Source organism: Nicotiana tabacum, chromosome 2 (genome assembly GCF_000715075.1).
Source record: "Nicotiana tabacum cultivar K326 chromosome 2, ASM71507v2, whole genome shotgun sequence".
Classification (NCBI taxonomy): domain Eukaryota; kingdom Viridiplantae; phylum Streptophyta; class Magnoliopsida; order Solanales; family Solanaceae; genus Nicotiana; species Nicotiana tabacum.
The window spans coordinates 10,084,065-10,156,153 of NC_134081.1; the positions used below are offsets into that span (position 1 = coordinate 10,084,065).

Here is a 72,089-nt window from a genome sequence, read left to right on the forward strand (position 1 = left end):
TAGAATTATGCGGCCGCGAAAGCAAGAGTGCGTCCGCACTCAGAATTACGCGGCCGCACAACCTCCGCAGGGGCATTTTTGTCAGATATTTCCAGCTTAGTATAAATATAACCTTTTGTCATTTTTAGGGGAGGTTATGTTTTGTATGAGCACCTAAGATGACTGACTTTTCTGTTTTCGGAAATTTTGTACTAGATTCACTTCTTAACATTAGATTTTCATTCCATAAATTAATATTATGGATTTTATCTTCATTTCATCTTTAATTTCTGTTATTTCCATGAGTAGCTAAACCCATAACTAGGGTTGTGACCCAACCCTAGTGTGGGTATTTAATTTTAGGGCTTGCATGTGAATGGGTTAGTGATATTTATTCTAGTTCTTGCTATAGCTCAAGAATTAATGGTTGCAAACATTGATTCATGCTTTTATGACTTAGTCTCTACTTGAGAAAGATGGACTCAGTCTAGTAAAGCTAGGCTAACAAAGAATTGAGGTGAACTCAAGAAATTGATAGCTCCAATTAAAGGGTTAAACCTATATATAGTAATACCCAACTTGAGCTAATATCACTTGATTTGCATGAATACCCATTTGGACTTGAGAAAGCCAAATTGGGCAAAATCACTCAAACTACCGAGAGGTATAAAGTGATTACCCGGGTGTGATAGCTATATTACAATACCAACTAATCAAGATTGCCCTAGATTTTGCTACCCGTTAGATATCCACCTAGGTAGAAGTCACTACCCTAGTCTCTTTAAATATTTGAAAAACAACAACAAAAATATTGTCCTTACTTTCAATTATTGCAATCTTTAGAGTAAAGTTAGAAGTAGAAATCAAACCCAAACTTGTGGAAGTGTAATTAAACCCAAAACTTGCAATTAACTTAGATATACACCTAATCCCATATTCTAACTCACTGTGGATTCGATCCCGACCTTTGTTGGGTTTATTATTGCATCGACTGCCTCGCTACTCAATAGCAGTATGGGTTTGGTACAGATCAAGCAGCACCCACAATGGAGCCTCAGATTGATCACGAGGAGGATATCCCAGCTCAGAACATACTAGTAGGACCAACTCAGGTTTCGGATGGATTCATAGACACTCGAGTGCTTTAGGACGCTCTAGTCCGCTTGGTGGGCCTTATGAAGAGTGTGGCCTAGGCCGGTGCATTTTCGGTGGCACCAGTCACCTCTCAGGCTAGGGGAGGAGCACAAACTCCTGCTTCTCACATTCCGGATCAGATGACTCCCCTATATCAAACTCCAGCAGCCCAGCCAGTTAGGGTAGTTCAGCCTGTTGTTGCAGCACAGACCGAGGAAAGGCATGTGATATCTACTGAGGGATTGATGAGATTGGACAAGTTTACAAAGCTCTTCCTTATTTACTTTAGTGGTGCACCCTCTGAGGACCCATAGGTTTACTTGTATCGTTGCTACGAGGTGTTGCGCAACATGGGTATTGTTGAGACCGATGGGGTAAAATTTACAGTGTTCTAGATGACCGGCTCTAACAAGAGATGATTGAGAGATTATTTGTTGACTAGACCAGCTGGTTCACCTTCACTTACTTGGGATCAGTTTTCACAGCTATTTCTAGAGATGTTTATTCTTTTCACTCTGAGAGAGGAGTATTGTAGGCAGTTTGAGCGCTTTCAGTAGGGTAGCATGACTGTTACCTAGTGTGAGACTTGATTTATGGACCTAGCTCGCCATGCAATTATTTTACTCCCTACGCAGAGGGAGAGAGTGAGGAGATTCATTGATGGACTCACTTTCAGCATCAAGTTACAGATGGCTAAGGAGACCGGGGATGATATTTCTTTCCAGAGGGCCGTAGAGATTGCTATACGGATCAAGATGGTTCATGGTCGGGAGAGGGGGCTAGTGTTTGATAAGAGGCCTCGTCATTTCGGTGGTTTCAATGGTGCCTCATCTGGAGGAAGGGGTACTTTTGGTAGAGGTTATCCTCCTAGGCCATTTTAGTCAGTGCTTTAGGTATCCCACGATGCTTCGGACAGTTGTGGTCTTTATGTATCTCATCTTGAGCATCTAGCCTACAGTGCACCATCAGCTCCTATTAATGCACCTCTGATCCAGAGTTATCAGAGTGGTTATTCAGGTCGACAACGCCAGTTCCAGGGTCAGCAGTCACAACAGCCGAGGGCTTATTATACTTGTGGAGATCCGAGGAACCTCTTTTGATTTTGCCCCAGGTCATAGGGCGGCATGCCACAACAGGGTTCCCGTGCCATGGTTCTGGCACAGGTTGCTTCACCGACCGCTCAGTCAGCTAGAGGTGGGGGTCGGGCTGTCAGAGGTAGAGGTCAGGACATTAGAGGTGAAGGTCAGGATGTTAGAGGTAGAGGCTAGCTAGCTATGGGTCGTCCGATAGGCGGAGGTCAGAGTGGTGGGGCCCAACCCCATTTTTATTCATTCCCAGCTAGACCTGAGGCCGAGTCATCTCACACCATTATCACAGGTATTGTTCCGGTTTGCCATAGAGATGCTTCAGTTCTATTTGATCCAGGTTCTATTTATTACAATGTGTCATCATTGTTTTGCTTTATATCTGGTTGTGCCTCGTAATTCTTTGAGTGCTCCTGTGTATGTTTCCATGCCTCTGGGAGATTCTATTGTCATAGATCATGTTTATCGCTTGTGTGTGATTACTATTGGAGTCTTGATACTAGTGTAGATCTCCTGCTTCTTGATATGGTAGACTTTGATGTTATTTTGGGCATGGATTGGCTGCCACCTTATCATGCTATATTGGATTGTTATGCCAAGATGATGATGTTAATCATGCCGGGGTTGCCTCGATTAGAGTGGAGAGAGACTTTTGTCCATTCTACCAGCAGGGTTATATCTTATGTGAAGGCTCGATGTATGGTCGAGAAGGGATGCCTAGCTTATTTGGCTTATATTCGCGATTCTAGTGCGGAAGTTCCTTCCGTGGAATCAGTACCAGTTGTGCGTAAGTTTCCAGAGGTGTTTCCTGCAGATCTGTCGGGGATGCCACCCGATAGAGATATTGACTTCTATATTGACTTGGCTCGGGGAACTCAGCCTATTTCTACTCCACCATACCGTATAGCCCCGCTTGAGTTGAAGGAATTGAAGGAGCAGTTGCAGGATTTTCTTGATAAGGGATTCATTAGACCTAGTGTCTCACCTTGGGGTGCGCCCGCTTTGTTTGTGAATAAGAAGGATGGTTCGATGAGGATGTGTATAGACTATCGGAAGTTGAACAAAGTCATTGTTAAGAACAAGTATTTGTTGCCGCGGATTGATTACTTATTTGATCAGCTTTAGGACCATAGTATTTTTGAAGATTGATTTGAGATCTAGCTACCATCAGTTGAATATTAGGGCATCAGATGTCCCTAAGACAGCATTTCATACTCGGTATGGGCATTATGAGTTCCTAGTAATGTCATTTAGATTGACAAATGTCCCAGCAACATTTATGGATTTGATGAATCGGGTATTTAAGCCCCATTTGGAAGCTTTTGTGATCATCTTCATTGATGATATCTTGATCTACTCCCGCAGTCGAGAGGAGCATGAGCATCATCTTCGGATTCTACTTCAGACTTTGAGAGATAGTCAGTTATATGCCAAGTTTTCAAAGTGTGAGTTTTGGTTGGATTCAGTTGCCTTTTTGGGACATCTTGTATCGGTCGAGGGCGTTAAAGTAGATCCTAAGAAGACTGAGGCAGTTCAGAACTGGCCTAGACCTATTTCAGCTATAGAGATTCGGGGCTTCCTGGGTTTGGCAGTTATCGCTATTTCGTGGTGGGGTTTTCATCCATAGCAGCCCCATTGACTAGATTAACCCAGAAGAGTGCCCCATTAAGGTGGTCCGATGAGTTTCAGTTGAGCTTTCAAAAGCTCAAGGCTGCTTTAAGAACAACCCCGGTGTTGGTGTTGCCTACAGGTTCAGGATCTTACACGGTGTATTGTGATGCATCATGTATTAGGCTTGGTGCAGTATTAATGCAGGATGGCAGGGTGATTGCACACGTATCGCGGTAGTTGAAGGTTCATGAGAAGAAGTACCATGTTCATGACTTAGAGTTAGCAGTCATTGTTCATGCATTGAAGATTTAGAAGCATTACCTTTACGACTTGTCGTGTGAGGTATTCATAGATCATCGGAGTCTACAATATTTGTTCAAGAAAAAGGATCTTAACTTGAGGCAGCGAAAGTGGTTGGAGCTGTTGAAAGACTATGATATTACCATTTTGTATCATCCTGGGAAGGCCAATATGGTGGTCGATGCCTTGAGTAGAAAGATTGTGAGTATGGTTAGCCTTGCATAAATTCCAGTTGGTGAGAGACCTCTAGCATCAGATGTTCAGGCCTTGGCTAGTCAATTCATGAGATTAGATATTTTGGAGCCTAGTTAGGTTCTTACTTGCACGTTCTCTCGGTCTTCTTTGTCTGAGCACATCATAGAGTGTCAGTATGACGACCCCCATTTGCTTGTCCTTAAGGATGGTGCAACACAGTGATGCCAAGAAGGTTTCAATTAGAGATGACGGGGTGTTGCAGATGCATGATCGGATTTGTGTGCCTAATGTGGATGGGCTTCGTGAGTTGATTCTTGAGGAGGCCCACAGTTCACGATATTCCATTCATCCGGGTACCGCCAAGATATATCAGGATTTGAGGCAGCATTATTGGTGGAGAAGAATGAAGAAAGATATTGTTGCATATGTTGCTCGGTGTTTGAATTTCCAGCAGGTAAAATATGAGCATCAGAGACCTGGCGGTTTGCTTCAGAGACTTGAGATTCCCGAGTGAAAGTGGGAGCATATTACCATGGATTTCGTTGTTGGGCTCCCACGGACTGCGAAGAAATTTGATGCACTATGAGTCATTATAGACAGGTTGACCAAGTCGGCAAATTTCATTCTAGTGGTTGTTACCTATTATTCAGAGCGGTTGGCAGAGATCTATATCCACAAGATTATTCGTCTTCACGGTGTGCCGCTGTCCATTATTTCTGATCGAGGTACGCAGTTCACATCACATTTCTAGAGGACCATACAACATGAGTTAGGCACACGGGTGTAGTTAAGTACAACATTTCACCCCCAGACGGACGGACAGTCCAAGCGCACCATTAAGATATTGGAGGATATGCTTCGCGCATACGTTATGGATTTCGGGGGTTCTTAGGATCAGTTCTAGTCGCCTGCGGAGTTTGGATACAACAACAACTACCAATCGAGTATTCAAATGGCTCCTTATGAGACATTATATGGGAGGCAGTATCGTTCGCCAGTTGGTTGGTTCGAGCTGGGAGAGGCTCGGTTGTTGGATACCTATTTGGTTCAGGATGCCTTGGAAAAGGTCAAGATGATTCAGTATTGACTTCGCATAGCTCAGGCAGAAGAGTTATGCCGATCGTAGAGTTCGTCATGTTGCATTCATGGTTGGAAAGAGGGTTTTGCTTCGGGTTTCACCCATGAAGGGTGTGATGAGGTTCGGAAAGAAGGGCAAGTTGATCCCTAGTTATATCGGGCCCTTTAAGATTCTTTAGAGAGATGGTGAGCTGGACTACAAGCTTTCATTGCCACCCAGCTTATCAGTAGTTCACACGGTGTTCCACATCTCCATGCTCTAGAAGTGTCACGGTGATCCGTCCCATGTATTAGATTTCAGTTCAGTCCAATTGGACAAGCATTTGACTTACGAGGAGGAGTTGGTGGCCATTCTAGAATGGCATGTCCGGAATTTGAGGTCTTAGAGTTATCATTATATTAGAGTGCAGTGGAGAGGTCAGCCAATCGAGGCAGCTATGTGGAGTCCGAGTTCGATATACAGAGTAGATACCCACACTTTTTGTCACGACTCAAAATCCACCTAGTCGTGATGGCACCTAACCTAACCTGCTAGGTAAGCCAATTACCAACTAGCCAATTCTAATGAAATTAATACGACAATTAATTAGAAGAAAATAGATAAAACTAATATATTTTCTCAAGAACTGGCAATACAAATCACGAGCTTCTAAGAATAGAGTATACAAAGCTGGTATGAAATAAATACATCATCTGTTCGAAATGTACATAAATAGATTCTTATAAATCTAAGGCTACCATGAACAAGAGGCAGCTACAACCGGAATGCAGGTACATCTTCAATTCCAGCTCCCGTCGAGTACAACAACATGAACATCCAATATCTGCATGCAAGGTGCAGAAGTGTAGTATAATTACAACCGAACCCATGTACTCAATAAGTAACAAACCTAACCTTAGGTTAAAAGTAGTGACGAGCTTGTACCAAGGTCAGGTCCAAAACCAATAGTCCACTACAGTCAATAACAACGTAAAGCAAGTAATACAAGAAGAAACTCAAAGATAAAATGCTCAGCTAAATCATGACTTCTAAAAATAGTTCTTCCTTTCAAGTACATCAGTGAAAACCCAAATCGTTTACCGAAGTTGCCAAAAATATGAGTAAGTTTGAAAACAGTAATTTTCCCAAAATTCCTTTCAATGGTAATTAATATGTCTCATTTTCTTTCCACATAACCAGCGTAAAACAAATGCATCACTATGCCCATATGTCAACACGTGTGAGAAATCATGAATGACGTGATACCATACAACATGAGGAAAATACATCTATATGCATGTATGCCATGTGTACATGTCAATGCAATGTTGTATGCGATGCACCATGCTGATAGACTCATGTGCTCACACTCTCGAATATTCAACCTTTTGGTACTGTATATGGCCCATACGGCCCAGGAAAGATCCATCCCAAAATATATATATCACTCAATGACTATAAGTCACCCAGTACTGAGGAAGGCCAATCCAGCCCTGTGGAGAAGATCCATCTCGAAATTCACACTCTCAATTACTCAACCACTCGGTATTGTATATAGCCCATACGGCCCAGGGAAGATCCATCCCAGAACATATACATCACTGACTATAAGTCACCCAGTACCGAGGAAGGCCAATCCAAACCTGTGGAGAAAATCCATCTCCATATAATATCAACCGCGCACACTGGGTGTGTGTGCAGACTCCGAAAAGGCTCCTTCAGCCCAAGCGCTATCATAAATCAGTATCAATCCCGCTAGTCTCTCTCTCTCATGGGCTCACAATGACGTGAAAATAGCCCGAAAATGATAATATGTTGTATCAATAAATAACAACAGAGACTGAGATATGATATGTAATGAAATGAAAATGACCGATTATGAAATTTCAATTTAAACAAATAATTCACAGTAATATGACCTATGTGGATCTCAATAATACTGGCACATAGCCTCAACATGACTTTTAATATGATTCTCAACTCAATTTTTTTAACACATAAAACTATATAGAAAATGCCAAAATTATGACTACAAAATTCCTCGGAACCAATTACGTCATAATTTCTATGGTGCACGCCCACACGCCCGTCACCTAGCATGTGGGTCACCTCCCAACAATTCACATAATATATTTATTCAGGGTTCATACTCGCATCTCCAATATTAGAAGAGTTACTTACCTCGAACAAGACGAATCTAATTCCGAGCAAGATCAAAATGCTCCAGAAATCCCATTTTGCGCGTATCAACTTCTAAATGGCTCGAATCTAGCCACGATAAATTTGATTCAGTCCACACAATTTATAGGATTTAATTCCATATCAAAATACTAATATTTTCCCAAAAAATCCTAAATTACACTCCAAAAATTATCCGTGGGACCCACATCTCGGAATCCAATGAAACTCATAAAATCCGATAACCCATCCAATTATAAGTTCAACCATATTAATTTCACACACTTTCGACTCCAAATAGATGTTCAAAACTCAAAAATTCGTTTTATGAAATTATAGGAATTTCCTTCGATTTCTCTCGGAGATTCGATAATCTTACACCAAATAAAAGATTAATTCATGAAATATAATCACAAATGAGTCAACAACACTTACCCCAAGTTGTGTGGAAAACTTTCTCTCCAACATCGCCCAAACTGAGCTCCAAAATCCGAATATAGGTGAGAATATCGAACCCTCGAACTTAAAGGGTTCTGCCCAGGCTTTTTGCACCTGCGGAGCCTGGGCTCGCACCTACACACCCGCTTCTGTGGACAAAAAGTCACACCTACGCTGCCCGACTTCCTCACCATTTTCCGTTTCTGCGAATAACTGCCCGCATCTGCGCAAATGCAGGTGCGAAAATCCCATCGCACCTGCGACCTCTGCTGACACCCTCCAACTCCGCACTTGCGCTCGAGATGCCGCACCTGCAGCATCTCACCTGCGTCCAAGACCCTCGCATGTGCGATCACACCATTAGGGCTACAACTTCAGCAACCTCACAACTCCAATTTTTGATCCGTTAATAATCCGGAACTCACCCAAGACCCCCGGGACCTCAACCAAATACACCAACAAGTCCTAAAACATAACATGGACCTACTCGAGGCCTCAAATCACATCAAACAATATCAAAACAATGAATCATACCCCAATTCAAAATCTATGAACTTAGAGCTTTCAAATTTTATATCTTGTGCCAAAACACATCAAATCAATCCGGAATGACTTCAAATTTAGCACACAAGTCATAAATGACATAATAAAGTTATTCCCAATTCTAGAATCGAATTCCGACCCCGATATCAAAAAGTTAACCCCCGGTCAAACTTCCCAAAAATTCAACTATCGTCATTTCAAGCCTAATTCCACTACGGACCTCCAAATAATTTTCTGGACACGCTCTTAAGTCAAAAATCACCATACGGAACTATTAGAATCATCAAAATTCAAATCCGAGGTCGTTTACACATAAGCCAACATCCGGTCAACTTTTTCAACTTAAGCTTTCCATTATGAGACTAAGTGTCTCAATTCATTCTGAAATTCTTCTGGACCCGAACTAACTAATCTGATAGGCCATAATACAACTATAAAGCACAAATAGAGAAGTAAATGGGGGAACGATGCTGTAATACTCAAAACGACCGGCCGGGTCATTACATACTCCCCCACTTAAACATACGTTCGTCCTCGAACGTGCCAAGAGTTATTTCCAAGCCATCAAATCACTATTCCATATTACGACGCATGTACCCGGGGGTGATCCAACGTCACCCTATTCCACATAGGCCTGACAACAGAATATAACTGAAAATCCTTAATTTAACCTTAGCCCAAAAACCTTAGAATTCAATTCCCAACCTTCAGAATTTCTTACAAGACCTGAATCTCACAGTTACACACTGTATAAGTCCGAACAAGATGCATCGAGCCATGACTATAACCTGAGATATAATCACATAATATACTACACAACTCGCATGCTCGTCGCACCATTCCCGATCACAGTAACTACTCCAGCTAACCCGGTACTGGTATTAAACCCCATATCAAACAAAACCTCGTTCCAAAACCTTCATACACTGCTGATAATGAAAGAAACACGCAGAAATCTCAGGACCCTTTATCAGATCAACAAGTCATGGAGCTATCTCGCCCCAACCAGAACCATAATTACTTTCTAAGCCAAATTTCAATATTATCCTCCCGAATATACCGTTTCAAACCTGATAGTACTCATTCTATGTCCAATGACCTTATATTATTAAACACAACTATCCCACAGACATGCCACATCAATATAACTCAGAGCCACAAACTGTGCCATCCGTGCGCCAATATGTAACAATTCAAATGTACTAAGTCATGAGAAATGACTCAAATGAGAGAACTGCCCCACAAGATTAACAAGTACTGCCACAAAGAAATGCTGGAAATCCATCACACACCGTAGAACCTTCACATGATTCTAACACAAGGTACATACCTTTACACAACTCCGCTGTAATGCGTGACCTCATCCAAATGCCAGTCCATATTATATACTTCGAGTCACCCTGCTCATAATCAATAACCACGGAGAGGCAAATGACACAATGCCACACAAAACCTAAAAGAACATAACCAATACGCAATCGATCATGCAATACCCAAATACTCATCTCGCTCGAATTCCTCCATGAGGCCCCCAATAGAACCGCGCCATGTGTGCATAACCACTGAATCACAACTCCTCATAGCATAAAAGAGTAACTCACAGATCATTTCAGAATACGAATAAGCTCAACATCAACCGAATGGCACATCCCTCAACAATAGCAGTATGGAGCCAACTAACCCGACTCGGTGTAGAATAAATATCCTAATTGGGCCTACCAATGGACCCCCAAATCATCCGCTAAGCTCACATTCATTCTCTTAACACTCAAGTCAACTTTATCAACCAGATTCAAATTCAAATCTCAACACATATGCCCCACTGGCAGAAAAGAAACTCTCCACTTACATTATAAGGAACATACCTACATAGATTATTCCGCAGGGGATAACCCACCTGCTTAGCCTCAAATTGGTACCTTGTTATACCCTTTCGTAGTTACAATTACTATGAAATCACTTAATCTTTCTGAGTCCAAACTCATTTATTCCAAAATTTAACAATGTGAAAGATCTTTCAAAACATTCATGCTCGAGACTGTACATCACATCCAAACGAAAATAAAGCACCCAATGGCCTTCCTTTACATTTCAAGGAAACACTTCTCGTCACATTCAAATTGTCTTAACACATCTCGCAGTTATATCATACTCATCACAAGGTCATTCCACCGCTTATCGAGCCACAAATTCCACTCGTAGGGACATTACCAGACATATGAGTCCAAATGTACATGTTACAATTGAAGCTACCAAGCCTAAGATGCGGTTTAAACCTGGCCTCAAGTCCTCCAGACTGTCCCATCACCAGAACACGGAATACACATCTCAAACATCATTCATAGAATCACAAGCCGGTGATGCACAGTTGATACCGAGTGCTCATGTGCGCATACGAATGCGTGGAAGGAATTCAAAGAGTTATGTCTCAAGCTAATTCAATTTTGCACGATAAGGAAAGAAAGATTGGAAGTATATATCCTAAATGCCATGTAGCCTGTCGAAGATAGGTATGGACGTCATCATATCGATCCGCTAGACTCTACTAGACACTTGCTCATGACTTGTAGAACCTATGAACCTGGCTCTGATACCACCTTGTCACGACCTAAAATCCAACTAGTCGTGATGGCACCTAACCCAACCCGATAGGTAAGTCAATTACCAACTATCCAATTCCAATGAAATTAATACGATAATTAATTAGAAGAAAATAGATAAAACTAATACATTTCCCCAAGAACTAGTAATACAAAGCATGAGCTTCTAAGAATAGAGTATACAAAGTTGGTATGAAATAAATACATCATCTCTTCGAAATGTACATAAACAGATTCTTATAAATCTAAAGCTATCATGAATAAGAGGAAGCTACAACTGAAACGCAGGTATGTCTTCAATTCTATCCCTCGTCGAGTACAGAAACATCAACATCCAATATTTGCACGCAAGATGAAGAAGTGCAGTATGAGTACAACCGACCTCATATACTCAATAGGTAACAAACCTAACCTTAGGTTGAAAGTAGTGACAAGTTTGTACAAAGTTCAGGTCCAAAACTAATAGTCCACAACGGTCCACAAAAATGTAAAGCAAGTAATACAAGAAGAAACTCAAAGATAAAATTCTCAGCTAAATCATGACTTCTAAAAATAGTTCTTCCTTTCAAGTACATTAGTGAAAACCCAAATCGTTTACCGAAGTTGCCAAAAATATGAGTAAGTTTGAAAACGGTAATGTTCCCAAAATTCCTTTCAATGATAATTAAGATGTCTCATTTTCTTTCCAAATAACTAGTGTAAAACAAATGCATCACTATGCCCATATGTCAACACGTGTGAGAAATCATGAATGACCTGATACCGTACGACATGAGAAAAATACAACTCTATGCATGTATGTCATGTGTACATGTCAATGCAATGATGTATGCGATGCACCATGCTGACAGACTCATATGCTCACACTCTCGAATACTCAACCACTCGGTACTGTATATGGCCCATACGGCCCAAGGAAGATCCATCCCAGAACATATACATCACTGACTATAAGTCACCCAGTATTGAGGAAGGCCAATCCAACCCTGTGGAGAAAATCCATCTCCATATAATATCAACCGCGCACACTGGGTGTGTGTGCAGACTCCGAAAAGGCTCCTTCAGCCCAAGCGCTATCATAAATCAGTATCAATATTAGAATCAATTAGGCCCTCGGCCTCACTCAGTCATTAATCCCTCCAATCTCTCTCTCATGGGCTCACAATGTCATGAAAATTGCCCGTAAATGATAATATGATGTATCAATAAATAACAACAGAGACTGAGATATGATATGCAATGAAATGAATATGACTAAGTATGGAATTTCAATTTTAAAAAATAATTCACAGCAATATGACCTCTGTGGGTCTCAATAATACTGGCACATACCCTCAATGTGATTTTTAATATGATTCTCAACTCAATTTCTTTAACACATAAAACTACATAGAAAATGCCAAAATTATGACTACATAATTCCACGGAACCAATTACGTCACAATTTCTATGGTGCACGCCCACACGCCTGTCACCTAGCATGTGCGTCACCTCTCAGTAATTTACATAATACATGTATTCAGGGTTCATACCCTCAGCTCCAAGATTAGAAGAGTTACTTACCTCGAACAAGACGAATCCAATTCCGAGCAAGATCAAAATGCTCCAGAAATCCCATTCTGCGCGTATCAACTTCTGAACGGCTCAAATCTAGCCATAATAAATTTAATTGAGTCAACACAATTTATAGGATTTAATTCCATATCAAAACACTAATATTTTCCCATAAAATCCGAAAATACATCTCAAAAATCGCGCCCATGTCTCGGAATCCGACGAAACTCACAAAAGTTTACAATCCGTCCAATTATAAGTTCAACCATACTAATTTCACTCACTTCCGACTCCAAATCGATGTTCAAAACTCAAAAATTCGTTTTATGAAATTATAGGAATTTCATTCGACTTCTCTTGAAGATTCAATAATCTTACACCAAAATGAAGATTAATTCATGAAATATAATTACAAGGGAGTCAACAACACTTACCCCAAGTTATATGGAAAAATTCCTCTTCAAAACCTCCCAAACCGAGCTCCAAAATTCGAAAATGGATGAAAATATCGAACCCTCAAACTTAAAGGGTTCTGCCCAGGCTTTTCGCACCTGCGGAGCCTGGGCTCACACTTGCGCACCCGCTTCTACGGACAAAAAGTCGCACCTGCGCTACCCAGCTTCCTCACCATTTTCCGCTTCAGCGAATCCCTGCCCGCATCTGCACAATCGCAGGTGCGGAAATCCCATCGCACCTACTACCTCTACTGATACCCTCCAACTCCGCACCTGCGCTCGAGCTGCCGCACCTTCAGCATCGCACCTGAGGCCAAGACCCTCGCAGGTGCGATCACACCAGAAGGGCTACAGCTTCAGCAACTTCACAACTCCAATTTTTGATCTGTTAATCATCCGGAACTCGCCCGAGGCTCCGGGGACCTCAACCAAATACACCAACAAGTCCTAAAACATACCACAGACCAACTCGAGACCTAAAATCACATCAAACAACATCAAAACGACGAATCATACCCCAATTCAAAATCTCTGAACTTAGAACTTTCAAATTCTATATCTTGTGCCGAAACACATCAAATCAATCTGGAATGACTTCAAATTTTGCACACAAGTCATAAATGACATAACAAAGCTATTCCCATTTTTAGAATCAAATTCCGACCCCGATATCAAAAAGTCAATCCCCCGGTCAAACTTTCCAAAAATTCAACTTTCGTCATTTCAAGCCTAATTCCACTACGAACCTCCAAATAATTTTTCGGACACGCTCCTAAGTCCAAAATCATCATACGGAGCTATTGGAATCATCAGAATTTAAATCCGAGGTCGTTTACACATAAGCCAACATCCGGTCAATTTTTCCAACTTAAGTTTTCCATTATGAGACTAAGTGTCTCAATTCAGTCTGAAATCCTTCTGGACTCGAACTAACTAATATGATAGGTCATAATACAGCTATAAAGCACAAATAGAGCAGTAAATGGGAGAACAGGGTTATAATACTCAAAATGACCAGTCGGGTCGTTACACCTTTTCACTAGTCCAAGTACCTTCTATGTCTGTTCGAGGACGAACGTTTGTTTTAGAGGTGGAGAATGTGATGACCCAATAGCTCATTTGAGTTTTAGCCTTAATATTTGTGTTCAGAGACCTCGATTAGCTCGGTTCAATATTTCTCGATTTATGTGCACAACCAGTGTCTTATTCCAAAATATTTTTATGGGAAACAATTGAAGGAAATATGAATTTTAGTCTTAAAAATAATTTGAGTTGACTACGGTCAATTTTATGTAAATACACCCGGATCGGTATTTTGACGATCTTGGTGGATCAGTATCGTGATTTTAGACTTGGGTGTATGTCCAGAATTGAATTTGGAAGTCCCTAACTTGTTTTTTTACATGATTTGTTAAAAACTAGTAAATTGAAGGTTTAAGGACTTTATAGTTATCGGGTTCGGATTTCGGTTCCGACACTTGGTATAGGTTCATTTTACTATTTAAGATTTGTTTGCAAAATTTGGTACAAAACGGAGTTGATTTGGTATGATTCGGACGCTCGGTTGTGAATTTGAAAGTTCTTAAGTTTCTTTAAAAATTTCATACATTTTGTTGCCTGATTCATAGTTTTAGGTGTTATTTGGTGTTTCGATCACGCTAGTGAGCTCGTACGATGTTATTGCACTTGTGTGCTTGTTTGATTTGGAGCCTGAGTGGTTCGGATGAGTTTCGGATAGGCTATGAGTTAATATTCTTCTACGTGAACGCGGAGAAGCAATCGCGAAAATGAAGCATCAGAGGGATTACCCTTCGCGAACGCAACCCTTCACTCGCAAATATGATGGGTAAGATGAGATTCTGGGGGAGGCAGGGGTTGTTCTACGCGAACGCGAGCCTGGGATTTAATCTTTAACCTTTAATCTATGCTTTTCTTGGTAGAAATTAGGGGTTTAGGTACAAATTGGGGATTTTGAAAATTTTAAATTTAGACCTCAAATTGAGGTCGGGTTTCGAAACTAATCACATAATCGGGCTTGGGGGTGAATGTGTAATCGGGTTTTGGTCCGACTCTTGGGTTTTGACCAAGCGAGCCCGGGGTTGACTTTTTCTAAAAGCATTAAAGATTGACTCTTTTTCACTCGTGAGTAGTTTCTAAAGCTTATTTTGAATTATTTAAACTATATTTGCTTAGATTTGATTGGTTTGGAGGCTAATTCTAGAGGAAAATCCGCGGTTGAGGATTGATTTGGTTGCTGAGTGAGGTAAATATAGTGGTTAACCTTGACTTGAGGGATTAGGACTTGTTGGTCTATTTGTTATGTGTTTTATGTGTGGGGGCATCATATATATAAGGTGACGAATACCTATGCGTTTTCATTGGGTTAAAGCATGCAGCTGGAAATTATTTCTTTGTATTATGTTATTTCGTTAATTTTGATATCCATGCTTAGGTTAGATTATTATTGTTCGCTTTTTATTTATTGCTTATTTCAAGTTGTTGAATATTTTGGAGGTTGAAGTTTGATATCATGGCACCATATTTGAAGTTAAATTTATTCTCTACATTGTTTATTATTCGAATTCATATTATCATTATTACATGGTGAGGAAGAGAGTAAAAGCACGAAGGGTGATGTCGTGCCATTTCATTTGTATTATCATTATTTCATAGTGAGGAAGAGAGTAAAAGCACGAAGAGTGATGCCGTGCTATTTCATTCATATTATTATTATACCGTGAGGACGAGAGTAAAAGCACGAAGGGTGATGTCGTGCCATTATATTCATATTGTTACCTGGTGAGGAAGAGAGTAAAAGCACGAAGGGTGATGCCGTGCCATTTTTATATCATTGATTTGACTAGTTTTCCGGTTTTGTGATTTACTTGGTTATTTCGTGATTTCATACTTGTCGTATTTTTTACATCTTCCCCTTTTCGCATGTCCCCTCTCAGTTAGTACGTTATCATTCTCTGTTATTATTGCTGCTTTATATATACTTGTACATGTTTATTTACGCAGGTGTCTTGTCATAGCCTTATCACTGCCTCATCGATGTTAGGCTTGACACTTACAGAGTACATTGGGTCGGTTATACTCATACTACACTTCTGCACTTCTTATGCAGATACTGGTATTGGTCCTAGCGGTGCTTAGTAGCTTTCTGATCGGATTCAGTCACAATCGGAGACTTGAGATATAGTTGCTCGGCGTCCGCAGCTCTGAAGTCCCTTTCCCTTCTATCTTATTATTTTATTGAGTTTCAAAATAGTTGTATTTTGTTCAAATCTTGTTTGTAGCACTCTAGATACTCATGTATTTGTGACTCTAGGTTCTGGAATATGTTTAGATTTCATTATTCGGTATTATTTTTCTCTACTTCAGACTTATATCGTTATCATTGTTAATATTTGGTTTTCAACTGTTAAAATCAGTTAATTATTTGTTTAATGTCGGCTTGCCTAGCAAGTGGATGTTAGGCGCCATCATGACCACGTGGTTGGGATTTCGGGTCGTATCATCTAGTATAAATAGAGGCTTTAATTCTATTGCAAGAGATCAAAAAATACTAAGAGTAAAAGACTAATATTCTTTCTCTCATTCTTTTAAGCCTTATATAAGTGTGCTCGGGATTTTTCAATTATTATTGATCCCGGTGAAAATATTTTGAAGCTCAGGCTTGTCTCGTATTCAATTATCATTATTTTAATCGCTTTGTTCTTCATTACTTTATTTTATCAGATCAATTTAATTCACGTATCTATAAACTACGTTACAGATTCAACTGTACTATTTTACGGGTAAACAACGACGTATTTGGTGCGATCACATTATTACGTTATTTTTCACATCCTACCCTTACTATAATTCTATTTTATTCTTTATCTTACCTTTTTAAATAATTACTTTACCCCTCATAATCTACTTTTTCTTTTTAATATTGTAAGCTTATTCTTAAGATTGTTGGTGTGTGGCATTACGAAACAACAAAAAATGATATAATTTATCCAAACATTATATTCATACAGTACAATACAATATAATACGATAAAATGCACATAGAAATAATATGTAACAACTAGGGGTGTTCAAGAAAAATTCGAAAAACCGAACCAAACCGACCAAAAAATCATTACTTTTTTCTGTTTGATTTTGGTTTTAATAAAAAAAATAACCGGAAAAAACGAAATAAATCGATTATAAAATTAACTATTTAAAATTTATATTACACACACACACACACACACACACACACACACACACACACATATATATATATATATATATATATATATATATATATATATATATATATATAGAGAGAGAGAGAGAGAGAGAGAGAGAGAGAGAGAGAGAGCTACAAACGCAAAATACACTCATTTTTTGATTTCAATAAAGGTGAAATCTATTTGCAGAAAAGTGCATTTAGCATCACCTAAAATCAGAACCAGTATTTGACAGATACTGTTGCAGATAGCTAGTTACTTCATTATGTAATTTTTCTATTAAAGACTTTCCTTTTATTATTCATCACTATTTGATTCAATTATCATCAATATATCTTGGTAAATGGTAGATTTCTCAAAGAGCAATTGGTTTGATATTGTTACGTTGAAAATATAGTCACCAGAATATGTGTTTGGTAGTCTCTGTCTCATGTTTAAGAAGAAAAAATCCCGATAAATAACTGAAAAGACCAAACTGACATAAATCGAATCAATAAAAAACCGGCTTAATTGGTTTGGTTTGGTTTCAATATTTGAGAAAACGACTTACTTGATTTGGTTTCTTTTTAGGAAAAATCGATGCAAACAGAACCATGAATACCGCTGGTGACAAACAATCCGAACAAGCTGTAAAAGGTCAAGAATAGATTACCGGAGCTATGTTTCAACACAAACATTTACAACTTCTTTTTACAGAACAAAAGTTAAAACTGGTTTAGGTGTTCATTCATGCCAAAGTTTTTAGGTACTCAGTATTTGAGATATTACACTTACCCTAACTTGTATTGATATATTCATAACAAAACTGGTTTTAAATATAATTTTTCAATAATATTCCATAATTACCATTTCTAACCTTAACTATTCGTACTCCAATTCTTAGCTTTGTAACATAGACCTCCCCCCTTTAAAAAATATATAGGTTACCATATTGTAATCTCTTAGTAATACTTCAAGTCTCTCTTAATTATATCTAAACACTATCTGAATAAACAATTACAAGAGCAAATGAAACTACTTCCTCTGTCCACTTCATTTGACACACTTTTTTTAATCTCTCCAAAAAAGTATAACATACTTTTATATTTAGAAATAATTCGATTTTATATTTTCATTTTATGCGTAATGACGTGATTTTATAACTAGACAAAAGTATATGACATAGTTTAGATCACAAGTTTCAAAAATATTATTTTTCTTAAATTACGTAATAAAATTAAAGCACAAGCAGCATATTTGCACAGTGTCATTTAAGGCGCAGCCACCTTTATAAAAACTTTGCATTTATAGTCATTTAAGGGTTTTCAGTATTAAAATCGACATTGTTACAACCTTGAAGAAGTGGGTCATGATTTGTAATATGAAACGTGAGTTTAAATTAAGTAGGTATTGTTGGAAAACTTGTTTTCTTCTTCCAGCCGCTCTTATACAAGATATCATGGAGTAAATTAGAACACCATCTAAAAATTACCATTGTTGCAAGCTTGAAGAAGTGAGTCGTAAATGTCAAATATGGAAAGTTAGTTTAAATCAAGTGCATTTGAAAAAACTTGGAAGCGATAAAGACTGACTATATAAACTACTCTCAGTTTGACAGATTATCAATATCTTTGATATTTCGTACTAGAGGAAGTATGATACTTGAGAGACGTGAGATATCAGAACTTCATGCACAAATGCCCGAGGTTCAATTATACATGCCTAAACTTCACGTAAAACTGTCTTGCTTAATATCAAATTGTTTGAAGTTAAGACTTTGGCAAGCCACACTCGAGACCCTTATATCTGAATTTCAGATTCACTCGTCCGAATTTAATTTAAAGCGACTAAATGTATGGGTCAAAATCTGTTTTCATTAATATTTGACACGAAACGGTATCGTAGAAAATGATATGGTCGAGGTCGATTAGTAGATAACGAGGCTCGTAGCCGAGTAGTCAATAACGGCCTAGGTCGAGTGCTAACGGCTAGTTTTTGTAATAGAATATTGAGGAGAATATTCTATTGAATATTCTTGGTGTCTGTACTTTTAGGGTTGACTGGAGAATGTTTCATATAAATAGAAAAAGAGATAGGGGGAGAGGGATATGTAATATTCTCTGATAAGAATATTCTTTGAAAAGCAGACTTTCTCTCTAGATAAAAGACAATCACTACCTTTCTAAAGAGATTCGATTATCTACTATTCCACGCTTTTTTCATTAGATCCGAGAAGGGTCCCGACATTCTAGTATTTGTCTATCATTCATCATTATCAGAAAAAAGAATCATCCACCTCATTCAATATTGGGTGAATCATTCTCCTTATTTATTTTAATGCCATTTATCGTTATTTATTGCTTGATATTTCCCATCATTAATGATCTTGAAACATTGAATGTACATCACGTTTAATGTGCTCTCAACATTGCTCTTGCGTGATTGGTGTTAATCGATTATAGATCTAAAGTTATTATCATTAATTATGTTTAGCCCTTAGTCGTACAATATTAATTAGTTTAATCAAAAGTCTACATTTTTTGGTCAAACAATTTGGCGTCGTCTGTGGGAAGGCCTAGTTAAATCTTTAGTTTCTTCTAGATCTATAACTGGCACAATTCACAAAAAAAATAAAATAGAAGCTCCTACTTCCTTGTACACCCAGATCTGACATGGCAGGTAAGGGAGAAGAAAGGATGAAGGTAGTGGCCGATCTCACTACCAACCTCTTAAATACCATCAATGAGGTCTCTAAAACAGAAGGCGAAGACATAACGCCTAACACCTCTCCCCGACGAAGTGAATCAGCCCTCCCTCACGGAAGTATCACAGCATCCCGCGATAAAGGAGCTTCCACGTCCACAGCGGAAGAAGCGCCACCAGCTACTCGAAGCTTGGCTGACAAATACGCTGACTAACATTCTCAACAAGCCCACTCAGGAGGCAGTTAGAGAAAATGCAAGGACTTGCATTGCACTAGCAACGGCTAAGCAGCACGACCTTCCCCCTTCAGTAACAGGTATCACTCATAATATTAATAATGCAGGTAACGACACCCTCACGGCCATTCTGAGGAAAATAGAAGAAATGGAAAATGAAAATAAAATGCTTCGGGATCAAATGAGAGAACACCAAGAAAGAGTCGACAAAATACCGTCTGTCCCAAAACTCTTGCCAAAAGGAGACACTGGTCAGTTCGTCGACCAACCCTACAGTGATGAAGCTGCCCCACATGCCATACCCAAGAAGTTCAAGATGCCGCTTTATCTGAAAATTTATGACGGTACGACCGACCCCGAAGATCATGTAACTTACTATGTCACTGCGGTAAAGGGCAATGATCTCGCCAAAGAACAAGCCTCCTCCATTTTGTTGAAAATGTTCGGCGAGACCCTTACCGGAGGAGCATTGACTTGGTATTCACAGCTACCCGCACGCTCCATTGAAACATTCGAAGAGATGGCCGACAAGTTCATAACGGCCCATGCTGGAGCTAAAAAGGCGGATGCAATAGTGGATGATATATTTGCCATCAAACAATCACCCGGAGAGGGATTGAGGGACTTCCTCGCTCATTTCAACAGAGTAAGGATGACCTTACCGAATGTATCGGAAGGAATGGTTGTAGCAGATTTCCAGAATGTGCTGAACATGAATGGCTCGAGGGCGACCAGAAAACTATTAAACCGGCTTATGAAATATCCTCCAACCACTTGGGATAAAATACACAACACCTACTATGCCGAGGTCCGTGCCAACGAAGATGACCCGAATGGGATAACTCATCGATTGACCTCGATACAAGCCGAAACCAGGAAGGATCGAAGAAATGATGCCAAGAGAGATCTTGCAGCTCCACGATCTAACCGAGAAAGGCATCAGCCATATGTCAGAAGCGCCATCATTCCCCTCTCCCTCCACGAAGAGGGCCCATCTAGGCCAAGGACAAGGACACACCGGAACGAGAGAGGTATGCCCCATTTACTATCCGCTCACAATTTTTGTGTGTCATCCTCAGAAATAGTCTATGTATTGGAGAAGCTCAGACCAAAAGTAAAGTGGCTATAAAAGATGAGGTCAGATCCAAGCACTAGAAAATCAGACGCCCTCTGCGAGTTCCACCAAGAGCGAGGTCACAAAACTGAGGACCGTATCGCCCTAAGACATGAGGTCATGAACATGCTTCATCAAGGACACCTCAAAGAATTGTTGAGCGACCGAGGAAGGACCAACTTTGCCCGAGGACGTGAACAACACCAGGGACCGTCGAAACCACTATCACCGACTCGCACCATTCAAATGATCATCGGGGGCGGCGACGACATTTTGATCAACAGCGTGAAGTTTGCCACAAGCTCAAACGGTTAATCACTCATGAACGGTATGAAAAACTTGGAGAAAGTATCATCTTCGATAAGTCAGATACCCACGGTTTGGTTTTCCCTCACTATGATGCCCTTGTTATCACATTACGAATATTAGATACAGATGTAAGACGCATTATGGTAGACGATGGGAGCGGCACGTGCATTGTCCATCCTCGAGTACTTACACAAATGAAACTCGAGGATAAGATAGTACCACACTGCATCACACTAACAGGTTTTAACAATGTAGTTGAACGAACATCCGGGGAAATCACACTCCTTGTCCTGGCCGGTGACGTCATTCTGGAAACCACATTCCACATCATGGACCAGGATACGGTGTACAACGCCGTAATAGGTCGACCTTGGATACACGCCATGAGAGTTGTCCCCTCCAGCTTGTACCAAGTTATTAAATTTCCAACCCCATTGGGAGTATTCAGCATACGAGGAGAACAATGCACATCAAGAGAATGCTATCGCATCGCCCAGGATTGTACATACACCCAACAAATGAAGGGCAAAACAGAGGATGCATAGCAATTAACTGTGTTGAGGTCGAGCTGTGATGAAAAGGCGGACGTCATCAAAGATTCTAAAACAATAGACGACACGGGATCAATCGTAGAAGACCTAGACCCGGTCCAACTTGATGAAAACGACCACAGCAAGAAAGCCTACGTCGGCTGCAAGCTTCAAGAACCAGGTAAATTCCGTCAATTCTTAACTGCTAACGTGGACTTATTTTCTTTTTCCTATGTAGACATGCTAGGTATCCAGAAGGAGGTCTCCACACACAAGTTGAACATCGACCCGTTTTACCCCCCGATAAGGCAGGTTAAGCGAAAGTTCAATTCCGCAATAAACGATGCAGTCCGCGAGGAGGTCAAAAAATTGTTAGAAAATAGGTCCATCAAGGAATCAAAATATCCCCAATGGGTCGCCAATGTGGTCATGGTAAAAAACAAGAACGGAAAGTGGCGGATGTGCGTAGACTTCACGGATTTGAACAAAGCATGTCCCAAAGATTCATTCCCGCTACCTCACATTGACCAGCTCATTGACGCAACGGCCGGGCATGAACTACTGAGCTTCTTAGATGCCTACTCGGGCTATAATCAGATCCTTATGGAACAAGAGGACTGGGAGAAGACCACCTTCATCACCCATAAAGGAACGTACTGCTACAGGGTGATGCCCTTCGAAATGAAAAATGCAGGGGCGACATACCAAAGTTTGGTGACCAAAATGTTAAAAGACCAACTTGGCAAGACCATGGAAGTCTACATAGACGACATGTTGGTCAAGTCCAAAAAGAAAGAAGATCACATCGACCACCTGAAAGAGGCCTTCGACATAATCAAGCGATATGGGATGAAACTAAACCTTGAGAAATGTGCGTTTGGCGTAACTTCAGGAAAATTCCTGGGCTTCCTAGTATCACAAAGAGGCATCGAGATCAATCCCGACCAAATCAAAGCCATTGAGGGAATACCAGAACACTTAACCAGCAAGAAATAAGTTCAGAAGCTGACCGGCCGCATCGCCGCCTTGTCGAGATTCATCTCACGATAATCTGATAAATGTCACAAGTTTTTCGGCGTGCTAAAGAAGGACAATGACCTCCTATAGACGTCCAAGTGCGTTCAAGCCCTGAAGGAGTTAAAAGCCTACCTATCATCGCCATCGTTGCTTGCCAAAGCAGAACTAGGGGAACGTCTTCTCGTCTACCTCACCGTATCCGAAGTTGCTGTGAGTGCAGTCCTAGTCCGAGAAAATAAAGACACACAATCTCCTATCTGTTACATTAGCAAAACCCTAGTCAACACCGAGACGAGGTATCCCCACCTCGAAAAACTGGCCTTGGCCTTGGTCATAGCTTCACGAAAGCTTAGACCCTACTTCCAATGCCATCTGATCTCGGTAATCACAACTTTCCACTTGAGAAGAATCTTGCATAAGCCCAAGCTATCGGGAAGATTAGCTAAGTGGGCCATAGAATTAAACGAGCATGATATCACATATCAACTGCGGACGGTGATAAAATCACAAGTACTCGCCGACTTCGTTGTCGACTTCAACGCAATAATTCCCGAAGTCAAAAAAGAAGCCGCCCACGCTCCTCCGCGAACACAAGATCTATGGATTTTGTACACCGATGGCACCTCTAATGCGTCAAGGGCCGGACTGGGACTTGTACTCGAAGTCCCGACAGGCGAAGTGGTTCACCAGTCCATAAGATGCCCAGACATGACTAACAACGAGGCTGAGTATGAGGCCGTGATTGCAGGGTTAAGGCTAGCACTCAAGTACGGGGCAAGGCGGGTCATCCTACGCTACGACTCTAAACTCATTGGCAACCAAGTCACAGGGACTTTCCAGATCAAAGAGCAAAGGTTACAAAAATACCAGGTCAAGATCTGCACACTATTGCCCGAGTTCGACCAAATCCCTCGAGCACAAAACATCAAAGCGGATGGCCTTGCCAAATTAGCGGCAACAACTAAAAGCATAACCGGAGAAGGAGACGTGGTCACCCTCCTCCACTCATCGATAGATCAAATCGAGGTAAGGACCATAAATCTAACCTGGGATGGCACAATCGTATTGTTACATACTTGCAGGATAGAGTACTCCCAGATGATAAAAAGGAAGCCAAGAAGCTCCGGATGCAAGCGGCCAGGTACAACATCATTCACAACGACCTATATAAAAGGACGTATGGCAGCCCCCTAGCAAAATTCTTAGGCCCGAATCAGACGCGACGCGTATTGGAAGAAGTCCACGAAGGCCAATGTGGAGTTCACTCAGGCAATCGAACTCTGGTCAAATGTCTCATACGGGCAGGTTACTACTGGCCGACCATGAAAAAAGAGTCCGCAGAATTCGTAAAACAATGCGAACAATGCCAAAAATACGCCTCATTGATCCATCAAACGGGCGAGCATCTCCACTCGGTCACCTCCACTTGGCCTTTCATCAAATGGGGAATGGACATCGTCGCCCCCCTCCCTGCGGGGCGAGGTAACGTACGATTTCTTTTGGTTTTAACTTACTATTTTTCAAAGTGGGTAGAAGCAAGAGCATTCGCCCAAATACGCGAACAGAAAGTGATCGCCTTTATATGGAAAAACATTGTGTGTCGCTTCGGCCTCCCCAAAGAGATCAGTTGCGATAACAGACCCCAATTTATGGGGAAAAAGGTCGCCGAATTTTTCAAGAATGGCATATCAAAAGAATACTCTCCATACCATACCACCTCGCGGGCAACGGGCAAGCAGAATCCTCCAATAAATCAATATTGAACATCATGAAGAAAAAGCTTAAGGACGCCAAGGGATTATGATCGGAGCTGTTACCAGAAGTGTTTTGGGCCTATCGCACAACGCCAAAGACGAGTACATGAGAGACACCGTACTCTTTAGTCTATGGGACTGATGCGGTAATACTAGTTGAAGTCGGAGAGCCCAGTTTGCGATACTCCCATGAGAGCGGGCCGAGAAATGATGAAAGCAGAAGGTAAGAGCTCGATGAAGTCAAAGAACGGAGAGATATGGCCTACATAAGGGGTCGCCCAAAAACAGCAGGCAGAACGCTATTATAATAAAAAAGCCAAGATCAGACCACTCAGAGTCGAGGACTACGTGCTCAAGGCCAAAACACAAGCAAGTAAAGACCCGCGGGAAGGCAAACTAGGGACGAATTGGGACGGCCCATACAAAATCATGGCAACGGCAAATAAAATGTCATTTAAACTAGAAACAATGGAAGGAAAACAACTGCCAAACAACTGGAACGTTGCCCACCTCAAGTATTTCAACTTTTAAGAAAAAACGTCCTCTAAGTCTCACTCTTTTTCCCTCACTTGAGTTTTGTCCCAATCGAGTTTTCTCGAGGAGGTTTTTAACGAGGCGAATGTGAGTTAATTAAACTAACCAACTCCTCCCTCTCTAAATCCGCTACCGTCTCGATGACCTCGCCACTTAAAACGGCCGCTCGAAGTTTACACTCCTCCAGCTCGGCACGCAGCGAGACCACTTGGGACTGAAGGTTGGCGCACTGGGTCTCCACTACATTTTCTGATGACCTTCACTAATTCGTCATCCTTCTCCTTTAGCTCGTTTTAGAGGGCCCGGAAGTTGCTACTACCACCAACTCGCCGGCAAAGCTCACAGCGCTTATCACGATATTCGCGATATTTCTGCTCCATCTTTTGGAAAATAACCTTACTCCTCTCCTATCGGCGGGAACTTTCAATCTCTAAGATCACGGTCTGAAAAGAAAGCTAGAGCGGGTAAGAACAAAGTCAAAATCAACATAAAAAACGAATAAGGAAATAGAATACCAAACATACACTAAGAGCAAGGCCGGCTATACTCTTCGACAAAGTGGAATCCTTTAGCTTCTCGAGGGTCTTACCCTCCACATCGGAATAGAGTGGACCAAGAGAAGGGACCACGTACTCTATATCAACTAATAGGTCCCGATCCAAAGGGATCGCAATGGTCTGCGTGCTCCCTTCCAACCTCACCTCAAGTCGGGTAAGTCCTTCCCCCATTATCCTAACTTCTCGGCGTCCATATCGAAGCCCGTCTCATAATCCTCTTCGGCAACACTTTTTCCCTTGTTGTCAACCCGAGAGGAAGGGCCCTCGGTCGGTGAAGAGATTGATGCCTCACCCCCTTGTAAGGCGTTCGGGTATCCGCGCCGATGACCCTTCAAAAACCGTTTCGGCCTCAAGGAGCAAAGTACATCCCTCGGCCCCTGACTGCGGCGGGATCGTGGACGACTGCTCGGCACCAACTCTGAGATCTATAGTCATCGTTTCTCTGATGACGAAAATATCTATCACCGAACTTCCCACGCGGACACTTCCTTCGCCGATACCGACAGATCACCTCTTGCAGCAAAGCAAATTATCATCAGTCGGCGACGATCCTTCCTCATCATCCTCGTCAACTAGATGACGTAGAGGCGAAGTTGAGACACCTGTCGCAGTAGTCGATGACTGAGCAGGTCTCACCACAGCAATAGGAACAGAAACGACCTTCCTCTTACGAAATGCCGGAGCTTCGAAGACCCCACTGCAAAAGTGATTAGAACGACAACTATCAAAGCCATGACGAACACGCGACCACAAAGCCAGCACGGTATAAGTAAAAAGTCACTATATGAACGGACAAACTCACTGGTCGCTGAAAGCTTGGGCCCGAATCTCTGGAAAAAGGTCGGCCACCCATGAATCCCCACTGTGTGGGGCAAGATCTGGCTAACCCATTCGTGAATATTCGCGACCAATGGAGGGGGCTTGGTCTCAGCTAAAGGAGAAAAAGACAGAACAGTTAGACTACGACCAGAACGAGCAAAATGAACACTTGGTGAAAATACTTACGAGCGTAATTTCACGCCTCAGAAATCCATTCATGTTCGCCACCACGTCCTCAGTCTTGACAAAGAAGTAATTAAACCAGAATCGACGATTCCCTTTATAGTCCATCTTTACTACCAAACTTTTGCCTCCACGGTGACGAAGGTGCAACACCATCCCTCTATAAAAACTCAGCGCGAAATGGTGCATCAGGTGGCGAAGAGAGACCCTGCGGCCAACCAATTCCGCGTACTTTGACAGCATGAGGATGAGCTTGTAGATATAAGGAGAAAGATGAGTCGGGCAGACGCCGTAGTAGCGGCAGAACTCCTCTGCCAATGGGAGAATGGGAAAAGAATAGCCCACGTAGAATGGATATGCATAGAACGTGCAATATCCAGGGCAATGAATCTGCACCACATCGCGTCCAGCCGGGACCAAATCGATGTGGACTAGAATTTTGAACTTTGCCCTGAAATTAGCAAGGGCAACCGCGTCCATTGCAGACTCTACGGCCTCAGGGTCATCCTCGGGTAGCTTTAAGAAGTCAGTTCTAGCCTTATCACTACGAGAAATTACCTCTAGCATAGGAAAGCTTTCATCTTCTATAGCAATGGCAGCCCCACCGTCATGGGGAGACATGTATACTGCCAAAGGAGCAGGATTAGGTATCCCCCCAGAACTGGAAGACACATTATCCATTTTTATTTATGAATAGAGGGGGTGCAAACGCAGAAGAGTCGAGTAGCAAGAACCACCGAAATCGGTGAAGGAAGGAGTATGAAGTAAGGTCAAGGAAGTAGAGATTCTGATTGAGGAAGAAGAGGGTATGAAAATCCGATTTTTAGAAAGCAAAAAGTGAACCTAAGAACTTAATATCCTCATTTATAAGAGTTAGGGAATCAATACCGAGGAAGCAAACCGCAGTTGCCCAGCTTAAAAGTCGAAGCGGTAGAGGCACATGAATAGATACATGGTATCGGGAAAAGTCATAATAATGATGCATGATGACATGGCGTCACAATGAGACGACGACCCTAGGTTGTTGATCACAAAAGGCCACGTTTCCATCCCGTCTGAAGTGCTACTACTCAACCTGCTCGCATAAAAATTCTCAAGCCTGACAGACAGAGTTCGCTCATCGAGGTTGCCCAGGGCCGATATAATAAGCGGAGGGACTAACTGTATAGGTCAAAATCTGCTTTCATTAAGATTTGACATGAAACGGTACGTAGAAAGTGATATGGTCGAGGTCGATTAGTAGATAACGAGGCTCGTAGCCGAGTAGTCAATAAGGCCGAGGTCGAGTACTAACGGCTAGTTTTTATAATAAAATATTCATGAGAATATTCTATTGAATATTCTTGGTGTCTGTACTTTTAGGGTTGACTGGGGAATATTCCATATAAATAGAAAAAGAGATAGGGGAGAGGGATATGTAATATTCTCTGAAAAGAATATTCTTTGAAAAGCAGACTTTCTCTCTAGATAAAAGACAATCACTACCTTTCTAAAGAGATTCGATTGTCTACTATTCCACACTTTTTTCATTAGATCCGAGAAGGGTCCCAACATTCTAGTATTTGTCTATCATCCATCATTATCAGAAAGAAGAATCATCCACCTCATTCAATATTGGGTGAATCATTCTCCTTTTTTATTTTAATGTCATTTATCGTTATTTATTGCTTGATATTCCCCATCATTAATGATCTTGAAACATTGAATGTACATCACGTTTAATGTGCTCTCAACATTGCTCTTGCGTGATTGGTGTTAATCGATTATAGATCTAAAGTTATTATCATTAACTATGTTTAGCCCTTCGTCGTACAATATTAATTAGTTTAATCAAAAGTCTACATTTTTTGGTCAAACACTAAACTTGCAAAAATTTATTAACTTCGGCTATGGCTTAAATGGGGATCTTGAAATTAATTATTTGTGCACTTCGCCAAATCAAACATCGTCACTAAAATAGGATGAAGAGAGAATTCAGAGGCGTATCTAGCCTTAAGAGTAAGGGTTTCCATGAACCTAATAGTTTTTGTCCAAATCATATATATATATTAAGAAATTCATTGAATATCTATAAATTTTTTATTGTGAACACAATTATTATTGTATACATACTTCGTGTCGTTGTAGGAACCCATAATCTTTAAATCCTGAATCTGCCCCTGCGAGACATAATACTTTCCAAATGTTAAAAAAACCAAATCCAAAAAGAAGTATGTGGAATCATCCCATAAATAATTATTGGATTGTCAATAGTCATTCCCCACATTTGTAAGAAAAAAAAAAGAAGAAGTTCCCCTCAAATAACCTCAAAGTTTTGACTTGTTTATTGACAATTGACATGGAAGCCTACGTGTTGGGAACAGGAAGACAGCATTAGACAAAACAATCAAAAAAACATTTGCATGCACAAAAGCACACAACACAACAGAAGCACAATATATTACACAGACATAAATTCCTTTCCTCCAATTCAGCCATTAATCTCTCCATACCTTTTCTCTTCCCAAAAACAAAGGAATTCCTACACATCTCTCTCACAATTCATCTCTCAAATCTTTTGACCAAAAAAAACTTTTTCTTGTTTTTTTTGGCTCCTGTAACTCCTTTTGGTTCTGGAGCTACCTTCTTCTCCTCTCCATTTCCCTTTAAAAAATTCTCCATTTTTTGTTCTTGGGTTTTTCCTATTTAATTATGTATCATTAGTGGTAACATTTTCTTGAAATATTAGATGAAATGGGAAAAATTAGGATATGGTTGCCATGTTATTATTTGTTTATGATTCTTGGATTGAGTTTCTTTCCATGTTTTTTGTGTGCAAATAGTAATAAATCTCCTCCTTCTAATCCTATTGCCACTGGTGTCCCTATTCTTGCATCTTTCATTTATAACCAACTTGCAAATCTAACCAAAGTATACCATGATGATATTACCACTGCTTTGGGATTTTGCATTAAGGATGTGTAAGTGTTAAATTAATTAGCCTGTAATTTAACATGTCCTAATTATAATATATGTATGTATACTTTTATTTGCTAATTAATACTTACTGTTTTTGTTTTAGGGATGCTGAGTTGAAAGAGGCATTTAATTTTGCTAAAAATTTGGACTTCTTAAACAATTGCTTTAAAGAGACCAACGGTATTGATTTTCTTTTTTCTTATTCTGTTCTAAATTCTTATATAATATAGTTGCATACATGTTAAGGTGGAGAGGTCTTAGAGGTATTAGTTTTCATCATCAAAAAACCTTAATTCATGTTAAAATGGAAATAAATTAGGGAATTCGCTATTATTTCTATTGGCACAGTTGCACCATTTAGTTTGTTTATCGATATACTAAAAAAACATGAATTACCAACGGACAAATTCTATAGCTAAACAGAAAAAATGCCAGAAATTCTGTTAGCAACGGGCAATTTAGCGACAAAGTTAGTAGCTAATTCCAGTTTCTTTTGTATCATACTTAATTTGTTTATGTTTTTAATACAATATGTTTTGATCCTAACGAACTTGTTGGCAAAATTTTGGTCGCCATGTCTTCTGATAAAATGCATTCAAGAATATTGGGAATATAGTATAATCAACCGTTGAAACTTGAAATTACTGTTTATATGAATTCATGGGGCATGTTAAAGAAAGGGGTTTATCAGTTATGTTCTGTTCATTGACAAATAACTCTCCATGTTAAGCTTGACATGCTTTATACTACGAATGTATATAACTTAAACTTTTAAAGAAACGAGCCACAAACATTAAGTGGAAGTTTTGTCATTGTGTTTCACATTTGATCATCAAAATTTTGGTCATTTAGATTCTGATATAGTTCGAAACACGGTTAATCTCTGACAGTACGCTGATCATCTTAACAGACGTGACACAGAGACTGTGTAATGCTGCGGAGATGAAGTTCTACTTCTCCAGTTTTCTGGTTACAAAATCAACCACAAAAACTCAAGTCTTAAAACCCAATAGGAATTGTAACTTGACATCTTGGTTTCCAGGATGTGAACCGGGCTGGGCTTGCAGTGTTCCTGCAAATAAAGTTGACCTTAAGAATGCAAAAGATATGCCTGATCGGACTCGTGACAGTCAACCTTGTTGTGAGGGATTTTTCTGCCCCCGAGGCTTGACTTGCATGATACGTAAGTGTATCTAATGACTTTCCTTCTTCATTATCAATCATCTTATATGTTAATTCCTCAAGGGTTTAAGTTATATACAACAACACGTAAGAGTTTTTACGCTATCAGTATAGGTGATAGCATTTTACCAGGTTACTGATTAATACTCATATAGGGACTTACTTGTAATTACCTTATAAGTAACTTGAAGATTGTGCAAATATTTTTAATACCATTAATGCGTAGAACTTTAAAACCTTCCTGAATAGTTGGCCTGAAAATGTCCTTCGAAGATTTTGTGTGTAATATATGCAAAAGCAACCTTTACAAGGCAATAATAGGCATACAAGTTTTGGTAGCCTAGCTGTGGTTTGATAGCTACAAATGATTTAATTCCTCTATTTGCAGATATTGTTTAATGCTCAAATTTATTCATATGTGATAAAAGTCACTGTTTTGCTTAGTTATTATACATATATGTTACTTCTTTTTATATCAACCTTGTGAGGGTTTTTTCTGCCCTCGAGGCTTGACTTGCATGATATGTAAGTATATCTAATGACTTACCTTATTGTGTGATATGTTGTTTCCTCAGGGATTTATGTTAATTGCTTAGGTATTATGCATATATCTTACTTCTTGTACGGGAAATGAAGGTGGTTTAGTGTTTGTTGTAATGAGTTTACACTCAGAGGCGGAGCTAGCATTTGAAGTTATTGGGTTCGAAATCCTAGTTCTTTTAAATTACTGGGTTCTAAATTATGAATTTGTTCATATTCAATTGATTTCTAAAGTTACTAGGTTCAACCGAACCCGTAACATGTACGTTGTCTCCGCCCCTGAGTCTAGTCTTGTCCTCAATGAAGGTGTCATCTGCGATAAAAGTCACTATTTTGCTTAGTTATTACACTGCAACCTCTGCATTAACGATGATGTGAATAATTCTAATGCTAACAAATTGAATGTATGTCTTGCCAAATACAGTTTTAATTAGCTCTCTTTAAAAAAAACTTTGTGAGTAACTTGCTTTCCATATTGTATCATATGTAGCTTGTCCATTAGGTGCTTACTGCCCTCGTGCTACACTCAACAAAACAAATGGTGTATGTGATCCGTAAGTTTCTAGCTCCGCTTTTGCTTTATTTCTATTGCAGCATGCCTTTCTATAGTCATATGATCAGTTAATACGTGTTTGGTAAAGAAAATTTCCAGATATGCATACCAACAACCTCCGGGCAAGGTAAATCACTCGTGTGGAGCAGCTGATACGTGGGGTAGTGAAACAAGTGGTGGGGAGTTATTCTGTTCACCGGGATCTTACTGTCCGACTACAACCAAAAAGGTTACTTGTTCGGAAGGGTATTGAATTTCGATCCCACAACTCACAGCATTTCATGTTTGTCTTCTGAAGCAGTAACCAAGTACTTGCATATTTTTCATAATCTGGCTCTTTAACTTGAACTAAAATTTCCGATGCATTAATTACCGTCACTTTTTAAAAATTCTATTACAATCTTGATTCACTATGTTTCTACTTGTGCAATTCCAGAAATTACTGCAGGAAGGGGTCTACAGCGCAGAAAGGTAAATCCTCTTAAGACGCATTGAAAGCTTAGCTCGTTAGAGGGGAGGTGGAAGTTACAGCCAGTGGCGGAGCCACCTTAGGCTAATGTTTAAAGCACACTAGTTACATTTTCTTACTGGGGAATCTGTTAATGTATTTTTTGCTTCAATTTACGTTTACAATGACAGCAAACAAAGATGTTCATCATTTGGCATTTTGATTATTGCAGCATGCATCAAATTGAGTACTTGCCGTGCGCATTCAGAGAAACAAAACCTGCATGTATATGGTTTTATCCTTATTGTAAGTGAACTCTTATTTAATTTAGTTAATTGAATTTTCTTTTTCATGAAAACACACTAGATTTCCTGGTCCTCAGCTTCAATTTATCTCGGGAACTTGGTGTCTGTTTCCAGATCTGTCTTTATTTTTGTTTTTATTGTATTTATAAATGAAGTTGTTGGATAGTATCTGACTTCGATTCACCTTTAAATGTAGGGTGGTTTGAGTTTTATACTGATCATCTTTTATAATTGCTCTGATCAAGTCATAAATACCAAGTATGCAAGAATCGCCAAGTCCAGAGAAGCTGCAGCAAGACATGCACGAGAAACTGCACAAGCAAGAGAAAGGTGGGGATTAGTAAAAGATGTTGCTAAGAAACGTGCTTTCGGATTGCAACAGCAGTTATCTCGCACTTTCTCAAAGAAAACGAGTGTGAAGCAAGGACCAAGAGGAGGTTTCAACCTACCTAAAACTAACGATGAAGCATCCGTACCACCTAAAGGTCCAAGCAGCTCAAGTGCGGCTTCAAAAGCAAATAAAAAGGGACCTAGTGATCTCACAAAAATGATGCATTCAATTGAAAATGAAACAGACAATATCGAGGGGTTCCATATGCAGATTGGAGATAAGAACATAAAGAAGCAAGCACTAAATGCTAAACAACTGCATACTAGGAGTCAAATTTTTAAATATGCATATGGTCAACTTGAGAAAGAGAAAGCTATGGAGCAAAAAACTAAGAATATGACATTCTCAGGAGTTATCTCAATGGCGACAGATGATAATACGGAGATCAAGACTAGGCCTCCAATTGAGATTGTTTTCAAAGACCTGACAATTACTCTTAAAAAGAAGCACAAACATTTGATGAGGTCTGTTACTGGAAAACTGATGCCCGGGCGGATTTCTGCTGTCATGGGTCCGTCCGGGGCGGGGAAAACTACATTTCTTTCTGCGGTGGCTGGGAAGCTAACGCAATGCACGTTATCCGGGATGGTTCTCATAAATGGAAGGGCTGATTCTATTCACTTGTACAAGAAAATTATAGGTTTTGTTGCCCAAGATGATATAGTCCATGGAAACCTCACTGTCGAAGAGAACCTTCGGTTTAATGCAAGATGCAGGTATAAGTTACACTAATAGACTCTGCATGTTTTTTCATATTACCTTACAGAGACTGGCACTGCCAAAGAACTAGATCCAGACTTTCTTTTTTGAGTTTTGTTGAAATGAAAAAAATTTAAATTGTTCTATTGCCTTTTGTGTTTCTTTAAATTTTTATTTACTTTCTATTTGTCCTCCATATATTTTAGGCTTTGCTTATGCAATAAGATGCTACTCCAAGTTTACATTCAGATCAAGTTTGATTAACTTGACATTTTAAATGCTCGTTCTCATTTTCTTATTGACATTTTATGTCTTCTGTTGAACTTTGAACATCATAAAGACTAGCAGCAGACTTGCCAAAGGCTGATAAGGTTCTTGTAGTTGAGAGAGTTATTGAATCATTGGGTCTTCAGGCAGTTAGAGATTCGCTGGTTGGAACGGTTGAGAAGCGTGGGATTTCTGGCGGCCAGAGGAAAAGAGTAAATGTGGGGATGGAAATGGTCATGGAACCTTCACTGCTAATCTTGGATGAACCTACATCCGGTTTAGACAGCTCATCTTCTAACCTACTTCTTAAAGCCCTTAGACGTGAAGCTCTTGAAGGTGTAAATATTTGCATGGTTGTTCACCAGCCAAGGTATGTAGAGCTTTTCATCTCCAATCAACTTCTATTATTTTGCACAGAAACTAGATACACAGTTTAGATAGTTTAAGATGCTTTTATCTCGTGATTTATTTTTGCGCTCCATAGAAAAGAAATGGATGGTGTTGAAAGGACTGTGATTTTCCATGTGTGCACACAATTTAAGTATATTCTGATATATGTGTGATAGAATGATGTATGTTTGTTTTCTTCAGCTATACCTTGTATAAGATGTTCGATGACTTGGTACTTCTAGCGAAAGGTGGTCTTGTTGCGTATCACGGCCCAGTGAAGAAAGTAGAAGAATACTTTGCAAACCTTGGAATCACGGTACCCGATCGTGTAAATCCTCCTGACCATTTCATTGACATTCTTGAGGGTATGGTCAAACCAGGTGGAGGTGTGACTGTGGAACAATTTCCTGTCCGATGGATGCTTCATAACGGTTACACTGTACCCCCCGATATGATGGAATTATGTGATCAGATTGCAATGTCCTCCAAAGGTGTTGCAGCAGCTCCCGAACAATCTTTTTCCGTTGATGCATGGCATGAGAAGCGAGATTCTCTGTCTCAAGGCTTGTTGAAATCCCATGACATGTCTAATAGAATCACTCCAGGCGTAACCCGGCAGTACAGATATTATCTGGGAAGGTATTGCATATCTTGATTTTCTAATATTGTGTCAGTGACTTTAAGAGTTTATGACATGGAAATATTTGCATCTAAAGTTATCTGGATGAGATCTGTTATTTTTCTTGCACAAGTCATTATATAATAATATTTAATGCGATTACCATCTTCAGGGTAGGCAAACAGCGATTGAGAGAAGCTCAAATACAAGCAGCAGATTATTTAATTCTTTTGGTTGCTGGAGGATGCTTAGGAATCCTATCCAACCAGAAGGGTGACACCTTCGGATACTACGGCTACATGTATAGTGTGATTGCTGTGTGTAAGTGGAATACTTGCTATATATATATTTTCCTTATATGTGGTGGATTTAACTTGCTTTACTTTCTATGGAAATATGAATGAAAGTTAACTCATTGCCTCATTGAGAGGCAATGAGTTATATAGCCACCACATGCATAAACGTGCGATGTTTTTCTGTTCCAAATACTAGGCGATGTTACCGACTTTATGTCATTCCTCATTTTCTGATCTATTCCTCATTTTCTGATCTTTGTTGATGAATTGCAGCACTCCTCTGTAAGATTGCAGCGTTGAGATCCTTTTCACTGGACAGGTTAGAATACTGGAGGGAGAGAGAAAGCGGCATGAGCAGTCTAGCTTATTTTATGTCCAAGGATACAATAGACCATTTCAATACTCTTATAAAGCCTTTGGTTTTCCTATCGATGTTCTATTTCTTAAATAGTCCAAGATCATCCTTCGCCGACAACTACCTTGTTTTCCTCTGCCTTGTATATTGTGTGACCGGCATAGCTTATATATTTGCCATCTGCTTTGCACCCGGACAGGCGCAATTGGTATGTAATACGATCATTAACATGTACTTCTTTCTCCTGATTTTTTTTCATTGTCATATTTTACCTTTTTCCTGATTCTTTATACTGACATGATTCTTGTTGGGCATTCAAACAGTGGTGTGTTCTTGTTCCTGTTGTTTTGACTCTCATTGCAAACCAGGAACCAGACGGGACTGTTGGAAAATACATAGCAAAGTTTTGTTACCCAAGGTGGGCTATGGAAGCTTTTGTCGTTGCAAGTGCTGAAAGGTTGGTACTTTATATTCCCATCCTTACAAATTGCCTTGTATATTCAGCAGTTTGTGTTGTTTCATTATCAATATTAGATTGATTTGTCGCTAGCACCAAGTCTCGGAAACAGTAACATGCTTTTTCACCTTTCACAATGTTCTAAATTATGTCGCAATGTGGAATGAGAGGACAAATGAGCAATAAAGATGTGAACGGATTGATAGAACGGGCATCTGAACTCATTCTTCTTACTTTCTTCTCTATAAGAAATGTGAAAGTAATTAGGGGAAAGAGAAAGGAAAAAAGAAGGAAAGTCTTCAGAGTTTCTGAAAGGAGATGAAAATCATTCAACCTGTGCGAGAGATTAAATCGAAGTTAGCCTTTTCGTTTCGTTTAGGAAGCCATGTTTTGGCTTATACATTTGTTCCGCAGCATGCATATGAAAACCAATTAGCATACAGAAAACAATTTCTACATTGGATGTGCGAACATACCGGAATTAAAAAAAATTAGGAATAAAAATATTCGAGACAAGGTGGGTGTGGCCCCTATGGAGAATAAGATGCAGGAAGTTAGACTTCGATGATTCGGGCATTTATTCTTAGATTTCTATTATTACTTGTTGTTCTTGTTCTTTCGGTTTGCTGATTGGTTTGCTGGTGTTGTTGTTTCTTGTTACTTCTTTTTTATCTAATCTGAGTTGATGGTCTATCGGAAACAACTCATCTACCTTCTCAAGATATGGGTAAGGTCCGCGTACACATTACCCTCCTCAAAGCCTACTTGTGGGATTACACTAGGTTTTTTGTTGTTGTTGTTGTTTTGCTCACATCTTTGAAACAAACGAAGGAAACAACCGTACACATTACCCTCCTCAAAGCCTACTTGTGGGATTACACTAGGTTTTTTGTTGTTGTTGTTGTTTTGCTCACATCTTTGAAACAAACGAAGGAAACAACCGGAGGAAAAAAGGTAGTCGTAGAACAAGGTAACTGGTGAAATTGCTTGGAACTAGGAATACTGCATAGTTAATAATCTTGACTTTACTAAAATGACCAACTTTTACTTCTTGGTGATCATGTTTATTAGCATTTTCTCATATGTTCAGCTTTAATTTTTTGTTTCTCTTCAGATATTCAGGAGTATGGTTGATAACTCGTTGTGCCAAGCTATTGGAGCTAGGATTTGATGTACATCAATGGCATTATTCTCTATTGTTACTGATGCTCACTGGTGTACTTAGTCGTTTAATAGCTTACCTTTGTTTAGTGATTATTAAAAAGAAATAAACCATTAATTTTTTCACATCTCTTGTTGTTACAACAAGATTAAAAGGCATAGGTTTAGGGCTTTTTGGCATCAAATGTATATCACATCAAGTTTTTTGACACTAAATGGGGAGTGCTAAAATGGCTTCTTCGTTGCTGGAATGAGAAGAGGGTGACTTTATCTACGTGATAGTCCGGTGCACTAAGTTCTCGCTATGTTCCCGGATTCGCGGAAGGGCCAAACTATGTCAAATCTATTGTATGCAGTCTTATCTTACATTTTTGCAAGAGTCTGGTCCCTTGGCGACTTTATTTGGAAATGACCAAGGTAAAACGTAAATTTGACACAAGAGTAAAAAATGGATGATGTGAAGTTAGAGGAAAGCAATTTGATCCTTTTCCCTATTATGTTTCCTCTATGTTTGAACAAAATGGTGACTAAGGAAAAAAAATTAAAATCGCAGCATAGTATATTAGGTTTGTGTGAATCCAAGGGTGTGGTTTATTTGTCAATGACTTGGCAATGAAAATTACCGACGATCAAGGTTTGATTTCCGAGTCCAACAAAGATTTAAAAAAATATAATTTTCTTCTTTATACCTTATTTGTGCCGGTAAAAATATTACAAATAAAATGTTAAGACTCATATAAGTTGATCCATATACCATCGTTTGAAAAACATAGGTGCATTTTGTGGTTAATGTGAAACATATTTGATCAATACATTTACCATATTTCGAGTTTTGCACCCATCTTTTTGAAGTGTGACGAGTCATTCAGTTATCTTTTAGGAGTAATTTAGTAAAAGGGATTAGGAAAAAAACTCTAGATAGAACTTTTATAATAAATAATATAATGTTTGATTTGGCGTATTAGAAAAAGAATTTTTTACATCATGTTATATATATAGGAAGTCTTGAACACACAGGGAGAAGAGAATAAGAGAAAAAAGGAATCTGGAATAAGAGAATAAAAAGAAAGACATTAACATAACTAAGATAGGAACAGAAAGAAGATAGGGGGAGAGACATACACATAGGGGCGGGAGACCAAAGAGAGGATATTCCAATGACAATTCACATAACTTCTTCTTGCTAATCGATAGTCCCTTTTAACTTTTTCTAATTGCAACCTCATGGTCCTCAATCCCAAATTAAATTTTCCGAAGGCCTTTTGGACCTTTGGCAGGGCGAAGTGCACCAGTAGTCACTTTTAAGTATGTTATTTAAAATATATTTACAATTTATAATGTACTTATAGATTAGTCAATTCGCCCAAACTTCAGAACAAAGTATCCTCGATTTTTATATCCTTAATTTCTGAACTGCTAATTGTATTGATAGAAAAAAGACATGACACGTGGACCATCAGCAAGGTGACAAGTGGCACTTTCAGCTGAGTCAATTAAAGAAATTGAAAAGGCACGAACGAAACACCCCCGGTGTTCCATCAAAAAAAGGTACCGGCCCTGACAACTGGAAAAGAAGAAATAGGTACGAGATGAATGAAGACCATAATAGGGGACATGAATCTCTTATAAATAAGGAAGGGAAATCGGCACTGATCTTGATTATGCGAAAAATTCAGTCATTATTGTAACTGTTATAATTATATATGGTAACGGGCAATCAAAGTAATTTATGTTATTAACAAGCCAGAATTAAGTAGGAAAATCGTTATAATTATGTATCCTTATAGAAAGACTCGATCCTCATTTGTAAAGGCATCTGAGTTTTTATTAATATATGCAATTAGTCTTTTACTTTATTCAAAGTGCTCAAACCATAATTCTGGGAGAGATTATCGATCTACATTAAGCTTTCTTTCCTTACCTATTATTTCCATTATTCTTTCTATTCTTTGAATTACCAAGAAAGTGAAGTAATTTTAGTTATCAGTAACTCGATTTTTTCTTATTATTAGATTTGACCGAGAAATCTATTTTTGGGTTAAACAACTTGGTTCTGTTACCGGAAAACTGATAATCTATTCACTTTCCAAATTTTATTTTTAGCAACAAAACATGTCTACTGCTAAGGAAAACAACCAGCTGAATCAACAAGGTGGAACTCCATCACATCACACACCCATAATTACTCCTCAGCATTCACGAGAAAGTTTACTTGAAAACCCCGGCTCAATGGAAAGACAACCCCGTTCTGCTTCACGTACTGATGGGCAACAGGGAGGTGATCAAACCGTCGAGCAGGATGCTTTGAAGCAGTTGATTGCACGCCACGTGAATGAAGCACTGCAAGCTTTTGCTAATGGATTGCCCAACGCAACACAAACTACACCACCAGTGAATACCACCTTGAAAAATCCGCGTTCAGGACTTGATGATTCTGAAAGTGGAGAAATGCAAAATGAATCCTGCGATAGAGGATCATGTACACCAATTAATTCCAATTATAAAGTTTAGTACTAACTCTGCAAAAATAGCTGGAGGAGCAAAATGAGCGTGTAGAACAAATACCCGACGTACCTCGTGTGATCAAGGGTGTGGATATTGACAAATATGTACAACAACCCTGGAAGCCAAGTGCAATACCTTTGTCAATTTCCAAAAAGTTTAAAATGCCCGATATCCCTAAATATGATGGGATATCTGACCCACGGGATCATGTTACTTCGTTCACCACAGGCGTAAAAGGCAAAGATTTAACCAAGCAGGAGATTGAATCAGTCTTGGTCAAGAAGTTTGGCAAAACTCTCACGAAAAGAGCGTTAACATGGTACTCACTCTTACCTGAAAACTCTATTGATTTTTTTTTCGAGCTTGCAGATTCGTTTATAAAAGCACATTTGGGGGCTCAAAAAATTAAAAAGGGGGATGATATCTTCAAAGTTAAATAGGGAAATACAAAATTGCTTAGAGAATTCGTAGATAGATTCCAACGTGAGAGAATGATGCTGCCACGAGTACCTGATAATTGGGCGGCTATGGCATTCGCAGGCAATTTGAATGAGAAACGTTCAGAAGCCATGAGGAGGTTGAAAGAAAGTTTGCGGGAGTTTCCTGCAACTACTTGGAGCGATGTTTACAATCGATACAGCACGAAGTTGCGGATAGAAGAAGATACGGTTACTCAGCCAAGGGCAGATGAAACGCCAGGGTCTAGACGCTCGGAATCAGAGATAAGGTCTGGTAAGAATAGGTGTGAGCCTTACATGGGACCTGCAGGGTGATATTCTCGGCCTAACAAGAGAATGCACAGTTTGATTTAAGATCAAGGCAAAATAAGACGAGTTCTTTTTCTCGATTCAAAAAGGAACGGGATACCCGAGGCAACGATTCCAACACTCAAGCAAGAATAAGAGATTATAGTTTTAACGTCAGCACTTCTGAATTGGTGATTGTTCTAAGAGGAATTGGAAACAAGGTACGATGTACAAAGGAGATGAGATCGGATCCAAACAAAAGGAACCTAGAATTCTGGTGCGAGATTCACAATGGTCATGGCCATAAAACAGCAGATTGTAGGCTCTTGCAAGGGGAAGTAGAATATCTACTGAAGCAAGGCTATCTCACTAATTTGTTCAATGATAAAGGAAAACAATCATACATGAAAGACAAGCAAAAACCACCAAAGCCTCCATCTCCACAGAGAACGGTAAACGTCATAACCGGGGGAGAAGAAGTTAATAGGGTAACGTATACAACTGCAAAAAAGACATCAAAGGTCACTGTCACTCACGGGAAATGAGTTCGCCAGGTCTTGGAAGGAGACAACATAGTGTTTGATGATGAAGACACGGATGGATTGATGATTCCTCACAACGATACACTGGTAATATCTTTACTTGTGCATGATACTAATGTAAAACGAGTTTTGATTGACCCAGGTAGCACAGTGAACGTCATTTACTGAGAGTGGTAAACGAAATGCAAGCGAATAATAAAATCATACCAAAAGCATGATCACTATCTGGGTTTGATAATTCAAGTGTTGTTACGAAAGGGGAAGTTGTATTGGCAACATTTGTAGAAGGTGTCATCAAAGACACAAAGTTCCAGGTAATAGAAGTAGACATGGCCTATAATATAATCTTGGGTAGGCCATGGATTCATGATATGGATGCTATCCCATCCACGTTGCATCAAGTAATCAAACTCCCATCACAGTGGGGGATCCAACAAATCCGGGAAGATCAACAGGCATCACGAAATATTAATTCGGTGGTGATTGCAAACACAACAGCCAACGATGTAGATGCAAAATAGCAATTAAAGAATTCAGTTGGGGACACTTTTATTCATACCTCAACTGAAAGCTTACAAGGTCAAGCTAATGTGGATTCAAGATCTGATATGATTCAAGAACCAGAGGAAAACGAGAACATCAAAACAACCATAGAGGAGCTCGAAGCCGTAATATTATTTGTCCACTAGCCAGACAGAAAAGTTAACATCGGAGAAAACTTGAGCCTGGAAATGAAAGGTAAGTTAATTGAATTTTTACGTGCTAACGCAGACTGCTTTGTTTGGTCGCATTCAGACACAACAGGTATACCACATGAGGTGATGACCCATAAGCTGAATGAGGATCCATTATATCCACCTATCAAACAGAAGAAAAGGAAGCAAGGGGCATTTAAAAATCAAGTGATCCAGGATGAGGTACAAAAACTTCTGAAAATCAATTCAATACTAGAAGTAAAGTACCATGACTGTCTAGCTAATACTGTTGTGGTTTTAAAAAAAATGAAAAGTGTTGAATCTGTGTAGATTATACCGATTTAAATAAGGCTTGTCCTAAAGATTCATTTTCTTTATCACACATAAATCAATTAATTGATTCTACCGCAAGTCATGACCTTTTAAGTTTTTTTAGATGCTTATTCTAGTTATAATCAGATAAAAATGGACCCTCTAGATGAGGAAAAAACCTCATTTATCACAGACTGAGGGACTTATTGCTATAAAGTCATGCCATTTGGCTTGAAAAATGTTGGAGTAACGTATCAAAGATTAGTGACCAAAATATTCCAAGAACACTTGGGAAAATCTTTGGAGGTCTACATAGATGATATGTTGGTCAAGTTAACACATACAGGGGACCATTTTCAACATTTGGCTGAAACCTTTGAAATTCTCCGCAAATACAACATGAGATTGAACCCGAAAAAGTGCGTTTTGGCGTGGCTTCAGGTAAATTTTTGGGCTTTCTTATTTCTAACAGAGGCATTGAAGTAAATCTCACGCAGATCAAAGTTATCGAAGAAATACATGATATACTTACAAGCAAGAAAGAAGTACAGAGATTAACAGGTAGGGTAGCGGCTCTAGGAAGGTTTATATCCAAATCATCAGAAAAATGCTTTAAGTTCTTTTCCGTATTAAAAAAGCAAAATTAGTTTTAATGAACTGTCGAATGTCAACAAGCTCTGAAGGACTTAAAGACATATTTGTCAAATTTGCCGCTATTAGCAAAGCCAAAAGATAGGGAGAGATTACACATATATCTTGTTGTGTCAGAAGTGACGGTAAGCGCGGTACTGGTACGTGAAGACAAAGGTAAATAATCTCCAATCTATTATGTTAGTAAGTATTTACTAGATGCAGAGACACACTATCCTCACTTAGAAAAACTTTCTTTAGCTTTAATTATGGCATCTAGGAAGTTACGTCATTACTTTCAATGTCATCTTATTTCTATTGTAACTGCTTTTCCGTTAAGGAATATATTACATAAGCAAGAATTAGCAGGAAGATTAGCTAAATGGGCTATAGAGCTTAGTGAATATGATATTATATATCAGTCTAGAATTGCTATAAAATCTCAGGTGTTAGCAGATTTTAGCTCAAACCTAATTCCTGAAGCAGAAAAAAAGCTACGAATATTTACCGAAGCTAATCCAGGGACTTGGACCTTGTTTATTGATGGTTCTTCAAATGTTAAAGGAGCAGGTTTGGGAATTGTTTAAATTTCACCCTCAGGTGAGATCATAAGACATGCAATAAAATGTTACCCAAACAAACAATAAGGTAGAGTATGAAGTTGTGGTTGCAGGTTTGGAGCTCGCAAGAGAGCTTGGTATTGAACAAATTGTAATCAAAAGCGACTCGCAGCTAGTAGTCAATCAAATGCTGGGAACTTACGTAGCAAGAGAAACACGAATGCAGCAATACCACAAAAAGGTACGAGAATTGATTAGGCAGTTCCAGACATGGAAAGCTGTACAAATACCCAGGGAGAAAAATGCAGAAGCAGATGCATTGGCAAATCTCGTATCCGTCGCTGATGCGACAAATGCAGAAAATGCTGTTGTGGTACACTTATTCCATTCATCCCTCGACCAAACTAAGAATGAGCTAAATTTTAATAATTTAACTTGGGATTGGAGAAGCGAGTTTGTGAACTTTTTGCAATATGGAATTTTGCCTGAGGATAAAAAGAAATATCGATTGCTACAGTGGAAGGCTACTCAGTATTGCCTGATACGAGGGAATTTGTATCACAAAATGTTTGGTGAACCTTTAGCAAGATGCCTCGGACATTCATAAACAGAATACGTAATGAGAGAGGTACATGAGGGGCATTGTGGCAATCATGCCGGGGGGAGATCGCTAGTAAAAACGCTAATAAGAGTGGGATATTATTGGCCAAAATGGAGGATGAAGCAGAAAATTTTGTAGCAAAGTGCGATAAGTGCCAACGATACGCTAATAATATGCATGAAATGTGGCATGGATATCATAGGACCACTGCCTCAAGCTAAGAGAAAGGTACGGTTTTTGTTAATTCTAACCGATTATTTCTCAAACTGGGTAGAAACACGTGTCTTTAAACATGTACGAGAAAAGGAAGTTATGAACTTCATTTGGAGGAATATAATATGCCTATTTAGAGTCCCAAAGGAAATCGTTTGTGATAACGGACCGCAATTTATAGGTGCGAAAGTTACTGACTTTTTCAAAATTGAAAGATTAAACGGATTACTTCTACACCTTACCACCCGGTGGATAACGGGCAAGTTGAGTCAACAAATAAGTCATCATAAACAACTTAAAGAAGCGATTAGAAGAATCAAAATGCAAGTGGCCAGAAGTACTACCAGGTGTGCTATGGGCTTACCGAACAACGACAAAAAGTAGCACGAGAGAAACCCACACATGTATATGGAACATAAGCTTTAATCCTAGTGGAGATAAGGGAACCAAGCACTAAGTACACATATACAAGTGAGGCAACAAATGAAGAAGAACTTCGAATAAATTTGGATTTGATGGAAGAGAGAAAAGAAACGATATTAATTTGGATGGCGGCTCAAAAGCATATGATTGAACGATACTATAACAGGAAGGCAAACCTGAGGTATTTCAAAATTGGGGACTTCGTCCTCAAAAGGTATTCCGGTCAACACAAGTGGCTAACGCAAGAAAGTTGAGTCCAAATTGGGAAGGCTCATATAGAGTTAAAGGCATTGCTAGAAAAAGGAGCATACGAGTTAGAAACTATGGACGGCAAGGTGCTACCATCCCATTGGAATGCAATCTATTTGAAGAAGTATTACTTCTTAAAGGAGTTAATACCCATGGCCAGGTATCATGAAAGTTTAATTTTTACTTTGTTCATTTAAGTTTTACTAACCATTTTAGATGATAGGCAAAAAGCTAGGCCATACCAAATGATGACATTTGACCCAAAAGACTCGCAGAATACTTAATTATTCCTCGTCTAGGTTACAACATTTTTGATGGCAAAGGGTTAAACAGTCATCATCTAAAAAAATTACCTCCGAGTCTCGTACGTATTTCCTTTTTCAGGAAAAGGACAAAATTAAGAGTTTGATCTAGTGTCCGAGATCTCATGCTTCAATGCTCAAACACTGGGGGGGGGAGGGGGGGAATGCATATGGAAGAGTACACAAGGAAAGAAGATGTACACCACAAAAGCATAGTTTAGCCAATAGTGAAAACCTTGAAGAAAATGTCAAAATTTCAAAGGCGTTCGAGCTCGCGGAAAGAATGGGCAGTAGAGAGTTAGAAAACCTACAAAATACTTTCACAAGCTTCTAGGTTAAGGCCATAGATTTAATCGCTGGAAAATGTACCCGTATTTGTAAACCTGCTATAAAGAAAGAAGTTATGAAAAAGTTGTACAAGATTACTTATTTGAAAGTTCAAAAAAATAAAACTTTTTCAAATTACTTCATGTTTCATATCTTTGCACCAATATGAAGATGAGATGTCATCTTCATCAGTGTTGTTAATATAAAAGGGACCTCTTTTATAAAAAACCCGTGCATATTAAAGACGCGGTCTACTAAAGCATTTTTAATGCAAGTATAAGCTCAAAAACTTAAAGAGCAAAAAGATATTTATACCAGTTTCCCACAAACATGGGAGGGAAAATCTCCCAAAAATTACTCATAAACAAAAAAAAGTTTCACCAAAAACCAGCACAAAGTCAAGTCACTTTCAAAAGGCCAAGGGTAAAAAACTAAGGAGTATCATCCACGGGAGTATAGGGATCAACTTGAGAAGACGAAGGTTGAATATCAGCTTCACCAGGAGTAAGTCCATCTCGATCACCTTTGGAACTTTCATCCTCGGGTTTTGAGAAGCTTTGACGCTGTTGAGTTTGTTCAATCGCTTATTTAGCCTTTGTGATTTCAGCATTAAGGTCAAAACTCTCCTGGCTAGCTTCAGTTAGAGTCTCAAAATGGGTGTTCAAGAAAGCCAGCTAACATCAAGCGCCAACTTGTCTTCAAGAGCTTCATAATCCTTCTCCCACTGCTCAAGTTCAACACTCAACTCTTCTTTCTCTACTTCTGAAGCTTCATAAGATGCCTTCAAAGGAGTAAGAGAACTCTCAAGGAACTGAATCTTGTCCGACGAGGCACGGAGGTCTTCTTAAGCTTGGGTGAGTATCTGCACCAGATCACTTACGTACACCTCTTTCTAGTTAAGGAGCTCTTTCATGCTTCTTATTTCTTTAGTTGCCTTGGAGTGTTGCTCAGCAAAGGAGGATTCCAATCTATCCTTGTCTTTTTCAACTTGATTGTAGGAAGCTTTCAAAACCACTAGTTCAGTGGTGGTTATCTTTAGTTATTGTTCCAAAGCTCCATTTTCTTCAGCAAGAACATCTTTTTCCAGTTGAAGGCTTTCAAATTGCTCCTTTCAATTATCAGCTTCGGTGCGCAACTCAATCACTTGCTGATCTGTCTAAGAAATCCTTCTCATAAGCTCTGTATCTGTAAAATTGAACTATAAAAAGACAAGACAAAGGAGTTACAAACACCAAATGAAGGGAAGGAAAATAGTAAGAGTATATATATACCTTGAGGGAGGAATGTATAATATCATTCATCAAAGTCAAGGAACTGCGGGACTCAAGTTTCTTCCTTTCTACGGGATAAAGTAATGGTTTTAACCATACAACGGCCTAACCAGGCTTCTTCAACAAATTCCCACCATCTGGCACTTCAATTAAAACCTTCTTCATGCCCCGTCTACCGCTATAAGGCTCAGCTTCTTCACGAGAAACAACAACATGGACAACAACTAGGGCAGTTGTAGGCAAGGAAGCAGAAGAAACAGGAGGATTGGCAACGGGGGTAACTGAAGTCATTGGTAGAGAGGCAAGTTGTGGCTCCTCTGAAATAGGACTAAAGTCTTCTTCACCCTCAAATCCTTAGGCAAAGAGTCTGTCAACGGGACTTGAGAAGGGGTTATCAAAGTGACCATCATCTTCATCAGAGATGTCCAAGTAGACACTCTCTGACTTATCAACAAGACTAAAAGGAATAAAACTTGGAGGGGGTCTTGAGAAACACGGTCTTCATCATCAGAAATCACGTGCCTTATGACTCGTGATTTCCTCACTAAGGAACCTTCTTCGTTATCCCCTTCATCTGCAGAGCCACGGGTTTCGACATTCTTTCTCTTGGAGGAAAACACACTTAAAAATTTTGTTCCCGTATAGAGCTTATAGAAAGCCTAGCAGAAGGAACAGAAGCGGGGTTGATGCTACGGATGGCAAACCCTAAAAAAAATGGCAAAAGCAAAAAATATCAAAAGAAAAGAAAATGATGAACAACGAGAAGGAGAACCGTGGGAATAAAAAATTTACCATGGGTCTTCACTTTCTATCCAAATTTCTGTGAGAGAGATTTCCAAGATCTCTTGTTCATGGGAGCATCAGTCAATATTTTTTCTACCCAATCACGGAAGTTAGAAATTTCTGCGAAGACTTCCATGGTTGCTGAAAAATGAACAAGCACTTATGTGAAGAAAATTAAAACGTCAAGGAAAGCAAAGAAATAAGAGGGAAAAAATACTTACGTGCAAAGTTTCACTTCTCAGGGAAAGGCATATTCTCATCACCCACTAACTCACGAGTGGGACAACAACAAATCGAGTGTACCAGACATGGTCACGGTCATCCTCGGGGCTGACTAAAACTCTTTTACTTCTAGCCACGAGGGAAAAATACCTTCATGAAAATGTTTCGTGGAATATAGGTGGAGCAGGTGACATAAGGTAAAAGGGGCGAAAATTAAGCCTGACAAGTAACAAAGGCAAGCAACTGCCCTCCACACAATTGGACCTATTTGACCGAGGCAAATATTGAAATAGCGTCAAAATTCAATGATCACGGGATCAATAGGGGGAGTAAACCTTAAGGTAAAAGGGTAGGTATAAACAAAGGAATAACATTCATGGTAAGAGGTGATTCTATGATTGGCGCTAGGGGTCATTACTGAAAAATCAGATTTTCACTTACATTCACACCGAACCAAGGAAAGGAGTCTTGGAGTAATCAAGCTAGGGTAATGATCAACGGGGTTAAGAGACGCTATGGAAGAAACCTGTTTTCTCATAGCTTCACGATCTGATACAAAAGAAAATTCTTGTGGGACAATCTTAGAAAATAAGGGGTTCTCGCATGGGTTCGTTATGATCTCTCCCTCTATAGGAAGATCTAGGAGTTAAGAAAGTTCTAGCCCTAGAAGAAGAAGGCTTGCCAGTACTACTTTGAGGAGTAGAACTACGAGTGGACAACGAACCTAAACTACGTAGTCTGCCACCTCTCCTACTCCTAGTAGGGGCAGTAGAGGGAGGGAGCTCATCAACGATCACCACCTTACGAGGTTCTGTTGATAAAGAAGGGTTTAATGAACGAGAAGACATCTTTAATGGTGGAAACACATAAAAGGAAAGAAGAACTACAAGAGAAATTAGAGATATGAATGCAAGGAAGAAGGAAGGGATTTTTGAAATTGAGTATGACGAGGTATTTATAGGGGAAAGCAACCGTCGGTAGAGATGGTCACTATGAACTGTCATCATGGAACCGCCACTTCGTGACTGATGCAGCCGCAGAAAAATCCTAAAAAGGCACTGAAAACTACAGAACCAATTACAATGAGACATGTGTCTTGAGCATTAAATAGACATGCCGTATGTCTCATTGATTCTGAAGAAGGCATTATGATAATTGGGAAAAGGCGGCAAGAAATTCTCGCCATAAATACTTACCACTTCCCGAATATTCAGTTGAGAACATTCAAAAAGTGGGGGGACTATCTGTATTGGTGGAAAAAAAATAAAATATGGACCATCAACAAGGTGACAAGTGGCACTTTTTATTGATCTTGAATGCGGAAAACCTTCAGTCATTATTGTAACTGTTACAATTATATATGGTAACGGGCAATCAAGGCAATTAATGTCATTAACAAGCCAGAATTAAGTAGAAAAACCGTTATAATTATGCATCTTTATATAAGGACTCGATCCTCATTTATAAAGGCATCTGAATTTTTATCAATATATGCAATTAGTCTTTTACTTTATTCAAAGTGCTCAAACCGCAATTCTGGGAGAGATTATCGATCTACATTAAATTTTCTTTCCTTACCTATTATTTTCATTATTCTTTCTATTCTTTGAATTACCGAGAAAGTGAAGTAATTTTTTTTATCAGTAACCCGATTTTTTTTTAATATTAGCTTTGACCGAGAAATCTATTTTTGGGTCAAACACTAATCTAAAATTCAGGATATTAGATTCAAATTTCTAGACAAGATTTTTAAACTTTAGGACACGATGTCCTGAAGTTTGAACTTTGAGGTTTAAACTTCAGGACACTGTGTTCTAAATTTTGAGTGAATTGACTAATATTTAAATACATTGTAAACTATAGATACATTTTAAATAATATGCTTAAATGTGGCTACCTAATGTCATTTCTACCCTTTGGCTTCTTCTAAGCCCAATAACTCTTTTCAGCCCATTATTGGGTTGAGGCTGATTCATAACATACAATTAATGCAATATTTAGTTGATCGTATATGAAAATATATTCCTTTTTATTTAGGGAAACTACCATCTATGTCCATTTATAAGTAGCTCATTATCAAAATTGGCCAATTCATGAAATATTACTAATATTAGCCAAATATTACTAATATTAGCCAATTAGCTATTTGTAGCAAAAAAATATCAATTTTTTGCTTTCTTTTGAGTGGGTGTTATTAGAATAGATTGGGTACATCTGTAACGACCCGACTTGTCGTTTTAAGAATTAACACCTAGTTCAGCGACTTAAGGTCCCGAGAAATTTTGTAATATATATTATGACTTGTGTGTGCCGTCAAGTTTGGTTTTCGGAATATTTGGAATTAAATTGAAAGAACAATTCTTATTGTAGAAGCTAAAATGAAAAGAGTTGATCGGAGAATTAACTTTTGAGCAAACGGCTCCGGAATAGAATTTTGATGATGTCAATAGCTTTGTATGGTAATTTCGGATTTAGGCGTATGTCCGGATTTGGATTTAGAAGTCTGTAGGACAATTCGACGCATTTTGGCGAAAGTTGGAAAATAGAAGATTTTTGGAAAGTTCGACCGAAGGTTGAATTTTTGTTAACGAGGTCGGATTTCGATTCTGAAAATTGAAAAGGCTCCATTACGTCATTTATGACTTGTGTGCAAAATTTGAAGTTATTCCGTATTGATTTGATACGTTACGGCGTAAATTATAAAATTTGGAAAATTCATAAACTCATAATTCGATTCGAGGTGCGATTCGTAGTTTTGATATTGTTTGATGTGATTTGAGGCCTCGAGCAGGTCCGTGTTATGTTACGGAACTTATTGGAATATTTGGACAAGGTCCCGAGTGGCTCGGATGGGATTCGGATCGTTTGGCGCCTTGTTGAAGCTGCTGGAATTTCTATTGGCAGAAGCTGTTTTTGGCAGCAACTGGTGCAATCGCATTGGGAAGTTGGAAGCTTATATCTCGAAATCTATAAGGAATAAAGAAATTATCAAAACATGAAAATTGTAGCCCTTGGTATCTAGTTTCTAAAAAGTTAAACCATTCATTATTTGGACATTTTTATAAAGTTATGATCGATTAACTGAAGGCTAGTACTGGAGATTTTGGCTACAACAGTGTACATCGCCAGATTTCTAATGCGCAGAGCTGACTTTGGAAACTTATATCTCGAAATCTATAAGGAATCGAGAAATTATCAAAACATGAAAGTTGTAGCTCTTGGTGTCTAGTTTCCATAAAGTTAAACCATTTATCATTTGAACATTTTTATATAAAATTATGATCGATTGACCGAAGGCTGGTACTACAGATTTTGGCTACAGCAGTGTGCATCGCCAGATTTTTGATGCGCAGAGCTGACTTTGAAAGCTTATATCTCGAAATCTATAAGGAATCTGAAAATTATTAAAATATAAAAGTTTTATCTCTTGGTGTCTAGTATCCATAAAGTTAAACCATTCATCATTTGGACATTTGTATAGAAAGTTATGATCGATTGACTGAAGGCTGGTACTGCAGATTTTAGCTACAGCAGTGTGCATCGCCAGATTTCTGATGCGCAGAGCTGACTTTAGAAGCTTATATATCAAAATCTATAAGTAATCAGGAAATTATAAAAATATGAAAGTTGTAGCCCTTGGTGTCTTATTTCCATAAAGTTAATCTATTCATCATTTAGACATTTGTACAGAAAGTTATGATCGATTTATCGAAGGATGATAATGCTGTTTTTCTGGGACAGGCAAAAAGCGCATGTGTCAAATGCGATTTATAAGTCTCAAATAACAAATGTAATTTGCCTGGACAGATACTAAAAATAGAGGTTTCGGCCATTTTAACATATTTGGAGTTGTGGAGCTATGAAGCTTGGATTGAAACTATTTTTTAGGCAATTTTTTACCATATGGATTGGGGTAAGTATTCTATATCCGAAAATAATTATACTTCATGATTCTATGGTTATATTCATCATTTATTTCTGATTTAAATGGAAGAAATTGGGATTTTTGCAAAATCTTGCAAAAATGAAAAATTTAAGATTTGGAGGTCGAGTTGTTATCGGAATTTGATAAAATTGGTATGGTTGAACTCGTATCGGAATGGATGTTCGGATTTTGTGAAAATTATATCAAGTTCCGAGAGGCGAGCCCCGCGTTGACTTCGGTTGACGTTTTAATGTGAAATTTTAAATTGACGTTATATTATCCGAAATTGGTTTCGATGAATTTTAATGAAGTTATACAATTAATTTGAATAGATTTGAGTCTTGCGGATCGGTACGGAGACGTCTGTACTTATCTTCGAGAGGCTACAGAACTGTTAGGAAATTTCCACTTCTTTCATTCATGTCGTGCGAAATTTGTTGATTCTGGAGTTTGAGCCTTTGTATCTCTATTCTCTCACAGATGGTGAGGACACATGCTACCGGGTCAGCTGAGCAGACACCCGCGCATTCTGCTAGGGCCGCAAGAGGCCGGGGCTGAGGTAGAGGCCGAGGAAGGGCACGTGTCACAGCTAGAACACCAGTTAGAGGGGAAGTTGAGGAGCCGCCAGTACCTCCAGTTGGGGGGACAGGCACCAGAGACACCTATTGTTACCCTCAAACTTCAAGAGACTTCAGCACTGTTTCCGAACATGTTTGGTACATTGACTCAGGTGGGTAGAGGGCACCCAAGAGGAGGAGTCCCGGCCCGTTGATATAATTGCTATGAATTGGCTGAGGCCGATACACCAGATGGTGTCGTCACAGGTACGAATTAATTTATAATAAAAGGAACACTATTCATATTTTGATTCAATCCCGATTATCGAGGTGGAAATTCCCATCATGCTCCTTATATGGTGGATTTGTGAATTTGTACTCCACTCCCGTGTTTATCCCGGTTGGAACACTTGATGGTGTTAGCCCGTGTCTATCATTTTTGTTTTATACATTATTGTGGGCTATGAGTATGTGACTTTTTATTACTCACTACAATGGGTTTTGATGTGATTTCGGGATAATTGATTACAATTTTATGAATTATATGCCCTACCGGTATGTGGGTTCATTATGTATTGTGAAAATTATTTACGGAATTTATTAAAAAGAGAAAAGAAAGGGAATAGAAAAATTTCAGTTAGCACAATATGCAAAATACTTGTGATTCAGAGTTGAGGACGAGATCCTCGCATTTTTATATGATGTGAAATATTTAAACCCGGCTACAAGCCGCGGTAGAAGTTATATAAGAACGAGGTCCTTGTGGTGAAATATTTATGAGTTTAAAATTCTCCCTTTGTGAAATTTAAATTGTACTATAGTATTGATAGGAAGTCATGCCTCTTAGGCTTATTTAATAATTTTTGCATGTATTTTCTGTGCATATTTAGCCATATTCTTGCTGTAAATGTTGAGTTTTAGCCTACAAGGTGGGTGTCCAAGTGGCGTTAAATGTGACTCGTTAATTCGGGTAAATAATTATGAGGTTTTCATACCTCGCGTGTTGCTGTCAGTGTTGTGGAAATTTGAAATGAGGTTTTGGATAATGTGAGGTTAATTGACGATGCTGGAATTAATTATGAACAACTATTATGACCAGAGATGTGGTTATGGGCATACGTATGATGTGTGCGTAGGCACTAAATTGCTATAACCGGTTGACACTAATACCGGGTGTTGATGTGAAAATCAGGCCTTTTGAAAATGTTTGGAGAGTAAGAAATTAGTTTTAAAGTTTATAAATGTGGATAAAAGAAATAATCTCAACTGAGATGGTGTTGTCGGACCATATTGTAATTTTGATGACATAGAATCACTGCGAGTATGTGTGTAAGAATACACTCAGTAATTTAATGTCCTCAGAATAATTCTTGGCACGTCCGAGGATGAACGTATGTTTTAAGAGGGGGAGAATGTAACGACTCGACTTGTCGTTTTAAGAATTAACGCCCCGTTCAATAACTTAAGGTCCCGAAAAACTTTGTAATATGTATTATGACTTGCGTATGCCGTCGAGTTTGGTTTTCGGAAGATTCAGAATTAAATTGAAAGAACAATTCTTATTTTAGAAGCTAAAATGAAAAGAGTTGACCGAAGAATTGACTTTTGAGCAAACGGTTCCGGAATAGAATTTTGATGATGTTAATAGTTTCGTATGGTGAATTCAGACTCAGGCGTACGTCCGAATTTGGATTTGGAAGTCCATAGGACAATTCGACGCATTTTGGCGAAAGTTGGAAAATAGAAGATTTTTGAAAAATTCGACCGAAGGTTGAATTTTTGATAACGAGATCGGATTTCGATTCCGAAAATTGAAACAACTCCATTACGTCATTTATGACTTGTGTACAAAATTTGAAGTCATTCCGGATTGATTTGATACATTTTGGCGCAAATTATAAAATTTAGAAAATTCATAAACTCATAATTTGATTCGAGGTGTGATTCATAGTTTTGATATTGTTTGATGTGATTTGATGCCTCGAGCAGGTTCGTGTTATGTTAAGGAACTTATTGATATATTTGGATAAGGTTCCGAGTGGGTCGGATGAGTTTTAGATGGGATTCGGATCGTTTGGCGCCTTGTTGAAGCTGCTGGAATTTCTGTTGGCAGAAGCTGTTTTTGGCAGCAACTGGTGCAATCGCATTGGGATATTGGAAGCTTATATCTCGAAATCTATAAGGAATCTGCAAATTTTCAAAACATGAAAGTTGTAGCTCTTTGATTCTAATTTTCAGAAAGATAAACTATTCATTATTTGGATATATGTATAAAAAGTTATGATCGATTGACTGAAGGCTGGTACTGCAGATTTTGGCTACAACTGTGTGCATCGCCAGATTTCTGATGCGCAGAGCTTACTTTGGAAGCTTGTATCTCGAAATCTATAAGGAATCAGGAAATTATCAAAACATGAAAGTTGTATCCCTTGGTGTCTAGTTTCCAGAAAATTAAACCATTCATCATTTGGACATTTTTATAGAAAGTTATGATCGATTGGCCGAAGGCTAGTACTGCAGATTTTGGCTACAACAGTGTGCATCACCAGATTTCTGATGCGCAAAGCTGACTTTGGAAACTTATATCTCGAAATCTATAAGGAATCGGAAAATTATCAAAACATGAAAGTTTTAGATCTTAGTTCTAGTTTCCATAAAGTTAAACCATTCATCATTTGAACATTTATATAGAAAGGTATGATCGATTGACTGAAGGCCGGTACTATAGATTTTGGCTACAGCAGTGTGCATCGCCAGATTTTTGATACGTAGAGCTGCCTTTGAAAGCTTATATCTCGAAATCTATAAAAAATTGGAAATTATCAAAACATGAAAGTTGTAGCCCTTGGTGTCTTATTTCCAGAAAGTTAAACCATTCATCATTTGGACATTTGTACAAATAGTTATGATCGATTTAGTGAAAGCTGGTAATGCTATTTTTCTGGGAGTGAGGCAAAAATTGCATGTGTCAAATGCGATGTATAAGTCTAAAATGACAAATGCAACTTGCTTGGACAGATTCTAAAAACAGGGGTTTCGCCCATTTTAACATATTTGGAGCTATGGAGCTCGGATTGAAGCGATTTTTGAGGTGATTTTTTACCATATGGATTGGGGTAAGTGTTCTATATCCGAAAATGATTATACTTCATGATTCTATGGTTATATTCATCATTTATTTCGGATTTAAATGAAAGAAATTGGAAAATTTGCAAAATCTTGCAAAAACGGAAAATTTAAGATTTGGAGGTCGAGTTGTTATCGAAATTTGATAAAATTGGTATGGTTGAACTCGTATCGGAATGGGTGTTCGGATTTCGTAAAAATTATGTCGGGTTCCGAGAGGCGGGCCCCGCGTTGACTTCGGTTGACTTTTCAATGTGAAATTTTAAATCGACGTTATATTATCCGAAATTGGTTCCAATGAATTTTAATGAAGTTATACAATTAATTTAAATAGATTTGAGCTGTCCGGATGATTTATTCAAGCAAGACGACTATTTTGGAATATCGGCATAACTTCAAAAAGGTAAGTATCTTGCCTAACTTTGAGTGGGAAAAATTACCCCTTAAGCATCGAGTCTTACGCGCCATTTGTGAAATATGAAAAGTCGTGTACGCGAGGTGACGAGTACGTACTCGGGCTTATATGTGCAAAATTTATTCGGTTAAAGTCTTAGACATTTTGTGTAGTAAATTGTATAATTGTTGGCATTTATTAAATCCTCAATTTGCCATGCCTCAATCCTATTTGTCGAATTTGTTTTTATATGATAATTTGGTGTGATTGCCACTTGAATTTTTATGTGAATTCCGTGTGTTTGTTGATTTGATTTCTTGGAAATAATCACATTATGGATTTTTCATCTGCAAATAATTAATTAAATAGGTTTAAATTGAGACGTTTACATATTTATCTAAAATTTGGATTAAAAAAGGTGTTGTCCTATGATGAGTTATTTTCCCATCCTTATGGTTATTTTTGAGATTTTATATACATTGTGTCAAGCCGTGGACTACCTGTTGTGAAATTAATTGACTTTGTTATACCTTTGGAATGGTTGTGGCCTACGGGCAATTTGTAAATACGAGTTGATGATGATGTGCTATTGTGATAATATTTCGTGACTATTGTCAGGGATGATATGTGATGATGTAGGGTTATTGTGTTGGTAATTTTTATGTGATAATGTGAGGTTATTGCGTTGGTAATTTTCATGTGATGTGTGTGATTTTCCTTGTGTTTATTTTTACATCTTGTGCAACTTGTCTTGTTATTTCGGTAAACTTGATAATAGTCCGATCTATGTTGAAATTATGAGTTTGTGGCTATCGCCGAGCAGATTATGTTATATAGGATCGGGTTGCATGCCGTAACATGTATGATTAATGATATATGGTATCGGGTTGCACGTCGCAACGGATATGAAATGTGGACACGAGGTACCGGGAAAAATGTGATAATTTTTATTATTGGCACGTGAGTTGTCCGTGCGATTTTGATAGAAATATGGGCACGAGGTGCCGTGGAAATATGAAAGTAGGTTGAGACCCGTGTTACGAAAATATGAAAGTGGGCCGAGACCCGTATTTTATGATTATGAAATGAGGTGTCACAGAGTGACTTTTATTTGAAAGAATTTATATTCGAAAGACATTTATTGGAAAGAAGTATATTCGAAAGATATTTATTTAAAAAAATTATATTCGAGAGATATTTATTTGAAAGAAGTATATTCAGAAGGTATTTATTCGAAAGAATTATATGTGAAAGATTTATATTTGAAGGACTTGATTAATCGGTTGTACTTGTGTTCCTTATTCGTTTGAGCAATAATTATGGTGTTCTTGTTGCCTTGCTGTTTACATCACTAGTTGATTATTGTTGCTATCACTGCTATTTATTTTTCTATTATTTTTGTATACTATATTGCATAGGTTATTTGACTAGTGCGTGTCTTGACTGTACCTCGTCACTACTCCACCGAGGTTAGTCTTGATACTTACTGGGTACCGACTGTGGTGTACTCATACTACATTTCTGCACATTTTTGTGCAGAGCTGGGTATTGGAGATATCGAACTCGGACATAGTTAGAGTGTGATCGCAATGATTCAAGGTAGAGCTGTTTGGTTGTCGTAGTCCCTTGGAGTCTTTCCATTTTATCGCACTGTCAATTATTATTCGAACAGTATTGTATCTTCAATTTTCTTGAGATCATTTCATGTATTCAGTTAGAGTTCGTGACTCAGTATTACCAGTCTTTGGAGGTTGTATCATTATTTCCGCTGTTGGTTTTGACACTTGTATTAAATTATATGTTTAAAAAAATGGTTTGAATTGTTATTATGATCGGTTTACTTAGTCTTAAAAACTAAGTGCCATCACAATGCCTGTGGTGAGATTTTGGGTCGTGACAACATCTTAAGCAGCTTGAATCTCAGTTTTTGGATGATTTGGTGAAGTTTTGAGGTGGTTTTAATTGAAAATTCGAAGTAAAAACTGAACATGAAAAAATGATATGTGTATCACACTTTGTATTATTTATGTATCACATATGTATCATATTTGTATCAATTGTGTATTACATGTATACTTGTGTGAGATACATGTGTGATACATGTGTCAGAGAAGAATTTTTTGAACTCGATTTAATTATGAATTTTGATACAAAATCAGTCCAAATCACCTCAAATCTTCCTCAAATTTTCTATATTGACTTATCTATATGTTTTCAATGAATTTCAACTATACCCATTGAATTTTTTTTTTTCGCTTAGATTTTTGAAATATTGTATTTTTTTTTGGATTTCATCACCTTATTTGCTACCTCATCCATGAAATTTTCTTTTCGTCTTGTATTTAATCTAATGTTGCTAATTACGTTTAAAAATATAGAAGAAATTTTTTGCATGTGATTTTTTGAGAGTAAGAACCTTATTTATTTGTTTTTTTAATTTTTGTATGTGCTTGGCTGATTTTGGTAAGTCCATAACTAATGGTTAGAGGTCGGTAAGTTGAGACTTATTTGGGACATTTGTGTAAGTTTTTCTTTTATTTATCGCTAATGCAATATCTTATTGAAATTATAAAGTAGAATTCAAATTAAATTATGCGACAACATATGTATTATTATATACGGATTAGCACATAAAATAAAAATACATGTAATATTTAAAAATAATACTTAGTTAAGAGATTGTGGGCCAAACTAGTACTGACAAATAATACTTTCAAGTAAAAAAAGTCTACATTAAAATAAAAAAAAGTTTATAGAATGTCTCAACTTTAAGGGCCTCCTCTCTATAATTGAATCGGTGGTTAGCACAAAACAATGCAAAAAAAGTATGCCACGTGTCAAAAGACAAAGAGCCGTAACAACTCAAGAGTGCACTCAAAAGTATAACCATAGCGGACTCCAAACGCAAATATATTATTTACATAACACAAAACTGACAACAACTTATAATTCCTTTCGATTCCGTCCCATAAATGTATTGTGTACCTGCGACCCTCTCTCTCTCTCTCTCCCCCCTTCGCTGTCCTCTTCATTTTCTCTCTCTCTCACACACACAGTACATTGACACTAGAATTGACTCTCTTACTGATGAATCAGGTTAGTGTATTAATTTTCCTCTGTCATTTTTATGTTTTTTTTAATTTTTACTATGATTATGCCTATGTACAGTACATTCTGAAATTCGTTTTGAGTTTGGAAGACATTAATGGAGAAGATTGAAGGAATTGTGGAATTTGTGTTTGTTGAGAAAAATGTAGCTGTGAATGTAGTTTTATTTTGTATTGCAATTTTGTGGACTCAAAAAGGCTCATGCATGTTAAAATTTCTGCTCAATTTTGGTTATTTTGGTACTCCTTTTTTCTAAATTTAGAGTAAAAAGAGATGAAGGATAAAAACCATATCTTTATTACTTAGTAGACATTTCCCATAATTTTGAAAAAAGCATTTGTGAAGCATGTGTTTCAAGAATTGAATTAACCACTTCCGGAACCATTTACTGATGCATGTAGAGTTATTTTAGCCCCTTCCCTTATGCAGTGGCGTAGTCTGGAATTTATACGAGGGGATTCAAAAGTAGCAATTTTGATCCCCCATTGCCACTTAACCAGAATTTTTTCTTATGTCGAGCAGATTCATTACCTTATACAAACTAAAATTTCGTTTGCGCTATCTGCAAAGTATATTTTTTATATTCAATTTGAATCCCCTTTCTTTAACCTAGCTCCGCTACTGACCCCATGATCAAGCAGTGTGATTGATGCTCAATGACGCTGCATAAAATAACATAGAGAAGGACCTATGAAAAGTAAATTATAGAGTATAAAATAGCACAGAGAAGATACTTCTTGAAGTGCATTCCTTTCTTGGCATTATGGAGAGCTTGTATCTATAAGGAAGTATTGGGCTCCCAGGTACAAGATTGTTTAGTTGTGTGTTGAAAGCGTTTCCTTTTTGGGGCAACTTGTGTTATTTTCCTTTCCAAGACAATCCCTTTAACTTTCCTTCTTGTGAATGACAAATAGTTAAGGTTGAAAGCTTTCTTCCAGAGCATTTCCCTTTCTGGGGACGCGCTGCTCAATTTGCGTTTCCCTATTGTCCCTTCCAACACATACCGTATAACTTCCTATTGCCGAAGCAAGTAAGGTTGAAAGACTTCTTTCAAGTAGTGGTTACTAAAAGCCATTGCTTCGTGGTATAAAGCGACGAAGTGATGCGACGCGAGGGGTCATTGCTTCATGGGAAAACCATGGGCTTTAGATAAATGTGCGCTTCAAAGTGGACGTAGAAGTGATCCCAATGAGAAACATGAAATGCGTAAAATTGTAAAACTTATACTAAAATATTATTGGATTTACACTTTTTTAGTTGAACTGGATTTAAAGACAACTGTTGTTAAAAGGTAAAACAGAAGGATACACTAATTTATTCAAAAAGAAAAAAATAGCTTGCTAATTACCATTAAAATTTGCTGGCTTCCCATTTTGAAAATGACATAACAGAGTTCGTGATTGGTAGGGTTATTAGTGAATCAGGGTTATGTCCATTTTTAAGTTTCTTAAGACAGGTAAGGGAACATTGTGTTCTTAAAATATTCCAGAATAACCCCACTTCTTAAATACTGCCAACGAATGTCTAACTTGCCTACACAGTCAGTGGCGGAGCCACCTTACAGGAAGGGGTGTCAAATGACACCCCTTTGCGGAAAAAATACACTGTGTACGTAGGTAAAAAAATAAATTTATATGTATGTATGCTTTGTATTGACTCCCCTTAATTTTCTGGTATATTTACTTTTATATATTTTGACACCCCTTAATAAAACTTCTGGCTCCGCCACTGTACACAGTGTCCCGGACAAATATTTTTACTTTGTGGTGACTGTGTTTGTTGTGATAAATAATGAACAAGAGAAGAGACTGAAATAAATTTAGACTACTATCTTAGGCCTAAATACTTTTATAGGCACATATTGGACATTTATCTGATTTGGGACATAAGTACTTAATGTCCCACATTGAGGGAATGTGTGGTTTGTTTAATTGGAAATTATTATTGAACATTGAGGTTGTCATTTCCTTACATGGTCTTGGACCCCCCCGAGCTAGCTTTTCTGGTTTAGTTAGGCACAACTTTTGTTGAGGGAATGTATTGTTGTCTATGGTTTTGTACATGAGCTAGCTTGTGGAGTTGATTAGGCCTAAGGTTATTTTGTTTTTTATACATTTCATCTACTACATCTATGCATATGTAACAAGTCTGAGTAACTGTCTAACATTTGTGCATCTGTGCCTGCAGAATATAGCATATCGGAGTGGTTTTGCTTCTCTAGGGGTCTGGTTTGATGAATCAGGTACTAGCTAACTGTGATGTATTTTCGACAATATACTGATTTGCATCTGATGCTTTGTGCTGGTGCAAAATGTTAATTGGTTCGTTGTTTGAGTCTCAACTCTCAAACTGCTCGTTACTTCATATGAACTAGTTTATTCCTTGTTAATTTGCTTTGTTTTTTCTTTTGTCTTACTTGATGTGATTTAGATTATTATTCCTGTTTATGATTGATGTGGATATGCTTTATACACTTTTCTTGTTGTCTTACATTACTACTTTATTCTGATCTAAGGAAGTCATTGTCGTGTTCTTGTTAATTCCAGATGAATATGAAATCTTGATACATTGATTGTTCTGTTTTGGGATTTAATGGCTGCCGGAGTTATTCTATTTTGACGGTAACTTAGATTGACCAAGGAGGTAAGTTTGACACCCAAGCCTGCATTGGTGCTATAATAGGTTGTTCAGGACTTCAGGTGCCACAATGTGTGTGTTCCAAGCTAATATAAGCAGAGAGTAATTATTCAGTTGTAATGGTCTATAGCGAGTAATTATTCAGTTGTAATGGTCTATAGCTGATCCCAGTATATCAAATACTTAATAAACAAAGAGACTGAATAGCATGCCTAGTCAAGTATTTTCTATTAAGCTTTTAAATGTCTGATGATAGTATTAGCTATTTTCTGATTTTAGGTCGGCTAATTTGTTACTTTACTGTAAGCTTAATTTTATGTAAGTGTGAAATCTGTTTTATTTATCCTTTGCTGCAAGTCGCTAGAGATAAACTTCATTCTTCAAGACATGGACAAATTGTGACTCTTGAAACAAAAAGAACAACTTGAGTTCAACTTGAATTAATCCTGCAGCATGATTCCAATTTTCTTCCACCATAAAAAAGGAAAAAAGTCTAATCTTTATGCAGTGTGACTGTCATTTACTGAGACCAGCATATCTTTTAAAGAGTATTGCTCATGACATGTCTTACTTGATAATATTCTTTTTATGTTTTTACGGTAATTTAATGACTGATTCTTAGTTCATAGAAGATGAACTTCCTATCATGCTTTGCAAGATGATAAAATTTACGCTGTATGTTGCTTTTTAGAAACCCGTGATGTTCATGCTTCTGTCTCTGGTGTCTTGTGTTTTGATGAGAAGAGGGTATTAAAGGGCATGGAAAGGAAAGGTGTCTTATACAATATAGGTACGTCGTCTTATTATTTCTTTAGTTCTTGGAAAGATAGTTGCTTTGGCATTTAGTATTTTATAGTGTATAATGTAGCCCTTTGTCTCTAAGTGTTATATGTGTTCCTTATCTATAATCATGCTACAGTTGTTTCTAATAGTTCACTTTTGTGGATTCAGATTCCAGTATTGCAGCTAAACGGGAAGAAGAAATTAACCAAGAAGTATGTGACCATCCCTTTGGGTAAATTGCTTTTATAGATCATGGAATGTGTCTAATCTGGTTAAAAACGTTTTATGCATTTAGAAGTTCGCCCTCTCTGTTAACTCTTTTTAGCTCATGTATTCTTTTTCTTTTCCTAGTTTTGTTTGGCCCAATCAGGAATTTGATACTTTGGTCACAACTTTATGTCATTGTTGTCCCCCCAGTTTTTACATGCCAGAAGAAAAAGCTGTTTTCCCCTATTTTTCTTTTGGAAGAGCCTATATCTTTTTGCCACTGGCCCTCAGGGATTTCTCGGTTATCACCAAAAAGAACTGTATCTTTTTGTACCTCTGTTATATCTCATCAAGTTTGTCCCTCTGTTTCTTCCTTTTATGTATATGAAAAGGTTCGAAAATTACATTTTAGTTGATCAAAAATGTATATTAAGAAGTTTGTCTCATTGTCTTGTTTAGCAGTTTGCCTTCCCTCTCTTCTAGGTATAGGTTCCCTGAAGATATTACTGATGGATTTCTAAAATTGTATGGAAGTGTAGGGGATATCATCTTCCGTTGCACCTTATAGTGTTTATTTTATCGAAGCGTAGATAAGCCAAAAGTGCTTATAGATTAAACAGAGCTTCAGAATTATGTTGCAGTTAGACATCAAGGATTTTTTCTTTAAATTGCTTTGACATTTTGATGTACATCAAATTTGCTTTACCACCCCTAGGTTGATTTCTTTTTTGTCTCTGGAATCCATAAGTTGTTTCCTACTAAGTTTTTTCGTTGTGGGATTCCCTTTCCTGTGCATGTTGGCTGTTCTGGTGGTTTTCTGTTGTTTTTTTTTTGGGGGGGGGGGGGGTTGGCGGGCACAGTTAGAGGGAGGTACTTGAGATACCAATATATGCATTTTTTCCTTATCCATTACTTTACCCTTCTAGGAAACAGCAAAATTGTTCTTTCAATCATTATTATCTTGAGATCTTTGTCTTTGCTGAATTACTTGGTAACTGTGACAGGTGCTTGATCTAAAGCGAAGTCACTTTGAAGCTGGAAAAATTCAAGCACAAAATGACCTCTCCGCACCATGTGAAGATTATCTTTTAGGTAAACTTCTTTGCGTAAGTAATGATGTTTTCATTATGACAAAATATTGTATATCAAGAAGAACTACATGTGTTTTCTGGTCTTCTTGGAAACAGATATTGAATTTGCTGAAAGCATCACAAATCTGGATTATGGTTCAAGTAGAGGGTTGCTGGACCCTATTTTAGAAAGCCAGATTCCACTATCTAGTTGCGATGGAACTGACACCTGTGGAATGCCATACTCTTCAGGATTAGTTGTGCAAGAATCTCAAAGCCAGAATGCTATGTTTGGCCTTACCAATTCGGAGTTGCATGACCTCTCTCGTGACAAATGTGAAAGTCAGATACTGGTTGAATACAATGCTGTCAAATTCCCTACTGCATTCACTCCAGGAGATATCAGCAATGTGGATGATGTGGCAGGCTTCTTTGCTGAAGCTGCATATTCTGAGAAGATGAATGAAAGCGTGATTGACCACTCTGCTCTAACATCTAAAGGATTTTCTTTTATGTCTAATGCTATGCAAAATGAGGGGCAAATTGTGAACTGTGAAATCTTTGATATGCATGAATCTTCAGCAATAAGCCCTCCAGTCACTTCTCAAACAATGAACATTGACGCACCCCTCACTAAAAAGCGTCTGCGCAAGCCTACACGAAGATATATTGATGAATCCTCAGATCTTAATGCTAGACGTTCTAGGAAAAGAGAAGAAGTTTCTACATGTGCATCGGCATCAAAGGATAAGTTTCCCAGAGTCAGATGTCAGAAGAAATCTCGTGCAGAATCTACGGAAATGGAATTGTTTCCCGAGGAGTCTTCTTGTAAAGCTATTCAAGTGCCTTTTGCTTCTCTAGTGAATGAAGAATGTGATAAGAGGCATGCATCCAATGCGATACAGGTACACCCTAGAAAATGTTAACGAAATGTTCAATTTCATTTTTGTAATCCTTTCTGGTCTGCTCGGTGTTCATGTGTTAGCACATTAAAGGTGCTATTAGGCTAGTAGTATTATTTGGGGCGTTGCAAGTGAGTTCACAAATAACAAAGAAGCACCTCTTTGCTTGCAATCTGTTCAAAACCCAAAAGAAACGAGTCAGTGTAACACCGTGCTTGCTTGAACTTTTTAGGTGGTGGGTGGTAGGTTCAGGTACTTTCTGAAATCAAAGGGTGATCTTATATACCATTGTCTTATTGAGCATATCGTGATATCCTCCATACTTTTCTGGATCTTTGGTATCTTTTTGGTACTAACATCTTCTAGAGTCTTCAGATATCATTTTCCTTGACAGTAAAAGTTGATCTCTTTGAAGGTTATGAAAGCTCACAAGGAGGCTACAGTTGTGAATCCTAAAGATGATGCTACTGTACCGAAGAAGTTTGATCAAGATGGTGTACGGAGAAAACATCACAGGCTCTGGACTGTTTCAGAGGTCAGAAAGTTGATTGATGGTGTTGCCCAATATGGAGTTGGAAGATGGAGTCATATAAAGAAGCTTTATTTCTCATCATCTGCTCATAGAACACCTGTGGATCTCAAGGTAAGCACAATGGTTACTCTCAGGCGTTTTTCGACCAGACGAGTAAAAAAAAAAAAGGTCGTAGCATCATCTAGTGTTTGAATGTTAATATATCTAAAGTTGGCACTCTGTGGCTTCAACTTCTCGCAGGATAAATGGAGAAATCTTCTTAAAGCATGCTATCTTCAGAAACAAAGCAAAATAACGGTTAGTTTTCATATTCTAAATTTGATTAATGCTTGCTATGAATCATGAGTCACTAATTAACTTAATGCAACAGTTTTTGCCTGTTTTACTTTTTTTTGTCTGTATAGTCATCATGATTATCTGTTTTGAAGATTTTATTTGTGCTTGTGCACTGGAGTCATAGTATACTAAATTATGTTGGTGAAATCAGATTGTTGTATAGTGGAGTGTGATTGAGTGTACATGAGTAGTACTCGCCCCCGGACTTTGGTCTAGTGGTAAGAGCGTAGTACATGGTGTGGGTTAGGCTCCCATCATGGGTCCGAACGCCGTCGCGGACAAAAGCCTGGTATTTAAGTGGATAAGGGTAGATGGGTGGGCCCATTATCGAGTTTCGAACCTTTTGCCATTGGCCTTGGGCATTTCTTGGTTATAAAAAAAGGAGAATGAGTCGTACTCATCAAGTTAGGAGAAAGATCAACTGTCAAGAATCTATGCCTATATGCTGAGTTTGGTATACTTTTTACTTGAGACACTTCATTTGATGATTAATTAGACACGGTATGTTTGACGTTGTATAGACTTTCCCCTTGCTTCGGAGCACTTATCTCATGATTGTGTTTGGATTGTCAATTGATGCAGGAAAAGGGTAAACATAACTTGTCTTGGCGACCTTTGCCAAAGTCTGTCCTGCATCGAGTCAATGAACTGGCAAACATGCATCCATATCCAAGAAACGGGAGGTGCAAGAGTTCTGTTTCTCCATGTTCTTCATCCTCTCCCCTGCATACTAACAGGAGTAACATCCAGTGACGATGCCCAACTGTTCATCCAAAGATTCGTTGATTTTTCTTTTACCAACTTATTCAGCTGCACTTCTCCTATCCAAAGTTACAGGAATAACATCCAGTAGCCACCCGAAATGTCCATGCAAACATTGGTTGAGCTCTCTTATACCAACTTACTGCATAGTTCGTGTATAGAGCAGCTTCGTTTCAAGTAAAAAGGTTTTATGTACAATCCTCTTTACCTCTAGAAATGCATTTGTCGCATCTGTAAACCTTTTTGAATTCTCAATTGATACATGGACTTCATGTTTCATTTCAGCATATTGTGCATAAGGTAGTACATCGATTAGTTTGTGCTGCTGTGCTGTGTTCTCATTTACTTCTTCAAATTGTGCAAGAATTGGAACATAAGGATAATTGATTTGGGTCAGATTCTTTGCCATGTGCTTCACAGCAAAGTAGTAACTTGGAAATGGCAAATAACTAGTCTTGTTTTTCTTATTCAAGACTCCTGGCTAGCCAAAGCTAAATCTCCTTTTCTTTTGGGGTTGATCCTTTTAGTGCAAAGAAAAGGAATAAATTACTATAATTGGTACAGGAATGTAATTCTCCTTTCCAACCTTCATTTATGTTCCTTAAAACAAACATTAATTTATATTGACTTTACTAATTTTAGCTTGTTATTCTCGTAGTGTTTGATTAACTATCAGAAAGGAACTTTCAATTAGTATTTAATACTGAAAGTTACTATCCCAGATCAAGAGAATAAATATCATAGTTGATCTCCACTTGATTTCTTACAGCTTTCATGCAATGCAAATACAACATGAGTTACTTGCCCTATGCTACTCACCAACTAAGGCCATCTCCAAGCCGACTAATTTGGTTTTGCATCGAGTAGGCCGAAGCCAACTATGGCCATCTCCCCACCGACTAATTTGGTTTTGCACCGAGTAGGCCGCGCGCTTTCTGGAGTACGCCAATGACGAGAAGCCAACTATGGCCATCTCGCCACTGACTAATTTGGTTTTGCATCGAGTAGGCCCTTAAAGGGGTCAATCTCGCTTCCTACTAAAATGTTCTTCAATCTCGCTACATATACTAATACTAAAAAGAGGAACACACACTAGTAGAAAAACAGTTGTAAGGCGTATACATACAAATTAGTTCAAGTCCTTCAATTATCACCACCAGCAGTAGAGTTGTTTCCCCTCTGGTTATAGTACTCTCTTGGTATATTATGATGGTTGTCTATCTCGCGATCTGGAAATATATACTTTTTCTTTACACCATTGTCCGTTATACGTTCTTCATGTCCTCCTATCAAGGTTTTCCGTGCAGACGCCGCCACCCCGAAGCAACAAGAAACCATGACTATAATCATCACAAACACTAAGAATTTCTTCATGTTGAAGAACTTGAATAGCTTCATATTTGTCTAAGAACACCCCAAAAAATGAAAAGAAGAAATATGGCTTGAAGGAATTATGGTTTTGCTATTCGTACTGACAAGAGAAGTTAGCTCTAGAAATTTAGGTTATAAGTTTTTTAGGTTATACAAATGAGGTGAGACGTAATGTGGGTTTTATGGGTTCTCCACCGTAAAAGAAAATCATAAGTGGGTTTTAAGATATTAAACTCTTACTTGTATTTTCCAATAGAATGATTAAAGAAAACAATTTTTTTTCTACAAGATGAAGCAGCCTAAACAGGGAAATCCCACATACTAAAGTGGAATTGGTGGTACTTTAGTAAAGTCAACCGAAGCATCATTAATTTCCATTATTAGCTGCATTTAATTTACTCTTTAAGTATAAGGTGAGACACAATTTAAGGAAATTGACAAAAAGAAAAATTGCTTTAGTTTGGCCAATCCAAATATAAAATTTTACTTTTTTTATAGTTGAAGAAATGTGGTCTCAGACAAGGATTACATTATCTACAGTTTTTGGCACTTACACACACATACATGTTTTTAGAAATTTTCAAATATCTGATATAAGGTAGTGAATGCATAGCGTGAAAGAATCTGAGCGTCCAACTTAAAACCTTAAGACAATGAGTGATACTTGACATTGTAAACCCCTTTGCAAACTTTTATACAACCGATGATGGATAGTATAGTATTCTTTAACACAATATACGGTCAAAATCGAGTTTGCCTTTCGAATGAATAATCGAGATTGGAACACAATTGACCAAGATTCAACTTCGTGTAATATCAAGCCATGATGCGAAGTAAGGTTACCGAGCTCGAGATCCAGAGGTCGAGCAAAACGGAGACCGGTCAAGATCGAGATTGGCTAAGATCAAGATCGAGCAAAACAGAAACCGGTCAAGATCGAGATCAGCCAAGATCGAGATCGGGCTAAATAAAGACCGACCGAGGCCTCGATCGGCCACGATCGAAGAAAGCTTATCGAGGCCACGATCGAAGAAAGCTTATCGAGCCAAAAAAGAGAAAGCGGAATATCCACAATTGGGCGAGAATCTCGGCGGAAATCACAATGCATATCAATGAGAGGACAATTAATTAATCTATAATGAGATTCCTTACTGTATTTAATAATTATATTGAGAATAAGACCTCCCCACTATATAATGGGGGTCTAATTATTTGTAAATAGCAGATTGATTCTGATTCATTGAGATTCATAGAACATAAAACAATATGTTATCTTTGTTCTGGTTTCGATATTTAGTCATTTTGTTCTTTTATCAGCTACTCCCATTCAGTTCAAGGGGTAATAAAACTTGAAGGTTTAGGATAATTAATCCATTCGGTTTGCATTATTTTTCTTTCACAATTAATTTCGATATTTATTTATATATTTTCTCAATTTTATCGAATTATACTACATATCCTTAGAACCACGTATAAATTCAATTGTTATCCGTTTTTCGAGTAAACAGTTTGACGCCCACCGTGGGGCTAAGGATAATAGTGGTTATTTGATACAAATCTCTGTAAAACACACTATTTTACACTTGCTCTTGGAAGTTTGATTTCAGGCTAAAAATGACGAACTCTCAATTAATGGCCCTACCTATTGACAACGAATTTGGCCATCAAGGTGAGAATAATAACTTCCCGCCCGGGGATGAAAGGCCACCCGCTGACCTCGTTGGGACTTGGGCCGTGGATCTAATTGACGTTAATTCACATGTGGCCATCAAAGTGAACCAGCATTCCGGTCCCGAGAACAGCATCCATGGTGGAACCCGATCTATAGTTCGAAATACCCTAAATATTGGAGAAGACGGGATCATCATGCATATGATCTTCGAAATGCTGCAAGATCAACAGGTAGCGATAGCTCAGTTGCAGAGCCAAACCCAGGCACCGAGCAGGCCCGAGCCCGGTCCACCCCAAGAAGTCACCCACAGAACGGGGCCAACTATAGTAAGCTCAAATGAACAAGAATCGGGGACTAACCCCGAAATTATAAAGATGCTTGAGGAACTGACAAAACAGATAATGTCAGGAGAAAAGAGGATTGAAGCAAACGACAAGAAAGTAGAAACTTATAACTCCAGGGTTGATCAGATCCGGGGGGAACCACCAATATTGAAGGGTTTGTATTCCAAAAAGTTTGTACAGAAGCCTTTCCCTCAAGCGCAGCTCCCAAACCAATCCCCAAAAGTTCCACATGCCCGAGATTCCTAAATATAATGGAACGACCGACCCCAACGAATATGTTACCTCTTACACGTGTGCCATTAAAGAGAACGATCTAGAGGACGACGAGATCGAATCTGTATTATGAAAGAAATTCGGGAAAACCCTATCAAACGGAGCAATGATATGGTATCATAATTTACCACCTAACTCTATCGATTCTTTTGCCATGCTTGCAGATTCTTTTGTAAAAGCACACGCCGGAGCCATAAATGTCAAGACTAGGAAGTCAGACCTTTTCAAGGTAAGGCAAAAAGAGAACGAGATGCTAAGAGAGTTTGTATCTCGTTTCCTAATGGAACGAATGGATCTACCACCGGTCACAGACGATTGGGCCGTTCAAGCTTTCACCCAAGGACTAAACGAACGAAGCTCAGTGGCTTTACCTCAGTTGAAGAAGAACTTGATTGAGTACCCGGCTGTCACCTAGGCCGATGTACATAATCGATATCAATTGAAGAATAGAGTCGAAGACGACCAGTTGGGGGGCCTTTACGGATCCGTTACCAAAAAGGGACATCGACCGAGAACCAAGGTTGAACAAGGATCGATACCAGTCGTATAATAGAGATCGTAGGGGCAGCGGACCAGGGCACAACTCCATATGAGGTTAAATGTGAAGTGATCGAGGCCAAGGGTCTCGAGGCCTAATGAGCAAAAATGGTTTCGACATGCATACCAAACCTAAGGAAGCACTGCGATTGTTAGAGTATAACTTTAACATTGATGCATCTGCCATCGTATCGGCTATCGGACGCATCAAAGATACTAAATGGCCTCGACCCCTGCAGACCGATCCAAACCAGAGAAATCCCAATCAAATATGCAAGTACCATGGCACCCATGGCCACAGAATGGAAGATTGCAAGCAGTTCAGAGAAGAAGTAGCCCAGTTATTTAATGAAGGGTACCTTTGAGAGTTTTTAAGTGATCGGGCCAAGAATCACTTAAAAAATATAGAGTTCAATAGAAAAAATGAGCAAAAAGAGTCGCAACACATTATTCACATGATTATCGGAGGGATCGATATTCCCCAAGGTCCAGTGTTTAAACGCACTAAGGTGTCGATTCTAAGGGAGAAGCGATCTCGAGCTTAAGATTACATACCAAAAGGAACCTTGTCCTTCAACGAAGAAAACGCAGAAAGAATCATGCAACCCCATAACGAGGTAATATTTATACTTATGAATAAAACTTAAGTTAAGCGTGTGTTGATCCAGGTAGTTCGGCCAACATCATTCGATCGAGGGTCGTAGAGCAACTCGGTCTACAAGACCAGGTTGTACCCGCAGCCCTGGTACTAAACCGATTCAACATGGCATGTGAAACTACTAAAGGCGAGATAACTTTGCTAGTAAACGTGACTGGGACCATCCAAGAAATGAAGTTCCACGTGATCGAGGGTAACATGAGATTTAACACCCTGTTCGGGGACAGATCCACAACATGAGAGCAGTACCCTCGACCCTTCACCAGGTTCTGAAATTCCCAACACCAGAGGGAATCAAAACAATTTATGAGGAGAAACCCGCAACAAAGGAAATGTTTGATGTCGACGAAGTGATTCCGATATCATCCCTCTCATGGACAAATGGGTCAAATTCGAAGGAAAAACATGAAACCAAATAGCAATCACAAACGTCGGCCTTGACCCAACTAGAAAAGCAAGAGACTGATGAAGATGATGATTATGGGATCCCTCGATCCTTTGTAGTCCCCGACGATTGTGACGCTACCAAATCAACGGTCAAAGAACTGGAGCAAATCACACTAATCGAACATTTGCCCGAACGAAAGGTATACCTGGGCACGAGGTTAAATCCCGAGCTCAGGAAAAAGCTTATTCAATTTCTTATAGCTAACATGGATTGTTTCACTTGGTGCCATCTTGACATGACGGGGATCCCACCGGAAATCACCACTCATAGACTAAGCTTGGATCCCAAATTTCATCCGGTGAAGCAAAAAAGAAGACCCCAGTCCGAGGTCAAACATGCTTTTATCAAAGACGAG

The 72,089-nt window shown here is 38.6% G+C and overlaps 2 protein-coding genes across 5 annotated transcripts; both read left to right on the forward strand.

The window, feature by feature from the left end:
- Positions 1–29,550: 29,550 nt before the first annotated feature.
- On the forward strand, positions 29,551–37,985 carry LOC107776884 (putative white-brown complex homolog protein 30). The gene is made up of 14 exons (XM_016596833.2): positions 29,551–30,050; positions 30,152–30,228; positions 30,959–31,231; positions 32,261–32,324; positions 32,423–32,569; positions 32,760–32,794; positions 33,004–33,077; positions 33,273–34,183; positions 34,507–34,803; positions 35,025–35,462; positions 35,615–35,763; positions 36,012–36,301; positions 36,417–36,550; positions 37,665–37,985. The coding sequence occupies exons 1-14, from the start codon at positions 29,824–29,826 to the stop codon at positions 37,819–37,821; spliced, it is 3,273 nt and encodes a 1,090-aa protein (XP_016452319.2). The 5' UTR covers positions 29,551–29,823; the 3' UTR covers positions 37,822–37,985.
- A 21,019-nt stretch (positions 37,986–59,004) lies between these two features.
- LOC107776885 (uncharacterized) lies at positions 59,005–66,756 on the forward strand. 4 transcript variants are annotated; one of them, XM_075230494.1, is made up of 10 exons: positions 59,013–59,190; positions 61,390–61,444; positions 61,749–61,845; positions 62,531–62,629; positions 62,791–62,834; positions 63,834–63,921; positions 64,152–64,804; positions 65,217–65,444; positions 65,574–65,630; positions 66,252–66,756. In XM_075230494.1, the coding sequence occupies exons 4-10, from the start codon at positions 62,599–62,601 to the stop codon at positions 66,420–66,422; spliced, it is 1,272 nt and encodes a 423-aa protein (XP_075086595.1). In that variant the 5' UTR covers positions 59,013–59,190; positions 61,390–61,444; positions 61,749–61,845; positions 62,531–62,598; the 3' UTR covers positions 66,423–66,756. The 4 variants fall into 4 exon arrangements, with proteins under 4 accessions (XP_016452320.1, XP_016452322.1, XP_075086595.1 ...); XM_016596835.2 differs by having other exon boundaries at positions 59,063–59,190; positions 64,017–64,804; XM_016596834.2 differs by lacking the exon at positions 61,749–61,845 and having other exon boundaries at positions 59,005–59,190; positions 64,017–64,804.
- Positions 66,757–72,089: the final 5,333 nt, after the last annotated feature.

Excerpts from the sequence above, each read along its gene's own strand:
- LOC107776885 (XM_016596834.2), top strand. Across the intron at positions 65,445-65,573 it reads GAACACCTGTGGATCTCAAG|GATAAATGGAGAAATCTTCT; the intron begins GTAAGCACAATG and ends AACTTCTCGCAG. Across the intron at positions 65,631-66,251 it reads AGAAACAAAGCAAAATAACG|GAAAAGGGTAAACATAACTT; the intron begins GTTAGTTTTCAT and ends CAATTGATGCAG.
- LOC107776884 (XM_016596833.2), top strand. The coding sequence starts at position 29,824 with ATGGGAAAAATTAGGATATGGTTGCCATGTTATTATTTGTTTATGATT. Across the intron at positions 32,570-32,759 it reads AAGGTTACTTGTTCGGAAGG|AAATTACTGCAGGAAGGGGT; the intron begins GTATTGAATTTC and ends GTGCAATTCCAG. Across the intron at positions 33,078-33,272 it reads TATATGGTTTTATCCTTATT|GGTGGTTTGAGTTTTATACT; the intron begins GTAAGTGAACTC and ends CTTTAAATGTAG.